Source organism: Acomys russatus, chromosome 12 (assembly GCF_903995435.1).
Source record: "Acomys russatus chromosome 12, mAcoRus1.1, whole genome shotgun sequence".
Lineage (NCBI taxonomy): Eukaryota > Metazoa > Chordata > Mammalia > Rodentia > Muridae > Acomys > Acomys russatus.
Window position 1 is genome coordinate 3,175,839 of NC_067148.1, and position 71,918 is coordinate 3,247,756.

Here is a 71,918-nt window from a genome sequence, read left to right on the forward strand (position 1 = left end):
ACATAGGTGATCCACATGGCTCCCCGTCTTATTGTATTGAGATAAGGTCTCTTCTTGAACGGGAGCTCATCAGTTTGACTAGGCTGACTGGCCAGCCTAGGGATCTGTCCTGTTTCTGTTTCCCCAGCGCGGGGTTACACATGGCGTGGTACTGAGGTCCTGAACTCAGGCTTCATGCTTCAGGCTTCAACCTTACCAGTTGAGCTCCTTCCCAGACCTCTTCCTTTGCCTGTGAAACTTGTGCTTTATAAATGACCTCTTCCAGGCCAGTGAAAACACTGAGACCCCTCTCTCTGAGGGTCTCCCATTATTCAAGCCAACCTCTGTTTTCACTGTCCAGGCTCCACCCCATCTCTGCCCAGGCCTGGAGCACAGTTCTGTGGCTCTCTCAGAAGGGAGGGAATGGGAGTTAGCAGGATTTGGTCTCCCTCTTTTCTGTAGTTTTCCTCAGGGAGTACTGTGCTCGGAGCTTTTCGGTAATTTTTCACCTCTTCGAGTCAGCTTCAGGCAGCTTCCTCTAAGCACACGGGAACCTTTGTCTGCGCCCTGCCTCCCCTCACCTTTCTCCAACTCTTGCCGCCCATTTACTTCATAAAGCCTCTCTTCAATTCCATTCTCGCCCGTCCCGTGTCTCTCTGTTCCTTTTATGGGGCATTAAAAAAAAGGTGGGGCACGGGGGGGGGCGCTTATTTTAACTGCTGAGTCACACACTTTTGTGAAGGAAAGAAACAGGACTTCCTGCTTACCCCTGCGGAGTGCTTAACGGGGTACTCCAGCTGTGTCCTTTGCTGCTGCTGTGCCTACATACTGAGGAAGACCCATCGGGAAAGCAGGCAAAGGAGGCTAGTCTCAGCAAATCAGGCAAAGAAGAGCATCCAGGAACGCTGAGGAGCAAGGGGCCGAAGACTAAAGGGCAAGTGAAAGATGCCTGAAGCAATCTCAGACTGCCACGTATTGTTTCCAGCTCTTGAGAGTAGCAGTGTCTAGTATACATTGCCATAGCTATAGAGGTCAGATGAATTCTAAGATCCTGTATAGTTCCCCCAAACACTATAACAGAATAACTTCCCGTGCATGTTATAAATGTTTGTAGTCTGTCCTGAGAATCTAACCATTTCATTTGTTTGCTTGTATTCCTCCTGGCTTTGTACTGAGAGTTCAATACCGCCACTTACAAAGAAACTACAGGAAACCAAAATTACTTTAATACTTACTTTCTGCAAGATATTTCAATGTACTTTGAATATTTGAAGGAGGTTGAAGTAGGGGAACTTTATAGTCCTTTACCCTTTAAAATTCTATAGTACCTTGTAATAAAATGCAGCACATGCTAATTTGTTTGGTATTGTTTAGCAAAGAAGCTGTTTCTTGATTTATGACTTTTAAATTAATCAATTATTATATTTATCTTTTACTTATTAAAGATAATAAACCTTAATTTATCTCTAGAAAACTTCTAATACTCTCCATATACTTAAAAGAGATGTAAGTTTTCAAAAATCTATTTAATTCTCAATATACTTTCAAAGTTTTAAATTTTATATTTCAAAATAAAGAAAATCTGAATTACATTTCTGGCCATATGAATGTTGAGTATGACTCAGTCAGCTGCAGGATCATCCGCACACAAAGTGGAAAATTCGTTACGTATGGAGCCGGTAGATGGCAGTGACGTAGGATAATGGAATTATGCTGACATTAGACCTTGTGGGTCATCATCCCTAAGGTTACTTTCCCTCAAGAACATTCAAGATCTGCCATGCTCTCTTCTGTTTTGAGTCACTGAAGCATTTTAGACAAATCTTTCTCAAGCAATACATTAGAGCTCTTTCAGTGCGATTTTCACTCAGACATCAGAGCCACCATCTTCCTTATTTTTTCACTAAAAACAATTTTAGCTTTACAGTTTAGATTTTTAAAAATTTTATTTCATCTGCATTGGTGTTTTTCCTGGTTGCATGTATGCCCGTGGGAGCGTGTTGGATCCCCTGGAACTGGGACTAGAACTGGGACTGGGATGAGCTACTGTGTGGGTGCTGGGAATCAAACTGGGTTCTCTGGAAGAGCAGCCAATGTCCTTAACTGCTAAGCCATCCCTGGCGGGGGTGGAGGGGGGTGGGGGTGGAGGGTGGTGGGTAGGGGGTGGGGGTGGGGCCAAGACTTCCTTGGTTTTGAAAATGCACTGGTCACCAAAGTGTCTTAAGGAGTAAAAGCAAACATTCAACTGTGTGCTTGCTCAGTGTCACAGAACAAGGCACATGCATGGGTCCTCACCTCAGGGACTAGCTTTTTAGGAAGCTGAGCACCAATGCAGCAACTAATGCTCAAGTGACTGTGAGTCTTCCCCATGGGCCACAGCTAAGCGCAATGGCCCACTGCAGGGATGCAGAAGCTGTTGTGAACTATCCTGGCTGTGGATGGTACATCTGGACCTGCAAGGACAGCAGAAACATGTAAGTTGGCATTTCTGAAATCTCTGGCAATGACTTGACATTTCTGGGCCCCGTGGTTTAATGGTAGAGACATGGGCTCTGAGAAACCCTGTGGGATTTAGTACTTCAGTACTCAGCATTGTGATCTCCTCTTTGTGTGTGTGCATGTTTGCAGTTCAAATCTGGGTTTCTTCCTTCCACTCTTTCCACCTTATTTTTGAGATAGAGTGTCTTGCTATAAACCAGGAGCTCTTATATTTGGCTTATCTGGCTAGTCAGCAAATGCCGGAAGTCTTCCTGTCTCTGCCTCCCTAGTAAAGGGATCACATGTATGAGGCCTGCCCCTTGCTTTTTAAGATGAGGAGGGATTTGGGGACCCAAGCTCTGGTCCTCATGCAGACACAATATCAACTAAGCCATATCTGCTGTCCTCCCCCACCCAATTTCCTCTTGTTTACAACAGATGATGATAAGTATGGCAGTGAATGGTCCCCAGTGCAAGCAAAGATCAAAGGGATTCGTGCTTATAAAGTGTTACAGTGGGTGATTGTGGTGGTTTGAAGAGGAATGACTCCCACAGACTCATGTATTTGAATGCTTGGCCCATAGGCATAGGTTCTATTAAGGTGTGTGGCCGTGGGATGGGTGTGGCCTTGTTGGAGTGGGTGTGGCTTTGTTGGAGTGGTGTTGCCTTGTTGGAGTGGGTGTGGCCTTGTTTGAGAAAGTGCGGCACAGTGGGGCCAGGCTTTGAGGTCGCCTATTCCCAGATATGTTCACTTCTGCTGCCTGCAGATCAAGATGTAGAACTCTGAGCTCCTTCTCCAGCACCACGTCTGCTGGCATGCTGCCATGCTTCCCACCACGATAATAAATGGACTTAACCTCTGAAATTGTAAGCCAGGCCCAATTAAATGTCTTCCTTTGTAAGAGTTGCCTTAGTCACGGTGTCTCTTCATTGCAATAAAACCCTAAAACAGGGTTATATTTATTTTCTTCTATCATTAAAATAATATTTACTAACTTGAATTTTAGATTGATACATAATATCTCAAGTATGTTCAGCATATTTGCTTTATATGGTGTATGTGTCCATATTTACTTTATATGCTGTGTGTGTGTGTGTGTGTGTGTGTGTGTGTGCGTGCGTGTGTGTATCCAAGAATAACCTCAAGTACCAGTCCTCCCCTTCCATCTTGTTTGAGGAAGATTTCTTGATTAATTGTTTGCATAAGCAGCTTTTGGACCCATGAATTTCCAGAGTCTCCAGTCTCTGCCTCCCATCTTGTTGTAGGCACACTGGATTTACAAATGAGTGCTACAGTGCACAGCTTTTAGGTGGGATCCTGGGATTCACACTCTGGTCCTCAAACTTGCTCCCATGTGATGCTGGTATTAATCACCTGGGACAAGACTCTAGATGCACCTGTGAGGGACAATGTAGGTTAGCCCCTGGGCTTGCCTGGGAGGGTTCCCTTGGTTAGGTAGCTCATTATAAGAAGGGCTATCCTAAAAGTGGATGGCACCATTTCCTGGGCTTGTTCCTGCACTGTACAAGATGGAGAAAGTGTGATGAGTGAACCATTCACTGTTCTCTGCTTCCTGGATGTGGATAGACATGGCCAGCTGTTGCAAGCTCCAGAAGCCTCCACTTCCCAGCAACGGGGCACTACTCACTCTACCCCTCAGCTGCTCTTGTCAGAGTATTTTGTCACAGCCACAGGAAATAAAATGGGTGTATACAGCAAGCACTTTACTCATTAAGCCACCTTTGAAGTCTAGCACATACACACAACGGGATGGTCAGCACATACACACAACGGGATGGTCAAATCTAACTAAGTGGCAGACCTATTACTTAGCAGCTGCCATTTTTGTGGTGGAAACATTTTCAAGATTATATTATCTTGCTAAGACTGTCACCAAGTTCTAGAGCAAATCTCCCAGATTTCTCTTCTTCCCTCACGGAAGCCTGATACCTTTTAGCCGACCTCTCCACACCCGCTCCTCACCCAGCTCCCAGTAACTGCCATTATGCTTTTCCGATGGGATCAGCTTTCCTAGAGGCCACATGAACGAGATCATGAAATATTTGTCTTTCTGTGCTTGGCTTATTTTGTTTAACATAATGTTTTCCAGATTCATGCATGTTGCTGCAAATGACAGGATTTTGTGCTCTTTAAATCTGAATGGTATTTATTGTGCATATACCACATTTTCTTTGCTCTTGCATTGATAAGACACTTTACGATTCCATACCTCAGCTGGTGAAGATGGTGTTGCCGTACACATCTCCCTGACATTGGTCTCATGTCTTTCAGTAATACCCAGTAACATACAATGATCATTGATATATACTTTGGCAATTCTATTTTTGAATTTTAAAGAAAACTTTATACTGTTTTTCATAATTTACATTTCATAATTACAAGTTTCATACTTTACATTCCTACCCAAGCAGTTTTATTGTATGCATTTGGGTTTATTTTACCTAAATACATCCATTTAAAAGACACTTTCACACCCTTATTTCAGTGAAATTCACTTGCCTCAGTGGAGGACAACCTTAAAAGGGAAACAATGTTTTCAAATTCCAGCTACAGAGGAAGGCCTGCCAGAGTCTCTGAAGTAAACCTGCTATCTCCCTCTCCTTTTTTTTTTTTTTTTTTAAGGCAGAATTTAGTAAGTGTAAGAGGATTAGAGGCAGACTGGCACCAACTTGGATTTCTCCGTTCAGAGGACAGAAGGAGACGTGCAAGGGGAATCATTTTCTCAGCATGTAATTTGCTGCTATCTGACGCTGCCACCATCCACTGCAATCGTGATTTTTCTGGGCTGGCTTCCCATGCTCAGGAAGCCATGAGAAGACAGGGAAACAGCACCCCTCATCTGCTGCAGACCAGGCTGACCTCAAAGCTGTGCTGTGCGCACTGACCAGGCCTGTTTGATGACACACATTGTATTCTTTTCTGATTTTCAACCCATATCCAAAAACTGTACAAAAAAAAAAAAAAAAAAAAAAAAAAAAAAAAAAAAAAAAAAAAGATTTCTAAGCTCAGAAGAGAAAATTTGGGTTTTTTTTATTTTCAGGATAAATATTAGCTTTGACTATATGATAGGACATATTTCACATTGGTTAAAATTAGCTGTAGAGAAAGAAAAAGCTTCTCCCAAACCAGCTTTATCAGGAAATGATGAAGGCCAACAGTCCAGAAAAAGGACTTTCAGATTTCTTTTAAAAAGTGTTTCAGAACTTAGAACAGTCTAAATTTAAGCTGTGAGAAATAGGCCTGTAGAACCTCTGCCTTTGGAGATAAGGAACTAAGTCTGGCATATCTGCAGATGGTGTTCCCAAGGATAAACGCAAATTAATAAGGGATGAGGGACAATACTTCCTAGGCCACTTTCCAAATGGTATTAAAATGCAGCTCAGAACTTGGCGTATTTAGCAACCTTTGCAATTTGTTTTTTGTTTTTTGTTTTTTTAATTGTTCCTGAAAGTGTGATATGAATTAGTTCAACAGTCAGGCATCATTTTGTAAGTTACTATATTGTAATTTACACAGTATTTGTAAACATATTCTTACCCTCGATATTTTATTGAAGGAGTTACCCATTTCCTCAGAAGTAGATATATACATTGCCGATTCCTCTGTTACAAAATACAGTTCATACTGAGAAGATCTACAAAGCACACAAGAAGTCATGTGTAAGTTTCTATGTTCTATTTCACTCAGTTACTCGACAAATATTTATTAACTAGTATGTGTTGATCATTGTTCATCAACACACACACAACACACACACACACACACACACACACAGAGAGAGAGAGAGAGAGAGAGAGAGAGAGAGAGAGAGAGAGAGAGAGAGAGAGGAGAGAGGAGCGAGAGAGAGAGAGAGAGAGAGAGAGAGAGAGAGAGAGAGAGAGAGAGAGAGAGAGAGAGAGAGAGAGAGAGCTGTAAACAAAAGACCAAGAGATGGAAACATCTGCCAATTAGAAATGGCATTCCAGTACCTTTACGCTCTTTGTGGAATGTGGGATGGAACAGGATCCTCAAGTTTTAAAGAACTTTAGTTGTATTTCACTGTGACATAGATTCAAAGGAGTGCCACGAGCATGTCTTGCTGCTGGTCCCTGCATCTGTGAGAGAATATAGGGAATAAAACACTAAGGAGAAACAGATCATGTTCCTTAGCTTTCTTTTGATCTCTTTGTGTTTATTGTTTTATAGGAAAGTTCTGGGAACAGAACCATGGTTTAAACTTGTTATTTGTGCCTCAAGAACTTAACCTTAGTACTTAATTAGCACTTAACAAGATGTCCTGGAGAAAATGAGTAACTTAGGCATACAGGTATTTATGGTAAAAATCAAACCAGAAGAAATGAAGCCACTGCAAGGATCTTTTTTAACAAAAGATAATCACATTGTCTCAAGAACTGTTTGTGTTGCCATGTTCTCCTAGAACGCATGCGACTGCCTCCAAGGAATTCTAACACCGTCCAGTAGCTCCCAGAGAACAGCTCCACTCCATGATTGTTACCTTACAGGCTGAAGCCTTTCTCCTCCCACTGGGGGAGACCCCGCCCTCAGGCCAGGGAGCTGGTGCTTAGGGATGGGAGGGAAGGCATGCCACAGAATCAGTGTTTGCTCCTCCAAGTTTTCTCACATACAGGTAAATACCTCAGTCGTGTCTCAGCAGTCACGTTGACCCCCGTGTCACTGTACAGAACTGGATGCCTAAAATCTCCTCTGTCATTTTCTTTCCTCCCACCACCTCCCCCAGCCTCGTAGGGCATTTAAGCAAAGCGAAGTGGGCCCAGAATGCCATTCTTAATGTGGGAAGAACACACTATTTAATGTGCCCAGAAAACAAACAAGGAAGGACTTGAGCGGTTAGCTGTAGGAATAAACAGCTACCAGTCAGGTTGCAGACACATTTCCTTGTCTTTTCCCGCCTTTCAGCGCGACAGAGAGATGCTCTGCCAGAGCTCTGCCTTGCTTGTTATCCCACCTTTCCTAGCAGGGAAGGTTATGCAGTGCGGGTGAGATCACCAAGTTCATGAATCACTAACCTGGTAGCATAAAGCTGCCCCTCCCCCCCCTTCCCCAGAGTTTCAAAACCAATAATGTTTGCAGACCATAAGGGTTCCAGTGAGGAATTAGAAGAATTTTAGGGCTTTCATTGCCAGACTACACATTAACCTCTACCTTTCCACAACAGCCAAGAAACTGTCTCAGTAGACAGCCACCCAAATTAGCTTTCTCCTTGGAGAGCAGGGCTGCAGCTGCATAAATCCTGACAACTACAGTGGTGGAGAGAAACTTCTAGCAGCAATTTCTTCTGAAGAATTTGAGAAACTGAGCATATTTCTTTAAAATACTATTCTAGACAGACTTGTCACGGACAAGGAAGATACCTTATTTTAAATATATATTCATATGTTTAACTGTATATGTATACATTTATATATTTAAGTCTACATTTATTCCATCAACATCACTGATTTGCAGAACATATTTTTATGAAAAGAAAAATGGGTTTATTTAACAAGGTCTTTTTCTTTCAATATTATCATCTCAGCCTTTGTTGCAACATAAAGATGTGGTTTGAAGAATTTCACTTCTCAAAGAGTGCCTTGTATCCCCTTCAACTAAGTAGGCACACTCTGGGAGGCCAGCCAGGAAGTGGGAACAGCCTCCTATATAAAACTGGATTTTTATATGTACATTAAAACAGGATTCTACCTGTATCGCAGCAAGGGCACACCATTAAAACTTGAATTCTTTTTTCCCCCTCAAAGGAAGGCAAAACCAGATTTACATTTCTCCCCCTAAATTTTTGGCAATAGCTTCAATTTTGGAGGTGCTTTAATACCTTCTTTGGCTAGAAAAGTTTATGCAAACCAAGCTCAAAATTTCTACACCGTGCCTTACAAACTCTACTTTGACACACTGCAAGACAGTACCGGTGGTGTCATTTGCCTACAGGAAGCCAACAGAGAATAGCCTGTAAAGTAACAGGCAGGTTTTCAGACAGTGAAAACGGTGGCTTTAAGTTATCAGGCCAGAGGGTTCCCTTTCCTCCCTTCCCACTCCCGGCCCAGGCAAGGGTGGGGACAGGGTTGGGAAGGCGAGGCGGGACTGCGCCGCACCTGTGGGGCCAGCTTCTCCCCCGCGGGTGGGGCGGGCCGGGCGCCTTGGGTTGTGAGTCGTCGTGCCCCCCCCCCCCCCCAGTGCTGGTAGGGCGCGGGGCTTGGCAGGCAGCTCTGTCCGCCCGTACCACCGGCGCATCTTCCCCGCGCCCGCGTGCCCGCGTGCCCGCGCGCCCCCGCGCGCTCCCAGCTGCCGTGGGAATGGGCCACCCCCGGGACCGCGCCGAGCCTCAGCCCCGCCGGCCCCCACCCCCGCCCCGCGGCCGCCCACGCCGGGATCTGCGTCACTCGGCCGCGCGTGGGCGGGAGCCGGAGCGGCGAATGGAGCAAGAGCGGAATCTCCCGATGTGACAGCGCGCGGGGCGGGGGCGGCGGAGGTGGCGGGGGAGGGAGAGGCCGAGGGAGGGGCGGCGGGAGAGGCCGAGGGAGGGCGCCCGGGGCCGCCACCGTCGCCCGCCTCCGCTCGAGCCTCCGCCCGCGCGGCCGAGCCAGCGCCGTCGGGGCGGGCGGGGGACGGAGCGCGCGCCCACCGCGTCCCTGCCCCCCTCGATGGGCGCGGGGGCGTCCCGGCCGCCGCAGCCGCCACAGGAGCCGGGCTGAGCCGTCGTCGCGGAGCGCGCCGCAGCCGCGGGCCGCGTAGGTACCGGGCGGGCCTCGGGTTGGAGAGGGGAGCGCGGGCGCGCATGGCTCCGCCGGGCCGCCGCGAACGAACGGGCGGGGGGGCGGGCGGGGGAGGGCGACCTCGCGGGCCCGCGTGGGGAGCCAGCTCCGCCGCGATCGGGGACTTCCTAAAAGTGCCGCCGAGTCTCCTATTTCTTCCTGTTATCCGCCCCTTCCTACTGTAGTTCTGTTTTCAAAGCGGAAGGAGAGTTTTGCTTGGAAGTGGCTTTCAGAAACTTGGCACCCAGGTGCAGAGAGACTCGCCGAGCTGCTGAGGCTGAGTGGGGAATGTGCAGACACGTGTAGGACATAGAAGCTTTGGATGCAGGTGTGTGACCTTATGGGGACAAACGTCGAAGTACGGTCAACCCAGGAGATCTGCAAGGAGTCTCCCAGAGTGGAGCTGGAATGTGCGTTTGTACGGTGTGCAGACCAAGTTTTGCAACGGGTGACCAGCAGGAACCATGCCTTGGCTCAGGGAGGCTTGGGAAATTTTGGAGTGCCTGTTAATTTACAATTTGATCCAAAAGAGCTGATTTGGAGTAACTTGTCACTACCGATTGGTTTGCCAGTGACGTGCCTGCCAACTTTATGGAGTGCAAAGATCAGAATCTCTGAGGAGATTTTAGGATCTCGTTTAAAAATATTTTGGCAGTTTTAATAGTTAATATTAGATTGCATAGGAGCTGAGGAACCGAATTTAAAATAGATTAGTCACATCCGAAATGCTTCGCTGTTTGCTACTTGCAGCGAATTACCCTTTTTAAATATTCACGTTTTTGAAAATTCTCTTTGTAGTATACATGCTATGACATTTATAATTCATCTGCCGGTTTTGGGAAGAGATAATTGGAGGATGTATAGGATGTTTTGGGTGGAGGCTATCTACCAAGAGCTCTTTCACACCCGGCTTATTAAAGGTTTCTTCCTCCACCTTGCATCGTTTGAGACATTTAATTCTGTTGTTTCAATAAGTGCAAGGAGACTAATAAGTATGCTGTTGAGAATTTGTAGATGGGCAGTTCGTTCCTGTTTCCAGTTTAGATACTAGAACATCGTGAAAGAAAATAATTTCAAAGAGCGTGCTAGGGAGACATTTGTTTGTTTTTACCTTTCTGACATGAACAGTTTTGCTTAGCTTGCCATTCCATTACTGAGCATAGTTTTTCTCCTGAGGCTGGGAACCTTCTGCGTACCAGTAACACCAGAAAGAAAAAAACACGGAGGCATAGGATATTTTGTTTCCTTCTCTTAGATGTGACTGTATTTCAGGTGACAAATTATCAAGATTGATAGGGCTGATACAGGACATTTTAGTGAGCTATTATGTCTAATAAATTGCATCATGTAAGTGAATGAATATAATTGCCTAATTTTAGCTAAACTAAAAGTTTTTCTTTTGTTGCTGGTTAGTAGCTGCCACTGCCCTATAGCCTTGTTTCTTGTTTGTTATTTAAACAACCCACTAAAGTATTTCATGTCTCTTTTTACTTCACCTTCAAGGACACATAGTTTATTAAAATATGTACTGTAGATGCTTTGAAAGAAGAAATTATGAAGTGGGGCAGTCCTTTGAAGAATTTGTTTCTAGATTTTAGATGGAAACAAGGATGTTACATTTTTTTATCTGGTGACTTAGAATCTGTTCTTGAGGCAGGCCTTGACTATTTCATTATAATAAACCTGTTTTGCTGCATTTTTCTTTAAAGGATAGTTCTCACTTGATATAACGTGAAGCTGTGTTCTGGATACCTCAGGGCCACCATATATTTGTGTTACTTTCATGAAAGTGACCATTTTATGAACAATTTAAGATCGTGCCAATGCGCAACTCTCTTGCGGGCACATAAGTTCACTGTGGATTTTGGCAAATATATTAGAGTGAAAATCAGCCACTTGAGGATAATATAAGGTTGCCTGCTCCTTTGCTTGGCTCTGGTTCTTGTCTTCTCTGCTTCTTTAGAGGCCTTGAGATGGAAGCAGAATAGTGTGGCTGTTATACTAAGTGCCGACTTCCTTTCTGCTCTGACATGCTCAACACTCGTGTAGTGATAGAGTATACTCTCATCTTAGTAATGGATCAAGAGGACATTTTAGAAGTTGATGCTGGGGGAAAATGCGTTAATCTTCATCTTGAGAATTCTCACAGCTAAAACATATCGTTACGCCTTCAAATAATGTGTCATTTTTCCAGCACTTTGTATTTAGGGGAAGTATGTTAATTTATGTGGTATGCCTGTGCTTTTCACAGAGGAACTTCTGGAGACTGTGAGACATGGATGTATGCATGTTGCCTACAGTCTATCTGGATGCTCCTAAGGCCAGCCAAAGGCCCTTTCTATTGGCTGAAGTATTTCCAGCCGTCATAGGAGATGCCAGCGTTCGCCTCTTGGTACTAATGTGTAGTTCTTTAATAGATAAGTAAGGCCAATTCACCTTTTTCTCGTTTTAATAAATGTGCTTTAAACCTACCCTTTGATTATTTGGACTGAGTTTTAAAGGAGTCTCTCAAAAAACAAAACAAAACTGTTCCCAGTTTTATTCGAAAACGAGGGAAGAATCCATAGGGAAGAAGAACACTTTAATTTTCCCAAATTAGCATGAATTCATTAGAAGCCAAGGGTGTAATTCCTAGCCGTGTAAGCAGTAAGACCTGAAATTGTCTTGACTGAAGAATTATCTCTGGGCTTGAGAGTGTAGCTCATGGTGGAGTGTGTGCCTATGCTGACTGTTCACCACCCCCCCCACCCCACCCCCTCCAGCACCAACCAAACCCCACACAGGATAGACATCCCCCCACATGCTTCCTAGTGAGTGGCTCAAAGGACATCTTTTGGAACTTGAAACACAAAAGGAATTGATAAGTACCCAGGAGCACGCTGCAGTCTTAACTAACCCGTGGAATGAACTGAAACACGTGTGAAAGTTTTTTAGCTTTGAGTTCTGGATTCTAGTATTGGAAACGAAAAACGCTGCACCTCCCACCGGCTCCTCTTTTCCTAGGCCAGACTTTGCAGTCTCTGCCATCTCAAGTGGTTACTGCTCCCTTCTCCCAAGCCTCTCCACTTCCAAGCTACACTCTGAAACTTGCTGGTACTTGAGAGGCTGTAAGGCCAATGCCCTCTTCATATTTAAATTTTCGTGTGTGTGTGTGTGTGTGTGTGTGTGTGGGGGGTGGGGGGTTGGGCAGCAGATCTTACTGAGATGTTAAGAGAGAGAGAGAGACTATCTAAGATGTTAAGAGAGAGAGAGAGACTATCTAGTGGAATCTGTAGGTGACCTCCAGGTCTTCACTGAGTCTTACTCCATGTTTTCTAAGAGGTTACTGTCAACTCAGAAACCTTGAAGTGAGAACTCAGGCTCTGTGCACCGATAAGTCAGGCCCCAGGGAGATGCCGCACTTGGTTCCCCACTAGTCCCCGAAGAGTCATTCTTACAGCATTGAGGGGAGATATTTAAGAATAGACATGAATCTGTTAAAGGGTCGTGATAGCCAGGATCTCACGTGATAGAGCCTAAATTCTTGAAATCATGCTGACTTGGGAGGGGGAGACTTCATATACAACGTGCATTACAGTTCTGAGCATGCGTACTTCCTGCACTTGGCTTTCATCCTTTGGTCTCTTAAGCAAACGGCCCTTTTCTTGGGAGTCTGCAGCATATGCAAGTGCAATGTTGAGGATGAGAGAGGGGAAAGGATAGTAGGAAGAGTAGCAGGGTGCAGAAGTATATGCTGCTGCCTCATTGGCAGTTTTGGGGACACCAAGTTACTGTGAGAGTACCCCTGAAATACGAAGGGGACACTCTTGGTGATGAGGTTCTGACCCAAATGCTGGGTTTCATTGCGTAGACTTCCTTGTAGAATTGTATTTCACACAGAACGCTGTACCAAGAATAAAGGTAAATAAAAGATTAATGAGATATAATTGCTATCCTCAGGGTGCCTATAACCAAACAGTACCTTGTTTGCCGAGCCAGGTCCAGCCCTTTGTGCTGAAGCTCCCTGTGTGTAGCACATTGCATTGTTTTTTTTGTTTGTTTGTTTGTTTGTTTTGTTGTTTTTTATCATAGTACTTAAACTTGTGCTTCTGCCTAAATAATCTTCATGAAGGGTCCTTAGAACTGACTCAGGGCTTCACATACTGGAATAAGTTAATACAAAACAGAACTGGGCAGGGCGTTGGGCAGAGAGGAAGAAAAACATGACTGTGGGCAGTCTGAAAATCAAGAGAAAAATCTATAGCCAGGCTGCGTGTGAAAGGTTTCCTGGGGAAGGTTATGGAAGATTGCCCAGGACAGGGCCACGAGAGAAGGGTTGAAAGGTGGCCTTTGGGGGCAGGGTGCCTATATGAATAGTTTAGATTGCTTTCCTAAAGCCGTGGGAAGCTTGGGGAGATGAGGGAAAAGCCATCCCTGCCTTGAGGTGCGGGAAGAAGCAGTGAAAACCAGGCTTTGGAAAAGGAAAGAAAAAGGCTGATGCTGATGATGTGGCCTAAGGACATGGGGCTTTGAAAAGAGAAGAGGAGAAAACAAAGATTTCAGGGAAACAGGAGAAGTAGAGCAATGGAAAGGACCGAAGGGATTGTGGAGAACAGATCCGGGAACCCTCCCTCCGCTCAGGGAACCCCAAGTAAGGATTTGGCAGTCCTTGGGTAGGAACGGTTCAGGCTCGGTTCAGGAAGTAGTTCAGGTATGAGACCCACTTTTTAAATAAAATTCTGAAACTGCACAGGATTATTTTACTCTTAGTATTGTTCACCAAGAAAGCACTGGACATTCTCAAAGTAACAAACTTAGCCACACTTTAAATCCTTTTGTACCTTGTGAAATTAGGAAGGTGTCCATTTACTTTCATATGTAATGAACAGCTTCATTTGTACTGGATTCCATAGTCTTCCCACTAAGCCACAGGCTCTTAACATGGGGTTGTGACCCCAAATAGGGGCATGTAATTTAGAGTGTGGGATGGTGAAGGTTTGGGCAATAGTAAAAGGCTTCGGAACTCACAAAAACCAGATAAATAAACAAAAGATTGAGAATTAAATGTATACTGAGGGTAAGGTGTTTCCAGCAGGAGGGCCTAGGTTACCTCCTGTGTCTTCACTGGGCCGTTGGTTCTGAGCACACAACATGCACAGCTTGCACCGCACACACAACCTTCCCCCACACAGTACCCATGAGTGCAGCTAGAAGCCTGCTGACTCACACTTGAGACTGTTAGAGGTTATGGACTGCATTGTTTTTTTACTGTACATGTAAAGTTTTCTGTTTCATAGAAACCAACAGTAAAATTGCAGAAGACAAAGAAAAAAAAATATATATATATGTTATCATTTTGTAGTGGGCTGGTATCTAATTAGCATGTCTGTAGATTGTATTATGTTAGGATGTTTGAGTTTAAAAATTGCTGTTTGAGTTGCTGACAAGTTTCTTAAACACACACATTTATTAGAGAGATTTTGGCTTAAGATTAGGACAGAATTTGTAACAACTTCTGACATGGCCCTAGACACACTGCCACCATTTTGTTCTACCTCTATATATAAGGCATCATTTTCAGCACGGGCAATTGTAAAATAATCAATCAACTCTAAAAATATTGTCGATGCTCTGTGTCCTGTACTCCAACAACATCTTCAAAGAATACAGTCGGAGAACACAGGGAAATGGTGGTAGTGTGCCGTCACCAGAGTCACGTGAAAACACTTCCGGGAGTGGCATATGGCAGAAGAGGCAGCTGGAAATCCCTGGTGAGAACTCAGTAGTCCCTTGGGACTCTGGGTAGCCCAGTGGGTCCTGATACAGCGGGCTTGATGGAAGGGCTCCTCTCTCTCTCCTGGTCTGCCTTACCCTGAGTCTTCAGCCCCAGGCCTGGACAGTTCTGTCCCCTAGCAAAGCAAGAGTTGAGCAGTCAGGTTTTCTGCATCAGACAGCTGCTCGGTTCGCTTAGCACAGCCTGAGCCAGGCAGGTGACCAGGCTGGGCCAACATGACAAACACTGTGTGAGGATTAGGAGCCCCTTGTTAGCATTTACTGAGCAATAAGCGCTCCCAAACTGATTCCGATTCTTCCCCGTTTTTAAATTCTTCTTTCTAATGCTGTGGTTCTTCTCTGACCAAGGTCTAGGGATTATATGCTTTGCAGGGGCAGCAGAGCTGGATAGTCTTTGGGAAACAACAAGGATGAGTCAAATGGTTTCTTTAAACTGTGGGTTTTATGAGAAGGCCAGACTCAGCTTGGTGCTCCATGGTGTCTCAGCTGAGTGGACTTCCTGTGTCAGCAATGCCCAGGATGCAGCGGGGTGCTGGGACCGAGACACAGGCAGAGGCTGTTCCCAGCTATTTGACCTTCATATGGAAGCATGAGTAGTTAAAGAGTTTGTGGAAACAGAAAAATCTCAGGAGATTTCAATTGAATCAAGTTACCGTATGAAGAGGTGGGTGTTTAAATTATCACAGCAGGTTTTGAAGGAAGCTGCGCAATCTTCCTGGGGGCAGAGCTTGGGAGAAAACTTCTCTCCCAGCTGCGCTGTGGGTCTTTAGAAAGCCTCCTGCGATCTGAACAGTGTGTCTGTCTTTCATCTGTTATTTTGACTTTGGAAATGTACATTTGTTGCCATCATTCTTTACATTGTTAGCTGCTTTTACCAGCTGACAAGTCTTGGAGAGTCTTGACTTTCTTTCAAGAACTTGGAGGTTTGGTAAAGAATGTGAGAAAAGATAAGGCTTGAAAACTCCTGTTTTCTAAAACCTCTCTGCCTTACTCAAGACTACAATCTAAGTTTGAGAGTCTTTTGAGTCTAAAGATACTTTTATATTTTTACATTTGTCTAATAAATACTCCTTTTTTTTCCTCTCACTGCTGAAAATGGCTGGAGAATTCAGTTCCTCTAAATCATGATCTGTTTCCTATATCCCATGATCTGGGAAGCAAATGAGGTGACTTAGTGTACCATCCAGTCAACCTTGTAAAGCTTCAGTCCTCTCATGGGGAGGGCGTGTGCATATGCATGCTTTACGCACACGGAGGATTTCTCTGCTCTGGTGTGAAGGCACATAGAGTAGCTAGGTTAGGTAAATGATTAGCGCTTAAGTTTCTCTGCTTCTGCCCAGACACCTCAGAAGCCCTTCTGTTTGCCGCGGTGTAGTTTGCTCTGCCTCTCGAGGGTATGTTTTGGGGGGGCTTGTGTGTCTAGGTCGGAGACCCTGCCTAGGTGGGGCCTTCCTGAGGTGATTTAGAAGACAGACAGCTTGCCCAGAAGACTGAGATGGTGAGATTAGGACGTAGTCCCAAAGTCCGGAGGCTTTCACAAAACCTGCAGTTTCTGTTGCCTCGACGTGTAAAGTGAGAATCTTCTTGTACAGTTTGCTTCGTTCGCCAAGTCTGGTGGAGCGAGGGACTCAGAAAAGTGTTTTTCAAACACACACACACACACACTGTTTTGGTTTTTCGAGACAGGGTTTCCCTGTGTAGCTTTGGCTGTCCTGGACTCTGCTTTATAGACCAGGCTGGCCTCAAACTCACAGAGATATGCCTGCCTCTGCCTCCTGAGTGCCAGGATTAAAGGCATGTGCTGCCATGACCGTGTTTTCATATTTTTTTTAATATATAGGAAACTGCTTGAGGCCATGCCTATGCTAGTCCATGTAAATAGAGAGCCATGCAGTTGGAGGAGGTTGGTAGTTGGTCAGAACGTGGGTAATTCAAAGGGCCCAGGAGACAGGGATGAGCAGGTGGCACTTAGAGTGATGAGAGACTCAGTCTGTATTGGGGGCGGAGCTGAGGTCACAGGTTTTACAGCGTTCTAGTTGGTGGTCCAAGCATGGTGCCTTTCTGTTTTCCAGTGTGCTCCTAGGATCCCCGCTCTGTTCTCTCCAGCCAGTCATCTGTGCCAGCAGAGGTGGTCTTCCATGTCTGTCTGTGGTGTGCACGTGCCTGCCTTCTGTGGTTGGCCCCTTTTAATCCATGAGGGTATTGGTTACAAGGTTGCTTTCCCTAATGGAAGTACTTGGCCAGCTCTCCTTCCTGAACTCAGAAAGTATTGATGAGTGAGAACTCTGTCACCTCCCAATATCGTACATGTCTCGCTCCCTCACCCACCCGCTATCTATTTTCTTATCTTCAGTTCAGATTGAAATCCCTCTCTTTTGCTGGCTAGATTAAGAAAATAACGGTCTCTGTGGGTTTGCATGAAGATCAGACATAATATGATACATTTATCATGTGACTGATCATGTAGTGGCTTCTTACTTCCTACTAATTTTTACTCGTTTTTGCCACTGTGCCCACACCATGAAAGAAAGAAAATGAAGGGGAAATGAAGGGAAAAGAGCATTTTCAGGGGTAAACCCTGTGTGAGCATTGGTCTGACTTCCCAGGCTGTGTTTAATGGCTCTTTTCCTTTGAGAGCGTAGGTCAGTTGAGCAAATGACTTTTGGGATTGTGAAGAGCAGAGTTGGATAAAGTCTGTGTGTGGGGAGCGCATCCTTAGCTACCAGCTGCTCTGCAGATAACTCTGTGTCCATGTTGCTCTCTCAAGTGTGCAGTGCCACGGCCGCTTGAGGCAAGTGTGCTGAGCCTTTCCTCTCTTCTTTCTGTAGGTCACGCCTATCCACAGTAATGGCCACAGCCTTACCCAGGACCCTGGGGGAGCTGCAGCTGTATAGAATATTGCAGAAAGCCAACTTGCTCTCTTACTTCGATGCCTTCATCCAACAAGGTGGTGATGATGTCCAGCAACTGTGCGAAGCTGGAGAAGAGGAATTTTTAGAAATCATGGCGCTCGTGGGCATGGCAAGCAAGCCCCTTCATGTTCGAAGGCTTCAGAAGGCGTTGAGAGACTGGGTTACAAACCCTGGCCTTTTCAATCAGCCACTGACTTCCCTTCCTGTCAGTAGCATACCCATCTATAAATTACCAGAGGGATCGCCAACATGGCTGGGAATATCCTGCAGTAGTTATGAAAGGAATAGCAGCTCTCGGGAACCACACCTAAAAATCCCCAAGTGTGCCGCCACCACCTGTGTGCAGAGCTTGGGTCAGGCCAAGTCAGAGGTGGCAAGCTTAGCACTGCAGAGTGTCAGTGAGTCCAGGCTCTGGCAAGGACACCACGCCACAGAGAGTGAGCACAGCCTCTCCCCAGCAGACCTGGGCTCCCCAGCCTCCCCGAAGGAAAGCAGCGAGGCACTGGACGCTGCCGCTGCGCTCTCTGTGGCCGAGTGTGTGGAGCGGATGGCCCCCACGCTGCCCAGAAGTGACTTGAGCGAAGTGAAGGAGCTGCTGAAGAACAATAAGAAGTTGGCCAAGATGATTGGTCACATCTTCGACATGAGTGATGAAGATCCGCACAAAGAGGAGGAGATCCGAAAGTACAGCGCCATCTATGGTCGATTTGACTCCAAGAGAAAGGATGGTAAACACCTCACACTGCATGAGGTAAGGAGCCTGTGGAGGGGCTGGGGGTGTGGTGTGTGGGCATGTATGAGGTAGGGGTGAGAGGTGAGTGTATGGGGTGTATGTGGGTGGGGGCTGGGGGTATGGTGTGTGTGGGGGTGTATGGGATGGGGGTAGGAAGTGTATGTATGGGGTGTGGGGGGGGCTGGGGGTATGATGTGTAGGTGAGGGTATGGGGTGGGGGTAGGAGGTGTGTGTATGGGGTATATGTGGGTAGAGGATGGGGGTATGGTGTGTGTGTTGGGGTGCTGGAGGGTATGGTGTTGGGGGTAGGGGTGGGAGGTGTGTGTATGGGGTATATGTGGGTAGGGGCTGAGGGTATGGTGTGTGTGTTGGGGGGCTGAGGGGTATGGTGTTGGGGGGTATGGGATGGGGTGGCAGGTGTGTGTATGGGGTGTATGTGGGTTGGGGCTGGGGGTATGGTGTGTTTGGGGGTATGGGGTGAGAGTAGGAGGTGTGTGTATGGGGTATATGTGGGGGTGGTGGGGTATGTGGTGTGTGTGTGTGTGTGTGTTACTGTTCACTACAGGGAGCCTGCTGATGGTTTAAAGGGGGGCCCTAGAAATCCTGAAGCATGACCGCTCTGTTGTCAGCAGAGGCAAGTTTAGTACCCTTGGACTTGTCTTACGTTGAACTCAGACACATTTGGGTTTTAAAACTACAGTATAAGGTAGGTTTTAGAAAGATGTCAGAATTCAACCAATGAACCATAACTTTCACATTTGCAAGGTGCTTTGTTTTTTAGTTAAGAAATAAAATAGGGTTTTAAACGTGGACCTTCATTTTAAAAACTCTTTTTGTAAACCTTTGTTTAAAAAAAAAAAAAAAGAAAAGAAAGGCAAACCAAACCATAAAATGACCAGAACATAAGGCAGTTTGCAGCTAGTGTAGAAAACAAAGTTCTGTTAGATGAACGTTGGAAGAGAAAACATAGTTTTGAATCCTGTGTGCTCAGCATACACACACACACACACACACACACACACACACACACACACACACACGTGCACACCTCGTTTGTGTATGTGCATGCATCTGTTCACTCACTTGCTTCTTCTTGTTTGTCCGGCTAACACCTATCCTGATTGTTCAGTGCCAATGCAGGCTTGTCTTTGCTGTGATCTTTTCCTCTAAGTAGAATGCCCCATGTATTTCCTTTTCATCCGGCATCCACTCCTGCCCCTTTGTTATGATGTATTTGTATCCTGGTCTGTCCCGGCTGGATGATGTCTTTTCAGTCTTTTACCCCTAGAGTCTAATGTGTCCAGTGGGTGCTTAGAAAATGATTCATTTTCAGAGGTAAAAAAGACTTCCATAGTGAGATTTTTAAAAAATAGCCACATACCCTTTAGAAGAAAGGAACAATCCTCCAGAAAATAATGTTAGACTGACTACACAGTATTTCATTCAATGTCGTGTGCCCCTCTCCGTCTTGCACTTTAATATGGAAAGAAACACATATTCACTGGGAAGGAATTCTTATATAAGATGTAAATCTTTACACGGACAGACATGAGTTCATGTTTCCCAAATGGGCCTGCAGGTTCCTTTGTTAGTGGGGAAACTCCACGCTTCCATGGAGAGCCACCTGATTCCTCTGTTTTGTGGGCCATTATTATCCTCCTTAACTCTTCGCTTTGCAATGCCATTTAGATTGTTGCCAGTTTTAAAAGTCTATATACACTGGCATGTGAACACAGTGACACACACTTAAAATTATTTATTGTATTTAATTAAACCTGTGGGTCTGTTGTGTAGGTATGTGTGCCAGTGCCTGTAGAAGGTACAGGTGTCAGATCTGGAGCTGTTGGCCATGGGACATGGGTGCTAGGCACTGAACAAGTGTCCTCTGTAAAGACAGTGTGTGTTCCCAACCCCTGAGCCACCTCCAGCCCCCATCACACACGTACTTTACAGTCTTGTGCACTGTGCTCTGTGGAATGGATCCCAGCGTGTGAATCATGGGATCAGGGAGTGTGTAGATGTAATGTTTTAAGCCACTGCTAATTGCTGCTCGCTCACATTCTAAAACGCTGAAAACGTTGTGCTGCTATGATCGCTATGCAAATGTCTGTTTATCCACACTTGCTGGTAATGCAGTTTACATTTTAATCTCTGCCAGCCTTAATGGATGAAAACTTAGATTTGCTTTTCCTAGAGAGGATGGTGAGTTTCTTTCCCTATAACATGATCAGTTTTCTGTCCACAAAACTATTTTAGTAGCTCAGTTGTCTTTTAAAAAATTGATTAATTCACTCAGGTGGGAGAGACGGGTGGATCTCTCTGAGTTTGAGACCAGCCTGGTCTATAAAGTAAAGTCCAGGACATCCGGGCTATATAGTGAGACCCACGTCTGTAGTTCATGGACATAAGTCCTTTGTTTGCCACACAGTCATCTTCCTTGGATATTTTCCTGTCTTATCACATGTGGGTTTGGTTTTACCTGGTTGTGTCTGTTGATGTGATCCTTCGTGGCTCGGCTGAGCTTTGTATTTATTCCTCAGCAGGATAGACTTGCCTCAACCGAGCAGCTTTACAGTGTAGTCTGTTGCATGGAAAAGCACACACTTCTTTATTGCTGCTGCGTTATAGCTTTTCTGTTTTTGTTTGTTTGTTTTTCAAGGTTTTGGTAACCTTATACATTTTTCTTCTAAATAAAATTCTAGATATATTTACTAGGTTTCTAAAAATATATATCATTTTAATTATGGATGTTTTCTTGTGTAGGTTAATTTCGTAATAGCTGGCATATTTATAATAATGGGACATATATGAATATAGTATATGTGTTACGCTATTTAGATCTTTTCTATTCCTCAGTAATTAATTTTATAATTCTTTTTGTTGTTGTTGTTGTTGTTGTTGTTGTTTTGGTTTTGGTTTTTGTTTTTTTGAGACAGGCTTTCTATGAGTAGCTGTGGGTGTCCTTAACTCACCCTGTAGACCAGGCTGGCCTCAAATGCTTTTCTTCACATGTATTTTGTACAACTCTTGTTTGGTCAAATTTTTGTATGTTGAATGTCTATATTACATATATTTAATTTTTCTTTGCTTTAGGATGTACAAAGTGATGGAAAGGATATAATTGTAATTGAAATTTTCTTTCCCCACTACCTTTTTAATGGCTATCACTGGCTGACTTTTGTATGTTACTCTTGTTTTCAGCTATTTCACCATCTGGCCTTTTAAAATAACTGATTTTGGATATGAAGGCTGAAGTTTATAGTTACAGAATTGGTTAGCAAGAATGACTGAAATCACATCAAGTCTGTGATTTGGTGCCTTGGAATTAGCATATGCAGTTACTGGGTGTCATTGAACACCCTGCTTGAGGGACCCATGAGCCAGAGGGCTCCGTGCTCTTCTGTGCTTTTTTATTACCTGTAAACAAGAAAGACAGCCAACTACAAAGCTGGAATTAGTATTTCTAAATATCTAAGGTTAAGAAATGTTGCCAGTTTATTTTCAGTTTCAGGAAATATGTGACTTCCTTGGCTCCATCCAAATGTTCTCAGAGGTTTCTCTGTAAAAGTGCTGGGTGCTTTCATGTCAATCTTTCAAAGCCAAGTGTTGTCTGTATGAATAGTGGTTACCAGCATCTCCAGCACCTGGAAATAAGTCAACTCCAACAAGTCCCTAGGACTTTTTCTTGTAAACATTTTTGTATTGGTTCCCAAAAGCATTGTATCCTGTACAGTTAAAAAAAAAAAAATTACACAATAGAACATTGTTTTACACTTTTTATTTTAAAAGTAGATAATAGGTAATTGATGTGTACATATACACAGACTGCTGGGCAGTGATAAAACTTAGAACCACGCACATTCTTGGTGTGAGCATGTGCTAAAGGTCAGGGGACAACCACGTTTAATTGGGGCTGACTACAGTTTCAGAGGTTTAATCACTTACCATCGTGGTGGGATGCATGGCAGCGTGCAGGGAGACATGGGGCTGGAGAAGGAGCTCAGAGTTCCACATCTTGATCCACAGGCTGCAGGAGACTGTGTGCCACACTGGGCATGGCTTGAGTATTTGAGATCTCAAAGCCTGTCTCCACAGTGACACGCTTCCTCCAACAAGGCCACGCCTCCTAGTAGTGCCACTTTCTATGGGCCAAGCACTCAAACACAAGTATGTTGGGCCATTCCTATTCAAATTACCACACCTACCTTTTGTTTTTATAAATAAACTATTGCAACAGCCTGAGATTTTTTTGTATGTAGTGTCAGTGGTTGCCTTTAAATGACAATGGCCGAGTTGGACAGGTGTGACACTGACTGGCTCATGAATTCTAAAATGTCACTCTGTGTTTTATAGAAAGAGTGTGTTCTGTTTAAAAAGGGCTAACTCATTATCCTGTTTGACGTTTTTGGTTGTGTTGTGTCTGTGGTCTCTTCTAAATTAAATTGGGTGTTGGGTTCATTAATCTTCTATTACTTTTCTATTTCTAGTTTAAGCAGTTGTAGCTCTGAGTTTTTAACTGTGTGTTGATTCATTGTTAAAGTTTTAATATTTTATGATTACTGATTCATGAGTTATTTGTAATTTTGTGGTTTGTTTGTTTCTAAACATGAATGAATCTACCCCACCCCCATTCTTTTTTTTCTAATGATTTCTATCTGAATTACAATGCGCTTGGTTGTCTTGGCCCTTGGCCCTAGTCCTAGGGAATGAGTGTAGGCTAGAAGGCTTGGAGGCAAGCTCCTAATACTCACTGAACTGTCTCACTCATCCTGTTTTTGATATCTAATTTTTTCGACTCACATTTCTTAGAACACTTTGGAAGGAGTAGCTTTCCCTAGCAGTTTTCTGCTTTTGCTCCTACAGGTGAATGAGAGACAAAACCTGGGGGTCGGGTCTCAGGCCATCTAGTTTGAATTAGTGCTGAAGGTCAGTGTGAGGAACGAGAGGTTTGTCTTCTGCTCTCTTCCTTTATAGCTCTGAGGTGCATGATGGGTAATTTTCCTTGAGTGCTCCCGAGTAACAGGTGATTTTCTAACACTGGTGCTTGGAGCTTTATGGATGTCTTACGTCACCTCCTTCTGGGGAGCATCAGGCTTTGCATTTGTTCCTTTCCACACTTCTCAGACTTGTGATGTGGGGAGATGTGTCGCGAGCACTGAGTACTTCGCACTCAGGATCCCGAATGAACTCAATCTGAGACTGATCAGTGGTTCTGCAGTTGCTAAGTTTATTAACATAAACGGGTTCAAGAATATCAGTCACCACTACACAAAAACAACCCCAAATCAATCCAAAAACACAAATGGCCAAAATCATATAATAATACCATTCCATACTGTTCTATCTTACACTCAAGCATTCATAACTATCTTAATTCTAATAGGAGTAGCATCTAACATTCCTAATCAGGGTTATACGACCTGATGGAGAGTCGTGTCAGCGACGACAGGTCCAGAGCTGCGACTTCTGATACAGCAGTAGGGTCCTCGGAGCTTGAACCGTCATTCGTGTTTGGGTATTTGGGCAGAGTCTAGGTCTGTTCGGTAGATCTCGTTCCAGGCAGTCGGGATTTATGCAGTCATGGTGGAAGTGAGATACTGAATGGCTTTCGACCGCGGTTTATATACTTTTCACCGAGTTTGTTTACTCTTTATCACATCACACACTCAGGTCTGCTTATCTGCCACTCATGTTTACTAGCTCAGCTGGCTACAGCTGTCCTTATCACTTCATAACACACTTATTATGGTTTTCTACACTGAGCAGTTGACATTGCTCTTACATGCTCATTACAAGATGGAAGCTTTTTATCCAGTTAGGACACATCATCTGTACCCTACTTGCTCTTTGAGGTACTGCTGTCTTTGTTTTGTGCTCACACGCCTTACTCTTCTCCTGACTCCTCAAGCATTTCAGGAAATGTCCCTGCCATCCTGTCTCCCCTCTCTGCCTGTTTTATTTGGCGCTTTTCAGTTTTTGTTTGGCTGGTTTTGGTTTGGCTTGAGTCTTAATTTTTCTGTCCTTAGAATATCCTGACAACAGCAACTTAAGGGTTTATTTTGGCTCATCGTGGTGGGAAGTCAAGGCAGTAGTATCTGGTTCATTTGTGGTCAGGAAGGACAGAGTGGTGAACGCGTAGGACCTCCTTTTTGTTACGTCTAGGCCCAGGGAATGGTGCCACCCACAGTTGAGTCTGCCTTCCAAACCAACCGGCCTAGTCAAGGTGATCCCTTGCAGGCATGCCCAGAGGCCTGTAGACAGTTGAGATCAACCCTCACGGTTTGGTTTTGTTTGAGGTGAGGGGCAGTCATGGCCCTTTCGCTCTTGAATGGGAAAGGACGAGGCCCCAGTTGCCTTTTGAGCCTCTCTGTCACCCAGCATTTGCCAAGTGTTTTTTATGTCAACAATACTTCACTGAAAGTTGCAGTAATTTTGTCACTAAAGATGAACGTATTAACTACAGTGAAAGAACTTTCAGAGAATCAGATAACCGACTTTTTCTGACGATAAAGACAGCTGAGGTAAGCTCTACGTTCAGTCATAAATGACTGGCAGCCAGCCTTAGGAAGTCTTCAACTTTAAGATAAGAATATAATCTTGGTATTTGGGCTATGAAAATAGGAAGTGGGAGAAGTGCATTAGCCAGTTAAAAAGGGGAGTAGCTTATCACTTTTCACTTTGAGAATACTGCAATAGTGGCATTCAGCAAGAGCCAGCAGTGTCAGAGCTAGCAACCGAATTTTTCTTTAAAAATATAAGTCACCGAATTGCTAATTACTGCCGTGAAATCTGGGAAACTCTGACAGGCAATTGAAGGGAGGGATTCTGTAACTTAGCTCGCACTGCAGTTTGGGATTAAGTTGGCTCTATTTCCCTGGCCTTCGTCCTCTGCCAGGAGGGTCTTCTAGAGCAGGCGGAGTCCCCGCTACTTCAGTCTGTTGGAGCTGAAATTCCACGACACTGAATGTGTTAGCAGTTTTTCCTGCTTGTCAGTAAGTTTTCAGAAGACATATAGACAGTTTTCAGTTTATGTTGAAACATTATTTTCTGTGGTTGGACCTAAACTGGTAGTTTGAAGCGTGGGTAATTCAGGTGTCCCAGTGGTAACCAAGGGCTTTCCATAGCAACTTAGATTTACGAGTATAAAAATGGCTGCTCAGTCTGGGCGCGTGTCTGTAATCCAAGCTCTCAGGGAGGCAAAGGCAGGCTACACAGAGAAATCCAGTCTTGAAACTCGCCTCCAGCCCCCCATCCCTGCCCAAAAAAAACCCCAGGCTACTCAGAAAGCAACTTGAGAAGGGTCCTTTCGGTCGTGTAGCTGAGAGCCTACTGAGGCTGCAGTTCATGTGATAGCCTTCTGTAAAGCGTGTTCCCCTTTTAACTTCAACCACAAGGTGCCTTTCCCACCAGGGCCCAAGAGTGGTGCCACATGCTTGCAGTCCTGTCACTGGGAAGTGGAGGAGGAGCTCAGGGCCATCCTGTTACATAGAGAGTTTGAGGCTAGCCTGGGCTACATAAAACCTTGTCTCCAAAGCAAGACAACCAATGACGAGGATAAAGAAAACCCTTTGGGAGGCAGCTGGTCTTTGCTGATGCTTTAGGGAAAAGAAAGAAGCTGCCAGTCTCCCTTGAGCAGCACTCAACCCAGCCTTGCTGTGACTCCTGAAACCGACTCCAGAACATGCAGTACAGCTGCAGCTGGAGATTCAGGGAGGACAGTGGGAGACACACTAAAATGCACAATGTTAGGAGCCTGTGTCGTACTGTATGCCATAACACATGATACTAGATGCTTGTGTCATACTACATGCTGTAATGCATGGTGTTAGGTGTTTGTGTCATGCTACATGCCGTAATGCATGATGTTAGGTGTTTGTGTCATACTACATGCTGTAATGCATGGTGTTAGGTGTTTGTGTCATGCTACATACCATAACACACAAGGTTACATACTTGTGTCATACTATATGCCATAATGCATGATGTTAGACATTTAGGCCATGCTACATGCCGTAGCACATGAGGTTACATACTTGTGTCCTACTACATACTGTAATGCATGATGTTAGATATTTGTGTCATACTACATACCATAACACACAAGGTTACATACTTGTGTCATACCACATGCTGTAATGCATGGTGTTAGGTGTTTGTGTCATACCACGTGCTATAATGCATTATGTTAGGTGTTTGTGTCGTGCTACATACCATAACACACGAGGTTACATACTTGTGTCATACCACATGCTGTAATGCATGGTGTTAGGTGTTTGTGTCACATTACATACTGTAATACATGATGTTAGATGTGTGTCATACTACATGCCATAACACATAGCACATGCTATTAGACATTTGAGTCATACTATGTGCCATAACACATGATGTTAGATACCTGTGTCATTGTCATACTATGTACCATAACAAATGTTAGACACTTGTGTGTCATACTGCATGCCATAACACATGATGGTAAACATTTATGCCATACTACATACCTAACATGTTTGGAGGAATTGTGTCTCTAGCGGTGGCTTTGAGGTTTCAAAAGCCCCCCCCCCCAATATATTTGCTCATGTTCTCTCTCTCTCTCTTTCTCTCTCTCTCTCTTCCCCTCCCTCCCTTCCTCCGTCCCTCCATCCATCCATCCCCCCTCCCAATAAGGATGTAGCTCTTAGCTGCTGTTCCAGAGCCATAAGTGCCACCATAAAGATAATGAACTAACCCTCAGTGACTAAGTTTATGTCAACTTAATACAGGCTAGAATCATGTGAGCAGAGGGAACCCCAGTTGGGAAAATGATTCCATAAGCTGTAGGCAAGTCTGTAGAACGTTTTCTTAATAAGTAATCGATATGGGAGTGCCTAGCCCATTGTGGATGATGCCATCCCTGGGCTGGTGGTTCTGGGTTCTATAGCAAAGCAGACTGAGTGAGCCATGGGGAGCAAGCCAGTAAGCAACACCCCTCCACAGCCTCTGTATCAGCTCCTGCCTCCGGGTTCCCTTCTGTTTGAGTTGCCTGTTCCAGCTTTCCTCAGTGATGAGCTGTCTCCCCACCCCAGGTGGCTTTGGTCATGGGGTTCATCACAGCAATAGTAAGCCTGACTAGGATGCCCTCTAAAACCGTCAGCACGCTCTCAATTAAGAGCTTCCTTTTGTAGAGCTGCCTTGGTCAGGGCGCCTCTTCACAGCAACAGAACAGTGACTAAGACAACATCCAAAGACTATAAGGCCAATGAAAAATGTAAGAGACCTGTACCACATACAGGTGCAAAGTTAATGCTGAACTCATAATCCCGAAATCCACAGAAAATGAAACACCACAATGGAAGAAACTGCCATGCCACTAGCAATAGAGTTTAGAAATAACTCAGGCATATAAAAACCAAAACCAAAAGCCATTTACATAAATGATACAGGTAAAACTTTTAAAGATGGAAAACAACACTGGTCAGGATTCTAGGAATGGTCTTCCCATGGATCTTCATGGTACACTTTGGAGTAGTTTATCTCAAGGGAAATTGTGGTAGGACATAAAATGCTAGCCGCTGCTGGTAGTGTGGCTCAGTGGTTGGGAATGCTTGCTATTCTTGTAGAGCGCCTGAGCTTAGCTCCCAGCACTCAGTCAGGAAGCTCTCAATGGCCTGTGAAGACGATTTCAGGGGAACTTATACCCTCTGTGGCCTCTCAGGTATCTGCACACATATGACATACACTTGAAGATCCTTTTTAAAATCTCATTAAAATTTGATGTGTTCTATAATCTAACAGTCCATTTGTTGGAGCTTATGCCAAGCAAATAATTAGATATGCACACAAAGATGCATGTTTCTGCACAGCCTTTTCTACTTTGCTTGTAGTACCCAAAGAACTGGCATTATCTAGGTTAAATTGGATTAAATCATGCCTTGCTCTTTCCTGGAATGACATTTTATATGTATAGCAAAAATGATAATTATAAACTATATTAAAATTCACTAATCAGTCAACAATTTATTGTGCATTGAGCTGATATTAGGTGCTGATATAAATAAGTCAGGTTTCTGTCATAAAATGTGGTACAGATAAAAGGTACAGAATTATATGGATGAAAAAAGGAGTTGACAGTTCTTGGTATAGATAAATAAGAAAAGTTATTAATGGTAACAGTGAGGTGCCTGGGGAGAGAGAAGAGGTGAGTAAACTTTTTAATAAAAATAAAACAAGAGCTAAGCAGCAATTTCCTGCCAGGTGTAGCTCCATTTCCTCCTGTGAGAGCCTTTGAGGTGGTGCACACGATGAGACTGGGAGACATTTTTGCCCAGTCACACAGCCATGAGTGGCTGAGCAGGATTGATCCCAGGTCTGCTAATGCCAAGCCCTTTTCCTGCCACTGCCCGCACTGAGGACATGCCCTGCTTTATAAAGGAGGCCTGGTAGATCTGCCAGCAGCCCCTGCATCAGCTCGGCACAACTGTGTGGAACATGCTGGCTTGGTAACAGGTTAAGAGTTTTCAGCTTACCAAGATATTTGCTGTTTTATGTTTTAGTGCAGGTGTCTGATCAGCCAGCAGTGATATTGGCAATATTGTAACAACTACCGAATCAAGCAAATACAAAAAATTAGCCTGAGATGTCACTTTCCCAGCACCACTCTACTTGTCACAGCTTTGCTGTTTAAGCTGATTAGTGTCACATTAGGAATTTTCATGTCAGCTCACATAAGAAACTGCCTGGCTGTGTATGTTCAGGGTTAGCTAAGGAAAGATTGTCACCATTTCAAAATCAACGTGGCTGCGTTTTTCTGAAGAGAAATGAGATGCAGAATCGTTTCTTTGTCATTTGCAAACTTACCTACCTAGTCAAAAATACAGAATAAATACATACTAGTAGGTAAAAGCATGACAGTTATTTCAGATTGTTGGGACTCTAGAGGACAGGAAGCCAGCTATTGTTGTGACGTCTGACACAAGCGGTAACGAGGGGCTTTGTGCATTATTTCTCCCGATAAAGATGCAAGTCTTGTGCATTAAACCTAACGTTCTGTTATCTAACGAAGTAGAAATGCTTATACTTCTAAAAACTTTTGTTTTGTGTGGATGTTTAGCTTACTGTGAATGAGGCAGCCGCTCAGCTCTGTGTGAAGGACAATGCCTTGCTGACAAGAAGAGATGAGCTTTTTGCCTTGGCCCGGCAGGTTTCTCGAGAAGTTACCTACAAGTACACCTACAGGGCCACCAGGTAAGGCGGGGGCCAGGCATTTGCACAGTGGGTAGGGGAAGAGCTCAAAACATTGTTCCTGCGGGAGAGTCTGACTGTTTGTGAGAAGGGGTAAGCTTGTGACTGATGCAGAATTAAACAATGCAGTGACTTTTCAGTACATTGTTTCAAAGAGATTTTTTTTAATTAAATTACTCTTAGCTCACTTAAAAACATAAAAATATGTTTGTGTCAGTGGGAAGCATTTGCTGTTTGAATAGGTTATGCGTGGTATGATGTTGAAATCAGTTGCTAAACCTACCTGCTCAAATATTTATCATGTGTTCTTGGTAAAGATACTCTAAGCCTTTCTTTGGGTTTTGAAATAAACAAACTGTACATAACTTGTCCATAGCAGCCCACTGCTCGGTGGCCACTGGGGCTTCTGATCTTAATAGCAGTTTTGTTTTTCACTCAGTCCTTCTCCGTCTCCTTTGAAAGTTACAGTCTCTGGGACTGGACAGCTCTTGCTGTGGTCTAGGCATTCTCTCACACAGACCTGAGCGTGCTGATGTGATGGTCCCCACAGTCTCTCCAACACACTGACCCACTCTCTCACACAGAGCTGAGCGTGCTGATGCGATGGTCCCCACGGTCTCTCCAACACACTGACCCACTCTCTCACACAGAGCTGAGCGTGCTGATGTGATGGTCCCCACAGTCTCTCCGACACACTGACCCACTCTCTCACACAGACCTGAGTGTGCTGATGCGATGGTCCCCACAGTCTCTCCGACACACTGACCCACTCTCTCACACAGACCTGAGCGTGCTGATGTGATGGTCCCCACAGTCTTTCCGACACACTGACCCACTCTCTCACACAGACCTGAGCGTGCTGATGTGATGGTCCCCACAGTCTTTCCAACACACTGACCCACTCTCTCACACAGACCTGAGCGTGCTGATGTGATGGTCCCCACAGTCTTTCCAACACACTGACCCACTCTCTCACACAGACCTGAGCGTGCTGATGTGATGGTCCCCACAGTCTTTCCAACACACTGACCCACTCTCTCACACAGACCTGAGCGTGCTGATGCGATGGTCCCCACAGTCTCTCCGACACACTGACCCACTCTCTCACACAGACCTGAGCGTGCTGATGCGATGGTCGCCACAGTCTCTCCGACACACTGACCCACTCTCTCACACAGAGCTGAGCGTGCTGATGCGATGGTCCCCACAGTCTCTCCAACACACTGACCCACGCACCGACAGCTGGATGTGGTGAGGCTGGGAGGAAGCTGGTTCCTTTGCTGCTTGTAGCTTCTTCTTTGTAGTCTTCTGTTATTGGAGACAATACCACAATTAAAAAATTGCATCTTTCCTGCTCCAAGATAGACTTTTATTTTTAGTGTCTTTTTATAGTGATATATTAGTTAGATGGATTTCTCATAGTTGAGTTGAGAAGAACATATCAAGGTGGTGCCTCAAAGAATGTCACATTTGACCATGTCCCCTGGAGGGGGAGACCTGGTGGCACTCAGAGGAAGGACAGCAGGTAGCCAAGAAGAGACTTGATACCCTATGAGAATATATAGGGGGAGGTAATCCCCCCTAGGAACAGTCATAGGGGAGGGGAATAATGGGAAAATGTGGGGGGGGGGAGGAATGGGAGGATACAAGGGATGGGATAAACATTGAGATGTAACAAGAATAAATTAAAAAAAAAAAAAAAAAAAAAGAATGGGATGTCCTAGAACTGATGAGGCCATGCCATAGGAATGTTAGTAATGCCGGGGTAGAGGTCTGCGTCAGGTAGGAATGTCAGCAGTGTTGGGAGGAGGGCACAACTGTTCTTGTTTCATACAGCTGTATGCATTCATTTCAAAGTCCATTTATTGGCTCCTGCTGAACTCTAAGGAGACACATTTCTTGATACTTTTTTGTTACATTGACATGAAATAGTGCTTTTTCTGGTAGAGTTCTCAGGTTAGAGGCTTTTTAAAGTATCCAATGGTATCTAGATCTCCCTTAATACTCACTTGCAAATGATGAGACAGTCGCTTTCATTATGTAAATGGTTACTGTATGTCATTCATCATGCTGTGGTTTCAGAATTAAATATTCCAAGGGACTGTTACAGACTGACTATTCAGTAATAAAATTTGTTATCTTCTCAAGCTTTTTCTTTCTCTCTTCCCTTTAGGTTAAAATGTGGTGAAAGAGATGAATTATCTCCAAAGAGAATTAAAGTGGAGGTATGAATACATGTAATATATTGGTATGCTAATAAGTTGTGCTTCGTTTCTAAGGTACCAAAATAACGTTAAAACTTCCCAGTGCAAGCAAAAAGAATGGCCCCATAATTTAGTAAAACAATTATAGACTCTTAAAAGCAATATAGAATTTTGTTACTCTGAAGTACTTGTAATCTCCTGAGTGCTGGGAGGAAAGGCATGGGCCACCCCCTCTCCCTCCAGGCTGTTGTCCGGTCTCGATGTTCACTTGGAGCGCTATTCAAACAGGCTAGCCTCAGACACCAGTTCATGAGGCGTGTTGACACTGACTAGCAGGCTATGTTGTAAGACAGTTTAATCATACTACAGCCTGAGATCATGGCAAGGAGAAGATTTGTAGATTTGACTGTGGCTGCTACCAGGAGAAAATAGGTGGCCTGTGCTGTTGGGACACTTACAGGAGAAAAGGTGCAGTTCCAGTAGCGATGGCTGCTGCTGTCTCTCCGCAGCACTGGGACCCGCTGTGGCCGTGACCCGGTCTGGTCTTCACGTAAGCCGTGCTGCTCCACACTGAAGTATGTGGTCATGGCTGGATGGAGATGCTGTTCTTCCTCTTGAGCTGTGGGAATGGCCCTAAGCTGAAACTTAAGCAAGTTTTCTGCAGTATTTTGAGTTTAGAAACTCAAGAGTGTTGGGTTATTACATTAGCTGTGACTTTTCAATTCCTTGAAATATATCTCACTGGAGATAATTTAACTAAATAGTTCTATATGGCTGCCTCTTTATTTTATTAGGATCACAAAGCCACTGTGAATAGCTAAATAGTTTTCAGATCAGAATTAAAATAATCAGTGTTGCCTTTTCCTGTAAAAGTTCTACCCTCCCTAGTAAGGCTAGTGACTAATTAGCTCAAGTCTCTTTAGAGACCACGTACACACTGGACTCCTAACTTGATCCAAGAAATAAATGGAACCCTTAGTTTGAATTTAGGACAGTGATTCATGATTGATTGGATTTTTAAAGTTTTGTTTAACTTAGGCACTGCCATCAATCTCTTTGCGGTGTTCCATGTTCTAGTCTGTAAGTCTGGCATAGTCCCAGCCTGGTTCTCCTCTGTGTTCTGAGTCATGTTCGGATGTCGGAGCTGTCCACATTTTCCTGGAAGCTGGTCCTGGGGTGGGTGGCACTGGCTGTCACAGGGTCTGCTCCTGTGATCCTTGTCACTGAGTATTAGTGCCTTGTGAGTGCCTGCCTCCCAGGAGGCAGCTGTGAGAGGGAGGCTGTGGTGTGAGGACGTGTGAGTGGGGGCTTCACTAGGGCGGTGGCATTTGAGCCGGCTTTTAAGGAAGGTAGGAGCGCCAGTGGGTATTCAGGGTGACATTGTAAAGGTCAACTGGAATGAGGGGAAGATAGTGATAAAAAAAACACTAGTCATGTTTAGACAAACAGTAAGTAGAAATATTTGTCTAGAGATGTGACTAGCACAAAGCACCTCATGAAGAAACCTGAAACCAGAGAGGTTTTTGAACTCTTTGAACCTAATTTTACTATCACTTTAATAAACATTTTTGTGCTGCTCAGCTTATTCCTTACTTGAAGACAGTAACATAAAAATAGATGTAGGACAGATTTCTAATTGCTTAGGTCAAAATTAATACTAGGACTACTGTATTTTCCAGTGTAAAAGATGACTTTTTAACCACCCCCCCCCAAAAAAAAATCTGTGCCAGAGTCAAGAGTTATCTTATACGCTGGGGTTACCTGCAGTTTGCTTCATATGTCCAGCACATGTGGTGGTGGTGGGGGTTCCATGGCCAATTCCATGCTCTATGCGGGGAGTATGAAGCCGGGAGGAGCAAGGTGCACACGTCTTCCTGTATAGAATCCGCCCATTTGACTCGCAGGGCTAAACATCTTTGGATTGAGTGTGGAGTGTGCCTTAAAGGGGCAGTATAGGCTGACACTGGCTATCTGCCGGTGTTTAATAAAGCACCTTGCTGTCTGTGCCCTGCCTGCAAATAGACACCTGTCCGAGTCAGCTGCACAGTGTGTGCACTGGAAGAGGGGTGGGGTAGTCTTATAAGGTGAGTATATTTTAACTGGAAAAGTTAGAGGTCTTCTTACACACCCAGTCATCTCATATGCCAGAAAATACGGTGCTTCTCTCCCGTTGTTTCAGAAATCTGCTCCAACCACTGGTAAGCACACATACCAAGTTGCTCACTGGTTTGCCTGTTTATCAGGGTATTTTTGCAATGAGCAACAACAAAAGCTGATGTAAGTTGGGAAGGAAATAATTTTTTTGTGCTGTTGTCAGTGCCTTAGGGTACACTAGTAAGGTGGCTCTGTGTCCAATGGTGTCCTTGCTGTGTCCAAGGTCAATCCGCTCTCTTCCTGCTGCTGAAGGCTGTGTCCTCCCAATCTGCACTTGAACAGTTGGGTAGATGAATCTGAAATACTCCCTTGACTTTTCTTCCCTGAGGGCATACCATTCTCCCAGGATGATAACTGTAATTGGATTTTTAAAGAATTAACATAGGTTGTATAGAAATATCTGTCTTTTGCCCTTAAATGATGTGTACCACCTTACATGGGATTTTAGACATCAAAATATGTAGAGATTTTGAACATTATTTCTTCAATGTCTAAAGTAAATGAGATAATCACACAGAGAGCTTTTCCTGCTTGGGTGAGCCTTAGGGAAAGCACCATGGAAGTGAGCGTGTCTAGGGAAAGCCCCTATCCGAGCCCTGTGTCTGTGTTAATCAAGCTTGGTAACGCTCCTGCAGACATGGGCAGCTGCAGTAAACCCACCTTGAGCTGAACCGAAAAAGAATGTGTTATGTGTTCTTATCCTTATTTTCACCAGGGACCCCAAAGCATCTAGCTGTGGGACAGTAAACAGCCATGGTTTTCTAACTCATGCCATGGTGTGACAGCTGTCAGATGGACGTTTATCACAAACCTTGTGGGTGCTTGATGATTTCACTTTGACAGCCAGGGCAGACCCAGAGTTGCCATGTTGCTGTCCAGTGACAAAGCCAGGGTTTGAGTGTGTGTCTTACATCTGCATGCTCATGAGTAGTCACAGAAGACCTCACCTGCGCAGAAGAGCAGTGTTGGGTTAAAAGCCTGCCTTCTGCTCTGCGCTTGTAAAGGGGACCGTGTGTGCAGAGACTGGCGGTCTCCGCCTTCTAATCCAAGGACGGCTGCCTGGTAAACAACTGTAAGTTTTGAGTAGCAGACTTGACAATGGTAGCTACAAAATACATTTATATGAGAGAGCGCTAGGATAGCTTCCTGTTTAGAATGTCTATAAAAGGTATGTTGGGGAGACAGTATCCCCAAAATGTGTGTCTGATTTGCTCATGACACGGGAAAATGGCTTGACATAGAACAGCCAGAGCACCTGGACGTCTTGTCTTTGCTTAACATTTTAAAAGACTGGCTAACAGGAGAGTCAGTCGGTAACCTTTGCTGTTGTTTTGTTTTGTCTTAAGTACACAGCCGGTTCCTTGAACAAACTGTCATTATCTCTAGTAGTGGCACTATCCAAAGGCGCTTCTTAGGGAGGGAGGGAGGACAGAGTCCCAGCCTGGTGGTGGCCACTGGCTGCATGGAGAGACTCTGTGGCTATCTTTTCCTTTGTTTTCGTAGTTTTCTTTGGTTGCTGGAGTTGCTAGAAATAGGACAGAAGTGAGAGGCAGCAGATCTCCTGTTCCTGTGGGGCAGAGAGGCCAGAAATGACTGCATGAAGAACTGAACTTGTTAACAGAGCCTGTAAAGCCAGAGAACTGGGTTTGAGCAAGAAGGAGGAAACATCTGCCAGCTGCTGCAGGGGAGCGGGGAGGGGAGCGGGTGGGGAGGGCAGAGGCAGAATCTCCACCTACACTGTGACTAAGCTTGTGAAAGGAAAAGCTGGTCTGGTCTGAAGTAGGCTCTTCTCTCAGGATCAGAAAAGCAGAAACAGTACAATCTGCTATTCATACAGAAAGCGTGAATAGAGACAAAGGAGAAGGCGCGTGTGGGGTTAAGGACATCTGCTGCCGCACGCCGCCACTTTAACACAGCTGGGCAGTGACTTCCCAGCAGCTTGCTGGTGCTTGGTGGCAGAGAGAGGAGACCAAAGGGCTGAGACTAATTAGGTTATGAGCAGCCTCCAAACATACATCTTATTTCCTTGCTGCTGGGACCCAGAGTCTCATTGCTAAGGGAACACTGTGATTAATGGCAGCAGCCATCGGTCTGACATGGAGATACATTGCTCATACCATGGTACAGCTGCTACCTAGAAAGAAAGCCACAGAGACCCAGAATAAGCCTCGTACCAAACACAGTAAGGGAGACCAGGCTTTTCCTCTACCATCATACCAATGTCGTGGGGACGTTCTTCGTTTTCTTTCAAGGTCATATACTCCAGAGAGCTTGGTTCTTGTTCGTAACAGTGGAACACTATGCATTTCCCAGCCAGTTTTCACGTGCAGAGTTTGAAGGTCCCCTCCCCAGCTTGGCACTATTCTCGTGCCTGAATAGTCCTGACTATGAAGACACCTTGACAAGATTTGCCATCTGCATTAGTTCATTTAATACCCACAAATCTCCCCTGGGCAGGCAAAGCAGGTGATGTAATCCCCGTGGAAAAACTGGGACTGCTGGGAAAGATGAGGGTGGCTTGCTGAGACCACACATCTGGTCCTAGCATGAGAAGACTAGCTAACTCCTTCCTCCCTTACAAACCTCTTCAACCAGTGTTTGAGATGCTGGGGCGTGTGGGGCTTCCGTCAGCAGCTCCACCCACAGCCTGCTATTGAAACCGGTGGCTGCTCTAAGTCTCCAGCCCTGACTTTTCCCCGACCTTGTCCAAAGTCACCACACACGTACTTCCCTGGTGTATGTACAGGAAATTCTTGCCAGCCCTTAGAAAAAGATGTCCCTGGCTGACTCTATCCATTTTCTAAGTCCCCTCAGGATCTATGCCTGGTCCTGTGGCCTCCATTGTAGTGAATGTCCCCACCACACTCCCAGGCCACTGGCGTTTAGCAAGTATCAGCTGGGTTTAGTGTGGCTGTCCTAAACTCAGACCAAGCAGACTTCTTGGGGAGCCCCAGTGGCTGCTCCTCACTGCTGAGGTGAGTGGAATGTGTAATAGCTGAGGTTCAGAGTGTGTAGCACTGTGTGTGCAGGCCCCATGGCATCTGGCCTGCACGTCTAGTTTCTCTGTGCCCTTCCTTATGGTATCTCTTACTGTAACCATGATAAACGGCGGCGTGTGGCCTGTTGGGTTTGCCCTCTGAAGAACTCTTTCCCTTTAAGCCGCTGGGTTGCTGTCCGACACGCTCTGTGGACTGCTTATCAGGCACATCAGAGTGCTTCTTCTGTCTGCTGCTCTATCCCGACTGTGCTCTTCACCAAAACACCTGCCTACCAGTGTACCCAGGATTGTGTTGCTGGTTATGGTTTTAATGTGTAGTCCCCACTTGTCCTCAGATACTGTACATATCCCTAAAGCACATTCTTTCCCTCTTTATAACAGAGGGATGGGCAAGTCACCTACACTGGGCTGTTTTACTTTGATTAAACCTGGTGGCTTTTTTCCTGAACTTTCTAAATGGGAGAAACATTTTTTTGTGGGTAATCCCTGTGTGTAGAGCACTGAGCTAAGTATTTTTTTGTGTGTGGATTTTCCCCCTAAAAATTCTTATATAAATTAGCTGCTGTAGTGTCCCTCTTACAGATGGCACAATATACCCAGGGGCAAAATAGTCTGTTCTGCATCCCAGAAATAGCAATAGGATTAGACCTCAAACCAGCACAAATCATGGAGTTGAAGTCAGTTCTCATGAAAAGAACACCCATCATGCATAATCTTGTTTCAGAATTGCCTTGGCGTTAGGGCCGTGTGCCTTGAGCTTAGGCTTGGCAATGTTTGTGAGGGTTAAGTAGACAGTGTTTGTGAAACAGGAGCCAGTACAGTTCAGGCTTCCGAAAACCAACAGGACTCTCCTGGATGCTTGAGCCAAGTCCACTAGCTCGAGCTTAAAGTAAAGTTTGCTCAAGTACAGGCTGGAGTCTTAGGGGTAGGATACTTCTTAGAAAAAAAATTAGAAAAACTTAAGAAAGCAGTATACTTCCATGCTCCTGTGTAAACTTGACTCTCGCTCACCCTCTGTGCTTTCCTATGTGTCATTGTGGGGGCGGGGCAGGCAGCATCTTCAGTACAGTGGATAGGAAAGTGCAGAAAGCTCTCATAGAGTCAGAGTCATTTGCTTTTTACTGTCAACCCTGTTATTTCATGTCTGACTTCAAACAGCAGATAACTAGCCCATTGTGAGTGTGTTGCTTTAATCCTCAGGAGCTGCAGCAGAAAGGTTGGGAGTTCAAGGCCAGCCTGAGCTACATTGTGAGCTCTGGGCCAGTTTTCGGCTGCAAGATAAGACCATCTCAAAACAATAAAATATTTTTTACTTAAAAATAGTTAATTAGATGTTATTTGGGAAATTCATTTGGTAGATTAAATATTTGAAAGCTATTACATAAAAAATATAGGAAAATATTTTGAGCCAATATCTTATATCTCAAATAAACTAAAATATTTTATTACATCACCACATCTTTTTATGCTAGGTTATTATAATAGTTTGGTTTTTAGTTGTTATCCTTGTGTTAACAACATGTAGCTTGGGGGCTATTATCTGGGTGTAAATAAATAAATAAATAAATAAATAAATAAATAAATAAATAGCTAGCGTACAGCTTACCCAGCAAAGGGGACGCTGCATTGGTAATGACAGTTTCTGTAAGGAGACCCTTATGGCCTTCCTTAAGGTTACTAAAGCCATCATGATTGGCTGTAATTTTTTTCTTCATGTAGAACAGCAAACAGACAATTAAAAAGAACTTGAAGGAAGTAGTGGGCGGGTGTTGTTATTAAATCATCAGTATGGCCTAATAATTGCTTATTATTAGGCCTATTATTATTATTAAGACAGCATTTCTAACCCGCTAGCAATCAATCAAGACACAGACACCTGTTATATTTTAAAATAGCCTTAGTTAACCTGGGGCAAGGCAGATATCAATCCTCTCAACTACTTCCCATGGTGGGGCAGGTGTGTCATACCTGCCTCAATCCCATGCCATCTGCTTCTAATAATGTCTACCAAGCTACCTCCCATCCATAATCCCAAATACTTGCTAATGTTCTTCATCTGGGCCAAATCCTCCATCCACACCGGCCGTGTGTTCCTCTTCCATCTGACCCATGGCGGCCTTCCTCTCCTCTCTCTCCTCCCAAGATTCTTCCTCTCTCTCCAAGCCCGGAAACGTTAGCTACACCTATCTCATTTTCCCTGCCCAGGTGATGGACTTTTATTAATCAAAAGTTGGGTCACAGAGACAGCAAACAGTAATTAGCATCAAAACACATCAGGTCATCCTCCAACAGGCAGGTTCACCCAGATGCCCACGGCCTGACAGGACAGAGCTGAACGGTTGCCCAGGCACAGAAGGCCCTCCATAAAGGCCCTGGCCCGTGCAGTTTCACTCAGCAGGTGTCACACACTACAGGCACGCTCTCGTCATCGCTGCCCGTTCAGTCCTCTGAACAGCTCAGGTAGACTGGCGAGGGTGGGCACTGCAGGTGTTTGTAGGTTCATCCTGGTAAAGGGGACTCACTGGACAGCACTGGGAAATTCAAGTTGTGTGGCAATTTAAATCTTTTCTTTTCCTTTAGGTCTTTACCATGTTATTTATAACAGAGTTAGTTCTAGATGGATTACAAACAAACAAACAAACAAACAACAACAACAAAACCAAACCTGGCAATTTGGCTACTTACTGAACTTCTAAAACAAACTGCCTTTTGAACTTTGGAGCACTAACAAGTTACAGTAATGAACAAGCTCCTGCAATACTAATGTACACATCACAGGCTACTTCACAAGCCTTTGCAACTGTAATATATTAATTTCTGGATGTCAAAACAAAAATAAGTTGGCACAAATATTTTTTTAAAGCCCAGCAGTGCCCACTCCTATCAGGGGAAAAAATCACACTAGTTGAAGCAGAGAAACTGGCAGAGGCGTTTAACCAGCGGTTCTCAACCTGTGGGTCACAGGCCTTTGGGGGTTGCACGGCCCTTTCACAGGGGTCACGTATCAGATGCCTCATATCAGAAACTTACATTGGGTAAGTAGCAAATTTCATAATGGTACCAAAAATACAGTTGTGAAGTATCAACAAAACTTATGGTTGGGGTCACCACAATATGAGGAACTGTATTAAAGGGTCGCAGCATTAGGAAGGGTGAGAACCATTGTAGAAAGCGTTAGAAAACAGCAAAGATGACTTCCTGGTGGAGGGCTCTGGCTCTACATGTTTGTTTGTTTGTTTGTTTTTGTACTGGATAGTCGAAACAGTAGGAAAGTGCTATTTCCGTGCAAATACTTCACAATGCTTTTCATAAATCCAGAAATTAGAAAAAGGCTCCAGATGTCCGGTGTGAGGAGATGATTAGTGCCCATGCTGGTGACGACTGCGCTTTCCGTCTTGTTGGTTTGTGGTTTTACTGGGAAGAATAAGGCCCTGTGGCTTAAAACACTGAAATGCAACACTGTACATCAGCATCACAGATTACTTACTGCTAAAGATAAAGTGTTGTTCCTGCTTTGTGGGGTAACAAAGTCTGAACACCCAGCCTTATGATCTGCCCAACAGGATGGATTCCCAGACTTCCAGGAATCTGTGCCAACACTCTTCCAGCAAGCCAGAGCCAAGAGCGAGGAGCTTGCCGGTCTTGGGTCACAGGTAACACACCTTCCGTGGGCCCCATGGAGGTAGCTGTAGGCTGGGGGATTGTTGGGGGCGTCAGCTAGCTTCCGCTGGAGGTCTTTGAGGCTTGAGTTTGGTGCTGGATATTGTTATGTGTCTTCTACTCCACAGCTTTACCTGTAAGGTGCCAGGAACAACTTGGTTTCAGTTGGCTCGTGAACAAAATCTGATACGACATTACTTAATCTCTGTAGTTGTTTCTGTAGGAAGTGACATGTTTCTTGAATATCAGGGAAAACTCCGAGGTAAAATAGCACAGGATCTCAGGAACATATTGTCAGCACTGTAGCTCTCACCTCATTTAAACCCTCACTGAAGAATTGCTAATGAGTGGTTTTAGATAATTTTATTAATTTCTCTTTATATATGAGAGAGTGCATGTTTGTGTGGGTGGACAAGTGTGCAGGTACGCGTGCACGTGTGTGCACTGTCTATAGAGGCCAGAGGTAAGCCTTGGAGGTGTTCCTCAGGAGCCATCCACCTTGGCCATTTGAGACGGGGGCTCTTGTTGTCTTTGATCTTGTTTATTCAGTTAGTGGGCAGCAGAGCCCCAGGCATCCACCTAGCTCCAGTGCATGCTGCCACATTCATCTGAGTGCTGGGGTTTGAACTTGGTTTCTCAGGCCTGTGCCACCACTGTGCTGTGTGAACCATCTCCCTACCCCCAAATTTTAGTAAAATTTTAACTATGTATGTGCTCAGAAACAGACATTTCCAAAGTCCGTGTGTGAGTGGCCCTTCTAGACAGCACTGCAGAGCTGTTTACCTTCGCGTTTAGTGTTGCCAAACCTTGTTACTGGGAAAAGAGAGTGAACACTGCATTTCCCTCTTGTAATTGCCTGTTAATTGTTAGAAATGTCAAATGAAATGAAGTTATTGTTGCCTTTGATCTGGTTTGTGCATGTTCAGAAAAGCACCTCAGGCGTTTTCTCCTATCTGTTTAATTCATTATGTGCTCCATCTATCAATTTTTAAAATTCTGAATCATGAAGTTTGTAACCAATTTTATATAGTGGCATTCTTACAGTACTTTTATATAACATGGTAATGAATCATATCTGCATTTTGACTATTACTTCCTTGGCAAATGTCATAGGTACACTGCTTTGAATATCACATGCAGGTAATTTAGAGCGGTGCATAGGAACAGAGCTTCTGAAATACATGCAAAGATGGTTTTATATGTTACACACTAGCCATGTGTTTTAAACATGTCCGTTTATGCTTGGTTGGGGAATGCTGCCTCATTCTGGGGCGGAGGCAGAGATCCTTGCTGGCATGGATAGTTCTCTGCATAATTTGCATTGTTTAATTTTGGTGGGAGGTGTGTTTGTCTTGTTCTTCTAGACAGCCGTTTTACACCTTTTCTCCTCCATACAGGCTGTCATCATAGCAGAGTCTGCGTAGTGCCAAATACTAAAATAAAATGCCAGGATTTCACCTTGTGTTTGAAGCAGTTGACAGCAGATGTTGCTATTGTTCTTGGGTGGCCTCCTCCTCCTCCTCCTCCTCCCCCTCCCCCTCCTCCCTGTCCTCCTCCCCCTCCTCCTCCCCCTCCTCCTCCTCTTTTCCCTCTTCCTTTTCTTCCCCCTCCTCCTCCTCTTTCCCCTCCTCCTCTTCTTCTCCCTCCTCTTCCTCCTCCTCCTTTTCTTCCTCTTCCTCCTCTTCTCCTCCTCCTCCTTCTTCATCTTCTCCTCTTCTTCCTCCTCCCTCTTATTCTTCTTCCTCTTCCTCCTTCAGCTTCTCCTCCTCCTCTTCTTCTTCTAAAGGGAAATCCTTTAAAGGAATCAGGGCCTTGGAAAACATAGTAAAGGTTATATGTTTTTGATCTTCCATAGAATTCTCTTTATGGGACTAAAAAGAAACCATTTGAACAAACCCAGTATCTTACATGACACAGACATTTATTCATATTTATGGAGGCAAGCATACCCCAGAGGTGTGAACTCATTTTAATAAATACTAAATACATTTGCTGGAGTCTCAAATTGGCAACTTTAAGCCATTAATAAATCTAGACTGCTGTAGTTATTGTTTTTGCTTTACTTCCCAGCAGGCTGAAAAGGGAATGGCAAAGCAGATGGAGCTCCTGTGCACCCAGGCCGGGTGCGAGAGGCTGCAGCAGGAGAGACGACTCGCGGCAGGACTCTTCCGGCAGAGCTCCGGAGAGCACAGCCCTGATGGCCTGCCTTCTGATGGCTCCGATGGACAAGGTGCGCCTCAGCAGTGGCCTGGGCTTCAGAGCAGCACCATGTGTCTTGTGAAGAGAAATGGGGAGACTGTTGAGACTTAGGTCTTGATATTTTAAAGGAATTATTTTATAGCTGTGAAAATCTATTTTCAGGTAGTCCCTTTTCAAAGCAAAGTATTCATCCTGTATATTATATTTTCCAGAATCCTTAAATTTTATTTTTTCTGTACTATAGTTTGCACATGTGTCTCATACATACCTGGTCAGGAGAGGGATGTGAGTGTACAGGCCATTTCCCCAGAGAAAGAGATTCCACCAAAGATGCTTCTTCACTGATGGAATCTGTTTCCTAGTGGTCCTGGGATAGAACCTACGGCCTTTTCTACTGAGGTTCACCCCGACCCTTTCGAAATGATCAAAATATCTTTCTTTAAATTTCAAAGTCAGTGTGTCTAAAATGTATAGGATTTGTTTCCTAAGAGTGTGCAGTACTTATTTCTAAAACATACGGAACACAAATGCATGTTAGAAACACACAGGACACAAGCACGTGTTAGAAACACAGGACACAAGCACGTGTTAGGAACATAGGATACAAGCATGTGTTAGAAATACATAGGACACAAATGCATGTTAGAAACACACAAAACACATGCGTGTGTTAGAAACACAGGACACAAGCGCATGTTAGAAACACAGGATACAAGTGCATGTTAGAAACACACAAGACACATACATGTGTTAGAAACATAGGATACAAGCATGTGTTAGAAACACACAGGACACAAGTGCATGTTAGAAACACACAGGACACAAGCATGTGTTAGAAACACACAGAACGCAAGTGCATGTTAGAAACACACAGGACACAAGTGCATGTTAGAAACACAAGACACAAGTGTGTGTTAGAAACACAAGTTTGTGTTGGAAACACAAGAAACAAGTGCATGTTAGAAACAGAGAACACATGTGCATGTTAGAAACACACAGGACAGAAGTGTTAGAGGACTTTGTTAGAAATGAGTATTTTTACTACTCTGGAAATGTCCTCAGCATAAAGAAACTCCCAAGACGCTGTCATCCACTCATTCAGAAGGTGTTTTGAAGTGTTTGCTGTATGTCAGGCCTCCAAGCGCAGAAGACATAGCCATGAAACAGGCGTCCTTGGTCATGTGCAGGTTGACCTCAAAGAGACAGAAATGCTGCATAACCTGTAAACAGGTGCGGTAGCTTCACATATAACTAAGTAGTAAACTGAGGGAAAACAGTGGTTTCGTGTGACTTTTTGTCTTAGTTACTTTCTAGCAGGTGCTTAGCTTCATTAATAACTAACTCCTTTTTCCAGGTGAGAAGCCATCTTTTTTAAAAATACTTTTAAATTCATACAAAGTAACAGGTTTTGATATGGAATTTCATGCAGACTTTTTCTTATTTGCTCCCCCGCCCCAGTACCTTCCTCCCACCAACACACCCTTTTTTATTGTCACATATATCACATTACCCTCTCTCCTCTTTGCCCACCCCTAAAATCCGTAAGCAATTCTCTAGCCATGGAACAGAACGTCACCCTCGATTATGGCACTAGAGGGAAGGAAGACTTTCTTTCTAAAGCATGACAAGAACATTTCAGCTGAGCTCTTTGTTAACTTCTCTGACCCTTCTTGGTGGCTAAGAATTAAGTTAAGCAAACACAATTATGAAAGATTTGGTGGTGCGCAAGTTATGACACTAGGCTAACTTTACTGTGGGGTAGCAATTTGCTGTGACAGATAATGCAATGTAATGACGTTTAAAGCATTTTTACTGTATCTGTACTAATTATTTTTTCATGGAGTGTACTTTAAAAAACCAAACAAACCTATAATTGGCCTGACGCCACCTCTACCTCCCTTCTGTTAGATGTGATCTCAGTTATGCCTTAGTATATGGCTACTAAGGAAAATGTCTTAGAGAGGAGCTGTGTTAACTCAGCGTTGGAGAGCTTCTACGAGTGCTGATCTCTTGTTTTGTTCGTCTTAGCTCCTAAGTGCAGGCCAACAGTTTGTATGCTCCAGATAGATATCAGCATCAGTGACTTGCCATTTCCCTTGTAAGGTCTTACTTTAAATGTCTTTTCCTGGCTGTTTATGTGCCTCTGTGCCTCTTGACTCCTGCCATTCTCCCTGAGGTGTGTTCTGGCAACTTGTGAATGTTTATCTACAGAATCAGACAGAAAACTAACAAGAAAAAGCACAGGGAAGGTTTTAAACGTTACTTTGTTCTCTTTTTTCTTTCCTTTCCTTAGGAGAAAGACCTTTGAATCTCCGAATGCCTAGCGTGCAGAACAGACAGCCCCATCACTTCGTGGTAGATGGGGAGCTAAACAGACTTTACTCCAGCGAGGCCAAGTCCCACGCATCGGGTGAGAACGCAGTCTGCAATCAGAGAAAAGCTGGGTAGCATCTCCCTAGCTCCGTTTTCCTCTTCATGTCCCCATTAAGCTCTGTTACCTACCTGTCATATTCCCTTGAAATTACAGATTGCCAAAATATTAGCCAGCCTCTTTGAGAATTATAGTGTCAAAGAAATGCCAGCAAAGAGTCATAAAGGCTAAGGTAATTGGACTAGCCGTGGATTTCGGCTTGTACATAGTTTAAGCTGAATAGTAAATGGTTATGATGCGTTGAACTGGCTTCCCTTTTCTGAAGTGCCATGATTTGCCACGGGCATGCTCTGCATCCGTCTTCGTGCTGGGAGAGCTGGGAGTACCGGAACCTGACTATTCATGCAGATGCATTTTCGGGTGAAGTTGACTGGTGTCTGTATTTACTCAAGTAAAATGGATCAGACAGCACTGAATAATAGACAGTGGCACCCACCAGAAGAGCCTGGAGTCATTGTGTCTTTGAAGAAAAGTAACTCTGGGAATGACTTGATCACAGTCACGGATATTACAGATGGGGAAGCTGAGATCAGACTGTCCACTGGATTTGTGTGTTGTCAGTAGGAGCCTGGCTGTAGTTGGTGGTGGAGTGAGGGGTTGCTATGAAGCTTATCCAGAGAGTCTGTGTCTTTCTGTACGTACTCTAGGAGCCGATGCTGGAAAGGCTGGTGTCCTCCATAGTGTTCTGTACCTTGACCAAAAGTCCACCCTTCACACGACTGTCAAGGCGTCCTAAAATGATAGCAAATCGGTCTCCTAACTTCAGCAACATGAAAAAGCAATCTCTTCTTTAAAGTTCTTAACAGACTATCGTGCTCTCTACAAACCTGTATTGCTTCAGAGGCCCTCCATAAAAGAAATACTGCAGTTACATTGGTCGCATGTGTCTCACCGTGGAGACACACTTGTTATCTGCTACATGGAGGTTTCGTTAAGTTGGGATTTTACATAGAACAGAACAAAGGAGTACCTGAACGCCTAAGGAATAGTTTTGGCTTTTTTAAGATTTAATTTTAGGGTTTGTGTGTGTGTGTGTATGTGTGTGCGCGGGGGGGGGGGGGCGCCCTAGGGGGAGAGAGAATTATATACAATATATTTTGATCATATTCTTCTGCTCCCACAGTTACTCCCAGATTCTCCCTCACCTTATTATTCATCCAGCTTCATGTTCTTCCTCTTAAAAACAAAAACAAAACCAAAAACACACCGACCCACCCCAGCACGCACACAGAAAACAGAGAAAACAAAACCCCATGGAGTCTGGTTCGTGCTGGGCAATGACTCCTGAACATGCGGCCTGCCCTGGATGCTGCGCTGGATAAGGACCCATCGACAGTTCATTGAGGAATGCTTTCTTTAAAAAAATAATATTAATAAGTAGAAATGACACAGGTTTCCTGCAGTAAGAGCCTGGTTAATGACTAAGTAATCCCTCTTTCTCATGGATTCATCTGTAAAGTGGATACCTCACAGGGTCATTGTAAGCCTTAAACAACAGAGTACAAGTTGTGCAGCTGGTAAGAACTGAAGTACTGTGGCTTAAATCCTTTCTCTATAGGGAGGCTTCCTGCATACATTAAATGTCCCACATTCAAACTGGGAATATTGGTTCCCTTTCTACAATGCTTTCAAGGTGTGTGTGTGTGTGTGTGTGTGTGTGTGTGTGTGTGTGTGTGTGTGTGTGTGTGTGTTTGCATGTATGTAATGTTTAATGCATACATTGTTGAAATAACTATTCATAAAACTCCACAAAACCATTACCTTTTTCATTCTTTATTCCCACTTACCCCAATTGAGAATGCCATGGCTAGGAGACCTTTTAAGAATAGTTTTATATTTAAAATTGAAGTTCTATTTCTATCTTATTTTTATGGTAAATATTTTACCTATTAACATTTGAATGTAAATGACCAGTGTGATTTCATATACCTAACCACAGTGGACTAAGCATTTTTAAAAAAGGTTTGTCTCGTGGCTCAGTGGTTAAGAACACTGGCTGTTCTTCCAGAGGACCTGGTTCAATTCCCAGCATCTACATGGCAGCTCACCACTGTCTGTAACTCTACCCACAGGGGTTCCAACACCTTCACAGAGATACACGTGCAGACAAAACACCAAGTGCGTTCAGTAAACAAAGATAGATAGATAGATAGATAGATAGATAGATAGATAGATAGATAGATGGATGGATGTATATTTCACTCCTGTACCTTCATACAGACACACATGCAGGCAAAACACGAATGCACATTAAATAAGTAAATAAAAAGGTCTGTTTACTGTATTTCACCCTTCCTGTCCCTCTCCACGCAGACAGTCTCCTTGTTTTATAGGAATGGACACAAAGGCTCAGCTGTGTAACTTACCCCAATTAGTTTATAACAGACAGTTGGTGTCGCTGGGTTTAAATAAGTGTTTTTTGCTTTTGTTTGTTTGCTTGCTTGCTTTTCCTGAGACAGGGTCTTACTGTGTGGCTGTGGCTGCCTGGGTACTGTCCGTATAGCCCAGGCTGACCTGGAACTTGAAGCTGTCCTCCTGCCTCTGGGAATACATTACTACCACGTTCACCCAAGCCTGTGATGTTAAGGAGCACTGTGTAAATAGTATTCCATATAGAGTCTCATGATTATGAGCAGTTAATATTTTCTGTGAGGTTTTGGGTTTAATACCTTGAGTTTGTAGTCCACTAATTTCAAATTCCATATTCTTTCTGGTTTTGTTTTATGCAGAGAGCCTTGGGATTTTAAAGGACTACCCTCATTCTGCTTTTGCATTGGAAAAGAAAGTTATTAAGACAGAGCCTGAAGACCCAAGATAGCGAGATTCTCCCACTGTTCTCCGGAAGTGGCGCCCGATGCAAGGATAATGCTCCATCATAGATTAAGCCTTAATAACCAGTGTTGCCTCATTCAGCTCAAACAGATCATAGCCAAAGCAGAAGAACCCGCACAGCAGCAGCCTGTGGGAGCCGAGACGAAGGCACAGCCACAGCAGAGGAGAGCAGAAGAGCATTGCAACGGAACAGACACTGACCAGTTAGCTCCCTGTGTAAGTTGCTCGTGTAGAAAGGCTCAATATTGTAGGCGTTCACTATTTAAGAATGTACAACGTCTTTGTAATTTATAGAAGCAAATCTAGGTATTGAGACCTTTGGTCTAATAGATGTGGATACTGTTCATTTTACTTGAAATTTTGTTGTCTACTCTAAGTGTGTTTACCATAAATGTTACTTGTCAGCATTTAGAACTTTTGCAGTCATAAAAAGAAGGTGTAGGCAATGTAGTTATTGGCACGGTGACTGGAGAAAGATGGAAGGCGATGCTCAGTTTATACCAAGGAAGACTGTGTACTTAATACTTGATAAAATTGATTAATAGAAAATGTGTAGTTGTCACTGAATAATGTCACTTCCATTCATTTAATCAATGCGCAAATTAAAAATTGGAGTAATGTTTCCAAGATGAGGTAGGCTACACGCCAGCTGCTCACGACTTAACAAAGGTAGGACAGAGGACTTGCAGTAAATGGGTTAATGTGTAAAGGCCTGACTTGAACATTGGTAGTTCAGAGTATGCTAAATAAATTGAGGCATGGAAGCTAACCCTGAGTGTGATGAAGACGGTGACATGGGTGTGCTGAATGGAATGTATGTCTCGTCTTTAGTTCTGCTTTAGATTGTGGCTGTAATAAATGAGTTCCTAATCTCTTACACTGAAATCTGTCGGCCAGATGTTAGACGGGACGTCTGCACCACAGTCTCTAAGGCTGTCATAGATAATCACTTCCATTTTGATCTGTAAAACAGTTTTACATTAGAAACACCAGTAAACAGCTTTTATACCATTACAAGGCTTTTTTCCTTTATAAATGTTTCTACTGGACCATAGCATCTTGCCCACTAAGGAAGCCTCTTAGGGACCATGTGCCTCTGTTACTACCATGAGGTTGATTATTGTGGTCTCGCTATCCACCGTGTGTAGAGCTAGTATGGTACCATTTAAATAGAATTTTCAGTTTTCAATATCAGCCACAGTACTGGTTAGTATCCCTATACTTTCATGAACTGTTTCCTGTGTTCCTTAATCTATTTTGAGAAATCTTGTGGTCCTTTTTTTTTTTTTTTAAATTATGTCTTACAGTTCAGGTTTGTAGATTTTAACATGCAACTTTTAAAAGATGCAGTAATCCTCTAGCTGGCATTTGTCACTCCTGGACCCAGAACCTGCATCTTTAAATCCGGAAGGAAGCCTCCTTACGTCGCGTACTGTTCTGACGTCCAAGCTTAGAGACAAAGGAGAAGCACAAAAAAAATTTCAGTAGAACACAGTTTTTACCTTGTGAACACTAATGTATTAAACTTGCTATATATTAAAGTAAATAATATATATTTTTATTTGAATGGTATATATAAATTAGATGTTATAACTAGTGAATTTTTTTTCCATTCTGTTTAAGACATTTTCACTGAACAAGGTCAATTGGTTACCTCAGTATTACAGCCAATATAATCCAAGGGACCATTTCTCCCCAAGTCTGTGTTATTCTTTACTTTGTGATTTCTGCATTTTTGTGATTCTTAAAACTGTTGAAAAGATGAGATGAGTGCACTTGCTTCCTGTGGCAATAAAGATTTTCTCTGCCTCACAAATTGATGCTTAGAGCGCTTTGCACAGCGGATGGTGTCTGTCCACTCTGTCTCCCTTACAGAGTCATGGAGTGGGATGAGCTTGTAGCTGTTTTCTTTCTGTGACACTGGCTTGAACCAGGAGGCCTCACACATGGGCCAGGGCTCTGCCACCAAGTGATAGTCCCAGCATTCATCTCACTGGTTCTCTCTCTTTCTCTCTCTCTTTCTTTCTTTCTTTCTTTCTTTCTTTCTTTCTTGTTTCTTTTTGTTTGTTTGTTTGTTTGTTTTTTGAGACAGGGTCTCTCTGTGTAGCCTTGGTTGTCCTAGATTCGCATTCTAGTGAGTGCTGGGATTAAAAGCATGCGCCACCACACCTGGCTTCACTTCACTTTTTCATTCTGAGACAGGATTACCAGCTTGCCTGAGCTGGCCTTGAATTCACTCTGTAGACCACATAGGCTGTGCTCACCTTGGAAGAGTTTCCTGGCATGTGGTCCACATATTTCACTCTTGAAATGGCAATGTGTTATTGACACAGCAGCATTTTTGTCTGTGGCTTTGATGATGCTCTGAATCTTTAAAAAGAAAACTACCAGGTTGTCAGAGCAGTGACAGCAGCAGCCTGTGTCTGTCTCTTGTAGGATGCAAACAAGTCCGATGGTAAATACTTAATGAAACCCCACTTCTGATCCAGCTGTGTGAGGGGTTTTTTGTTTTTCTGAGACTCCAAGCCTGTTGTCTGTGGACATTCTCACCGATGAGACCCCCCCAGTGGGCTTCAGGTTGACAAAGGATGACTCAGTGTCCTGACGTCGATCATCACTGGTTTTCCATAGCGACCCTGAAAGACCTTCCTGACACCTACCTGATCAAAAGCTAACACTGGTGGTAGCATTTTCATTTCTGAATGTGTGATGGCGAAATCTTCAAATCTTCCATGGAAACATAGAAAATGTAGAAAAACAACCACTTGGTCCTTGTGCGGGAAATATGAATCAGAAATCTAAGTTCCTAATTTTTAAAGTTTGTTTTGTATTCGACTTACATATGCTTTCTACCTATGCATTTTTTACCATAATTTTTAAAAGAATGATAAGTATAGATAGTTTTGTTAGAAATTTGCTTCGTTAAAACCCTTTCCTTCTTTTACGTTTTCACATGGGTTAGGCCACAAAATTCTTGAGCATTGCAGAAATATCCTTTTGAATTCTGGTCTCCTGGCAGTGCCACAGTCTTTGTCATCAGTCCCAAGATTGTTCTGACACTCCACTTACTTCCAGGTGTCACTGTAAAGACATTAAAGGGCTAGCTCCTGCCAGTTCATCCTCAACCAAAGGAAAAGGTTAATATTTTTGTAGTGATTTAGTGTGACCTTCAAAAGAGAAACATTTGAAATAAATCACAAAACACTAACCTTGGGTTTTTTTTTTTTTCTGTAGCATTCATATGAACTGCTAGTCACCATTAGCTTCCTTTCTTTCTTTTTAAAATCCTTAATTGGGCCAGTGCGACACCTGCTTTCAATCAGCCCTTGAACGTGGAGGAGTTCGGCCCACACAGACTCCATCTCAAAAGGAGAAATATCAGTTGGTAAATAAAAATTGTACATATTCAAGTGTGCAGCATGGCCATCTAATTTTTAAAATCTGTTTATTGTGTGTGCGTGATATGTGTGTAGCACATGTGCCGTGGTACACTTGTGCAGCAGCTCTTCTCTTGGCACGGAATTGAACACGAGCCACTAGGTTCCTGAGCCACCTGAGGATAATGTAATTTCTGTATACAGTGTGTACTCATCACCATAGACAATTAAAGTACCTCAGTGGGAAAGAGGCCCACACTCACCGTTCCTCAGTTTGCTAACCTTTGCTAAACTCTCAGTAGGAGTTTTAAATTCTAAACAGCACCACAAGACATAGTTTTACATTGATAGAAATTGAGAAAGATATAAATACTATTTCAGCTTCCAGAACTTTAATCCATTTTCATGATTCTAGGGTTGAACCCAGAGCCTCATGCTTACAAGGTCAACATTGCCACCAAGCTATGTTCTGAGCCTCTACTTAAAAAAACAAAAAACAAAGAAAAAAAAACAAACATTTTATAGTTGCTGTCTATTTAAATGTCTCATTCTCATTATGCCTTCTCCAAAGAATCATCTTGTTTCTTCACAACCCCAAAGAAATGTCATGAGTGGTAGATGCCATCAAAACCTAATGCTTCAAAATGTGGGCTAAGCATGTAACATCGGTCCAAGATGAGAGTGGTACAGCAAAGGCTAAAAAGCCCAGGAGCCTTCTCATCCACTGGACAGTGTCAACTTTTGACTTTCCTTGTAATCCCGAACAACTTGCTAGTCAACCCCACGAGCCTTGCTGTGGTGGGAGTCCACGACATTGTAAATTAGACTGTGCTGCATATTTACACATTCTGAAACCGTATGAGTCATCTTTGTATTAAAAGTTTTGCACCTCGTACATTTATTCTTAAAGTACCATGTTTAGCACCCACGCATCACCCCAGCAAGCAGGGCCATTCTCTTGTAACTGCTGCAGACACCTATCTTGGCAGGTCACTTGGCCTTGAGTACATAGGAAGATGCCTAACAGTGCATGTAGGTGGAGTCCTGCCAGTAACTGGCTCAGCTTAGGCATTTGGTAATTTTCTGAGGCTGACTGCTATCAACAGCTGTCACCTGTGGTCTAGCACCAGACCTGTTCCTGTCCTCCCCAGACAAAGGCATTTCTTGGTTGAGATGTTCTTACACACAGACTGCCAGGTCTCACCCTTTTGGTGTTACTCCCCTCTGGCAAGCACGCCTCCCTCTCAGGTCCTGAGTCATACAGAATGATTTCCCATCAGCAGCTGATGCTGGCAAGGCCATCTTTGCCCTTTCATCCAGTCTTTTGTCATCAAAACATGTCTGTATATTCGTTGTGTAAATTTATCTTACATACATCTGCTGACTCGAGTTTTTTGGCTCTTTTGACGAGGCACAAGGCAGTGTGTGTGATGAGATTTGGCCATCACAATGAGGCTGATACTTAACTCCAGGTCTTAGGGTCCACAATGGCAAATTCCAGTTAGAATAAATATCGAGGGAGAAATAAATGGAGAGCACCTAATTTTTCAAAGAACAGCTTTGATAGTGTAATGTTTTAAATGGAAAAAGAGTTTCCTTTGCCAACACTAATCCTGTGTATAATAGTTGGCTCACATGGGAAAAGGTCACTTTTTTCTTTGGTCCCTTATGAAAAGGTAAGACTTGTTCTGTCTCGTGAGGCACATGACCTAGAACACGTCAGTCTTCTTACACTAACAGTAGCTGCAGCAGTGGGTTGTCACAAATCCACTGTTTCCTAGCACAGGGCCAACAACTTTACATTTAATCTGCACTCCAAGTAGGTGAGTTTTCTCATCCAGCTATGCACATGAGACGACACACTTCTCGGAGGTCAGTGATGGTTTCAGTCCGTGTGTCTGATGCTAATAGCCTTTAAGCCCAAGAGCATGCATGAGCCATGAGTACTGCACAGTGAACACTTCTACAGATTAGCTGCAAATATTCACATATGAAGAAACCGCCAGCCATGCATGGAAATGATGATACTGTAACAGTGTGACCAGTTAACAAAGTGCCAGGATTCCATCAGAGGCTTTCTGAAGGGAACACATCCAAGACCAAGGTTGAGGCCGGAAGTAAAATGAGCCAACCGTCTGAAACTAGGTGGGACTAACCAGGTGAGGTGAGAAACAGGCGCAGACGACGACAAAGAGAATCTCTAGAGAGGCAACAGCTAGCAAGGAGGATGCTGACTCCATCCCATCTCTAAGAACTCGACAAAGGCTTGTGTGAGAAACAATTAGAAGTGTTGTAAGGAAGTGAAACGGCGTGAACATATGGGAACTATCCACAAATAAAACAGACTGGATCCTGGAGGGTTTCACTGGGCCTCTGGCTTGTGGCAGGAGGTGTGAGAGTGCTGTTGAAGTGGTCCAACTCCGCTCAAAGCGAATACGCAGAGAGAACAAGGAGCGAAGGATATCTAGTTGATAATTCAGTCAGCAACCATTTGTTAAGACATTTGCCTAAAAAATGTCCAGGCACAGGGTTAAGAAGTGAAGCCGTCAAAAATCGTAAACTGTCCCTGCCTCCAGGGACACCTCTGTCTAGTAGAAGTGACCTTACAGATCAAATGCTCAGCTTATGATCGTTGCATAGAAATTAACCATGTTATGGACCTAAGGGAAAGAGAGGCTTTCCAAAGGAAATTTAGGAAGGAGAGGTTAGTACTCAATATTTTGTTTGGGAGGATTCTGGGGAAATTAGTGTGGGGATGGGGGTGGGGGAGCTATCCTGCAGCCATCAAATAATAGAGTAGGCTGGAAATAGGGCAGAGAGTTGGAGAGAGAAAGGTCACAGTGTGAGGCCTGAGCTGAAGGGCTTGATGTGTGTTTGACCCCAGAATCTACATAAAAAGCCAGGTGTGGTGGCACACGCTTGTGACCTACTTTATGGTCAGTGAGACACCCTGTCTCAAAATCAAACAAACAAACCCCTGTGGGAGGGACAACACAGGATGTTGTCTTCTGGCCTCCACAAAATCACACACACACACACACACACACACACACACACACACACACAAAAAACACACAAACACGAACATTCAGAGACTGGTAGTTAAGGTGTGTGTTGTATTTATCTGGAGTGCTAAGGACGGCAGGATTCAAACACAGCAGCTAGTTAGCTGCATTTCAGACAGACCATGGTTTATCTTAACCTCATTTGCATCTGCAAATTTTCGTTTTACTGCCCTGCACTCTGCTCTCCTTTCCTGCATCCACTGTGGAATTTCTAGGAGCTCATTTTCTTATTAAAGCTTGCAAGGTTAACTATCATTACAAAGGTGACCTAAATACTCCAATTTACAAGCACGTTAATCTGCGGCTGGTGTCCTCATTTTATGAAAGGAAAAAAAAAAAAAAAAAAAAAAAAAACGGCCAAGAGATTCCAGAACCCTTTGATTCTGAGAGAAGGAATTAACTTCCATGCTGTGTGTTGCTTCTGTCCTGATTACTTTTTGTAAGAAGGAAGGACACCCCAATCTGTTTAAAACTCTAGTTCTCCCCCCCGCCCCCCAGCCCCTCCATGCCGGCCAGGGCGAGGGAGCCAGTGACCTACCTCCCCTAGCCCAGATGCTGGTCAGTGTGAGGGAGCCAGTGACCTGCCTCCCCCAGCCCAGATGCTGGCCAGTGCGAGGGAGCCAGTGACCTGCCTCCCCCAGCCCAGATGCTGGCCAGTGCGAGGGAGCCAGTGTAGCATGAAACAGAATAATTAGAATAAGTATTGCAATCATTTAATGTGATATGCTAAAGTAAAACAATACTTTGATAAAAGTAAACTATAAACATTAATAATGGGCTTGATATAAAGAATCTTTTCACATCTGAGAGTTACTGGTTCTTTGATAAATATTCTGCCTCATTTCATTTATGTTGGTGTGAAAAAAACATCTTGACAAAAAGCAACGTAGACAGGAAAGGGCTTGTTTGACTTAAAAATTCCAGGTTACACTTTTATGTTTGAGGGTAAGAGCTGAAATAAGTCACGGTAAAAAGTCATACTGTGTCTATAGTCAAAAGTGCCCTGGCTGCGTGCTTGCCACGTTCTGCTCTCATCTGGCTTTCTCCTACCTTATGTAATGCAGGCCCTCCTGCCCAGGGAATGGCGCTATCCACGGTGGGCTGGGTATTCATGTACCAATTGACAATTGAGGCAGTCCCTCCAGAAACATGCCTACCTGCCAACCTGATAGACAGTTACTCAGCTGAGACTTTTTCTCAGGTGATTCTAAGCTGTGCATGCTAATATTAATTTAAAGGTAACCATTGGAGCAAGAGAGAGAGGTCATGTGACCTTTCAGAGAACTCGGGTTCATTTTCCAGCATCCACATGGTGGCTCACAACCTTCTGTAACTCCCGTCCCATCTAGGGCACCTGACAGCCCTCTTCCAGCCTCCTGGGCACCAGGCGTGCAGGCGGTCACCTACATACATGCAAGCAAAGCACACGTAAAATAAATAAAACAAATAAAACCAAGAAACTAACCATTATACAACCCTCCCTGACTCCATTTGCAGGCTAGAATGCCAGTTAGAACTGCCTGACACATACAAACACACTCTGCGTGCCAGAATTCAAGGCACCTAGAAACTCTAATTCCCCCTCATCCCAGACCCTGTCACAACCTGTACCTGTAAGGGCAGAAGTAAAAGCCACTGAATGACAGAATGGGCAACCCCTGAGCTTTAGAGCTGAGCAGATTCATGGAAAAGAAAACATGTTTTGTTTCAGTAAAATGGCTTTTAAACTGCAAATTCCTAATGATTCTTGACCCAACTCCCAAGCCACCCTCGTAGACATCTGCATGTCCCTAAGAACCTTGTTTTATTTTATTTGAAACTTCTACCACTGCTTATCTGCAGCTGTCATGGCTTCAAACCCAAGCCATGGCTGAGTGCATTGATGTGATGTTTGTAATCTCAGCCCTTGGAAGGTGGAGTCAGGGGAGTCAAGAGTTCAAAGCCAACCTCTACTACATGGCAAATTTAAAGCCAGCCAAAGTATTCACCTAAGAAGGGTGAATTTTGATGAGATTAATTCCGTGAAGGTGAATTTGCCCCTGTGCTTGTGGCTTAGCAACTGTGTACATGACCAGCCTGAGATAGAGTATCCAGCTGAGTGGTGTGTCCAACCACAAGTCAGGGAAGGAAAGATCTTTAATGGTGTAAGATGGTACAAACCTGCAACTCGTCACTCATGAGCCAGAGCACAAGATAATAAATGTTTATAAGCAATTCTGAATTAGAGAAGTATTTAACTTAACAAAAGTGGCTTTTAGAATTCAGTTAAGGGCAGAGGAGATGCCCCAACGGGTAAGAGCACTAGCCACAAAGTCCAACACTCATACAAGCCTTGGAACCCATATAAAAGTCTGTATCCAGTGGTGCATATCTGTAATCATAGCACTCCTAAGGAGAATGGGAGGTAGAGCTGGAGTTTCTCCCAGAAGCCTAGGAGAGGTCAGCATCCATGGCCAACCCCCAAGAACAAGAGAGACCCTGCCTCGAAACACAGTGGAGGGCAAGAACTAGCTCTAAAAGTTACCCTCTGACTTCTACTCTCATGCTCACACACCCACACACGCCTCTTACACACTCACCATAAACAAACTAAAATAAATACATTCTCTCCTGGTCTCTTATGACACATCGATTTATTTCTATAGCAGGGGAGGTACCAGTAATCTAATAGGACAAATGTAATCACTTGGGCCCTGACACACAGGCCAGAATCCAAAGAGTACATTTTTTGAAGGAGCTGAGATCATCTGTCCACTCCATAGTGGAGCCCATGCCAAAGATCCCGAGGACACCACGCGAGGGGCTGATGAGATTCCCCCTTGTCCAGCGTCTGCTTTCTGGCGCTGCTTGACAGATCGTGTACCCTAGAGGAGAGCCTGCTATTATTGTTCCGGTAAGTGGGCACGGCAATAAAATGACTCCTGACTTCTTTCTGTAGCCATAGATCGGCATCGCTCCGCCCTCATCAGAGAAGCTGTCGCCTGCAGTAGGTGACAAGTCCCACCTGTACAGACAATGAGAGTGTTCAGAGAACCCAGCCCGAAATGGGATGTCCGTGTCATCTCGGCCCTGCAAGTCTCAGGGACAGATTGCCAGGGCCTGAGGCGGTAAATAACTTCAAAACAGTGTTTTTTAAACACAATAAGGGGGATGTCCATGTGAACTCAGCCACTGTGACAGCAGGACAAGATAGCACAAGCTCAGGGCAGACAGAATCACACCGCGCAGAGGGAAGGTGGGCACACAGCCCCACCCAGCTGGAGAACTATTGAGAGTTGATTGCTGCTGGGTGAGAGAAAGTTTGTTTTATAGTTTGTTTTTCCCAATGATGTGCAATCTGGTACATTGGCCACAATCCAAGGCAAGTTCTTACACCCAGGCGTAGTCAGCTGACACAAACTGGACTCCATGGGGTTAAAAGGGGGAGGGGTGACAAGTAACAATGACAGCAAGGACAATGCATGCAGTGAACCTAGACCCCCTGTTCAGATGGACCCAATGGACAGCGCATTCTCCACAGTTGTGCGGAGAGCAGGGACTGCCTCTGACATGAACTCTGGTGCCCCGATATGATCACTTCCCCTTTGTGGGGAAACCTGGCGGCACACAGAGGAAGGGGAAGCAGGCTATCCGGATGAGATCTGATAGGCTGTGGTCATATGATGGGGTAGGAGGTCCCCTTCTGTCAGATGTCTAGGGGAGGGGACTAGGGCAGAAGAGGGAGGGAGAGTGGGAACCGAAGATACAAGCGAGGCGATGACAATCGGCATGTACTCTGAATTAATTATAATTGTTTAAAAATGACAACATTTTATAACTAATGGTTAGGAAACATGAGTCTGAGTCCCAACTCATCTACTTACGTGCTAGAGAGCCACGTGCTGGTCCTCGGGCTGAAGAGCCACGTGCTGGTCCTCGGGCTGGAGAGCCACGTGCCGATCCTCGGGCTCAAGAGCCACGTTCTGGTCCTCGGGCTGGAGAGCCACGTGCCGGTCCTCGGGCTGCAGAGCCACGTGCTGGTCCTTGGGCTGGAGAGCCACGTGCCGGTCCTCGAGCTAGCATGACAAGCACTTTGACCATTGCCATCTCCCCCAACCCCAAACTTTGTCTTTAAGTGCTTAAACAATCACTAGCATGTACTGAAAAAAGAATTCTTGGTATCTATAAAGGTTTCTGTTGCCATTAAAGAGCAGCATTTGCTTATTTGCTGCAGTCTCACTTTCGGGGGCTTTATTTAAACATGCAGAAAGGGCTACAGTGGATGATTCCCATTACCTGGGCTCTGCTCCTTGATTCTGTCACTGTATTCATGGATTGTTGAACTACTTTATATCTGTATTTAGGATTTTAGAGGCAGAATTTTGCTAGGTATCTCAGGTTGGCCTTGAATTCACATTTTTCTGGCCTCTGCCTTCCAAGCGCTGAGGTGACAGGCACGCGTCATGATGCCCACCCTCATTATTTCTGCGAGGTATCATTTTCCTTATACAAAAATGGGTTAAGGTGGTTTTAGGGGGACTCATTAAAGCCCACTGGCCAGCTTTCCTAGTCAAATCAACAGGCTTCCTTCAGGTTCTGTGAGAGCTCAAACAATATGCTGGAGAGAGACGGGGAAGGATGCCCCTTGTCACACTCACGCCTCCACATTCATGGACTCTGGGTTACTAAGCCCAGACCTAATCAATCTCACCTACCCCTGTCCAGAAATGTTACACCCAAGCTGCCTCTGACTGAGACAAAGGTGGCATCGCATGTCCAGTTAGCTTTTTTATTCATCACAGAGCAACTGAAGTCCTGCAGATACACGGAGCTGAGCTAGGCAGGAGCTTATGCCCCAGGCAGCTGGAATTTGCCTCGATGCTAGACCATTCTCTGACTGTCACATCTATGGCTATAACTAAAACCACAATGCTACTGTGAAAAATCTGGAATCTCAGAACATATAAAGAGTAACGCCAAGAAGCTTCAATGCCCTTTGTTTTTCCCATACATAGGAAGGAAGGAGGAAAAAACTTGGATTGTGTTATTATCCTTGATTTACCTGTTTTGAGAGCCAGGTAAAGAAGCAATAGGCCACGCAATTTCTGAATTAATGCCTTGCTTATAGAGAGGTATTGGATAGACTCTAGTGTATTCAGATCCGAAAAATGGGATGTTTGATGAAGAATACACAGAGATCCTAGGGAACATGGGAATGGAAATTCAGCCAGACCTCAAAGGCATCTGGAAGCCAGCAAGCTGGCACCTGCGGGTGCAGTGGTTTTCCCCATCTCTCTGAGAGGTTGCATGGTCCCTGCACCTCACTTTCCTCTGCACAGCTGCTTACCTCAGCCCAGCAGTGTGCCTCAGGGTGTGCCTGGATATCCTGCTCAGACCAAGAAAAGCCCCTAACGATACAGACTGAAATCTCTTAACAATGATTTCAGCATCCTCACAGGGAGAATGTGATCACTCCAGCAATGGTCATGAACATGACCCAGTGAGCTGCAAGAAGCTGCATCACACAGTTGCCTGAGTAACAGAAGATGTGAGGCACAATTTCCAAGAAGGGCCATTCCCCAGTTTCCTAGTTGTCAGTTTCAGGTCAGAGTGAAAATAACAAGGAAAGACCTCCCATCTCCACTGAGAGGCACCTCTGGAATCAAGACAAGCACATCACTGTGTTGGGATGTCGCGGAGGTGGCTGTCTTGGGGCACAACACTCACTCCCTGTCTCGCACTTATTATGGGAGAGGGCAGTGAATGCCTAGGCCATATCTCTGTCCAGATGATTCCAGCCCTGAAGACCCTAAGTTGCCATGGCAACCTGAACTCTTCACCTGGAACATATGAAAGATGGTAAAAAAAAAAATTAGTAATTTAGACTTTCATAATAAAATCCCTTGGACCATTGGACCATTTGCAATGCTCATCTCTATAGTTTTGTGTTTTTTTTTCAAAGACAGCTGGGGAAATGTACCATAGCTTTAAAACTATGAAAGTCTATTAATAAACACTGCTTTGATTGCTAAAAATAGAAGCTGATTTGAGCTAGATTGAGGAAATTTTCAAATTCAGTTTGTAAGAATGCAGGAATGGCGGGCTGGAAAGATAGCTCAGAGGTTAAGAGTACTTGCTGCTCTTCCGGAGGACCCATATCAGACAGCTTACAAGGCCCTGTCACCCCAGCTCCAGAAGATCCAAGACATCTCCTGGGCTCCCTGGGTACATAGACTAGGAGAATAGATGGGTGTTTATGGAAATGAGGCTGAAAGGGCATCGCTATAGGATGGGGCTGAGACCTCAAACACAACAGGAACTCAGGCTTTCCTGGCCACAACTGTAAGGTCTACATATGCAATCACTTCTACCGGTTTTCCGGTTCACAGGACAATTGTGACTTGAACAACAATGACCCTACTCATTTCTCAAGGTGACTTCCTGAGAAAGTAATTTGTGTGTTTACATGTTGTTTGTGTGAGTTTTATGTGAGAGTGATTTGTGTGCTTGTGCAGGTGTGTTTTGTAGGCATACGGTTATTGTGTAATTCATATGCTGGTTTCTGTACCCCCACCTCCCATATCTGGTTACAATACTTGTTCTGAGAATCTCCTGTCTCAATGTCGTAAATATTGCTCCCCTATTGCCCCCTGATATGCCAGTAAAGCATCTTACAGTCAATCACTTAGCAGAGGACAAAATAGGGCTAGACTTCCTGACAGCCGTGGCAGTAGGAATTAGAAGAGAGCAGGAAGTAGGGGATTCAGCCATGGGAGTGGTCCAAGAAGATGTCAGAAGAGAGGAGCTGGAGGAGGAAAGCTACAAAGTGCAAGTATCCCAGTATCTCTGAGCTGTACAGTGGTAGGAAACCAGATTAGTTTAGAGGGTTAAGAATAGAGTAATGGGGACTGGAGAGATGGCTCAGAGGTTAAGAGAGCACTGTCTGCTCTTCTGGAGGTCCTGAGTTCAATTCCCAGCAACCACATGGTGGCTCACAACCATCTATAATGAGATGTGGTGCCCTCCTCTAATATACAGGCACACATGCAGGCAGAACACTGTATATGTAATAAATAAAAAATTCTTTTAAAAAATAGAGTAATAACTTCTCAGTTCTTATGCTGTAAACCTTGTTAATATAATGGAGCCACAATTACTTGTGTGATAGCCAGGTTAAGAGAGAAACTCAGATAAACAAAGACACCTTTATAAAAATAACTATAACAATATTTGTATAGCTTTGTGTGTGTGTTTGCCAGCATATGTTTCTATGTGTTTCTATGTGTGTTTGTTATTAACTCAACACACATAGGAAGGGGGAACCCAATTGAAGAATTGCCTCCAGCAGATTGGCCTATGGCAGTCTGCAGGACATTGTCTTGGTTGCTAATTGATGGAGGAGAAGCCATACCACCATGGGCAGTGTCCGTCCTGGGCCTGTGATGTTCTGGGAAGGTATTGAACATGAGCCTGGGAGCAAGTCCCTAACAGCATCCCTCCATGGTCCCTGCCTCTGGTTCCTGCTTTGAGCTCCAGCCGTGAACTCCCTTAATGATGGATTGAAATCAGTAAGACAAAAACAAACAAACAACAAACACACACAAAACCCCCTTCACAGTAACAGAAAGCAAATGATAATAGTGCATTTATATTTGTACTCCTTTGTGTGTGCATTTGTATCTGTAAGATTGTGACTGTATTGTGATTGTGTGTGTGCTTGTGTGTGTTTGTGTGCTTGTGTCTGTATTTGCACACTTACATATTTGTATTTGTATCTTTATAGTGTTTATGTGCATGCTAGTGTTTGTGGTCAGAGTGTATAATTTTGTGCCTGTTTATATGTGTGAGGGTTGTGATGGTTTTATGCACGTGTATGCTTGTATTTTGATGTGTGTGTATAAATGTGTGATTGTGATTTTGTTTGTTTGTGTCTCTGTAGTTGTGTATGCTGGTTTATGTATGTGTGCATTGGTGTGAGTATGGGTGCTATTGTTGATACCTGTATCTATATGTTATTGGTGTCTGCCTTTATATGTGTTTGTGCTTGTACATTTATGTGTTTGTATATATAGGTATGTATTTTTATATATGCCAATATCTTTGTATTTTTGTCTTTTTTGTATATCTCTTAATATATTTGTATGTGTTTCTCTGTAATATGTTTTGTGTTTGAGTATTTCTTCTGTCTGTGTATGTTGCTGTTTGTTTATGTTTGTGCTTGTACTTATGTTTTGACATATTTCTGTGTATTTATATATATTTAGTGTATGTATGTTCCTGTGCATGTGTTGGTTATTTTGTGTGGGAAGGAGTAAGCTTTGTCACAGGTGGGAGCAGTCTTGGCGGGCTTTACCCTTGGGGCACCCCATGAATACCTTGTGACAGACTGAGTGGAGCCATCCTGGGTCTGGAATTCAGGAAGCAGACCTGGGAACCCCACCTGGACTATTGTCTTTCTAATGGACCCTCACCGGGAGAAGGAGCCGGTCCTTCCCACGTGACTGAAGGAGTTGGGGAAGAGAGAATAACAAAGTCGGCTGCGGAGAGAGCGTGCAGGGGCAGCGGACAAGCTGGATCAGCACGCCGGCCAGAGAGACACCTAAGGATCCGTCCCATGGAACAGCTACCGGAAGGTTCACTCTTTTGTCCCTTTAACCTTTCTCCTTCTTGTATAAGCTAGTTGGGTTGCATAATAAAGTTTAATTGCTAAAAAACAGAGTCAACAATTTTGTGTGTGTTATGTCTTTGTGTTTTGTGTCTCTATACCTGGGCATGTGTATTTGTATATATGTTTCTCTCTGTGTGCTGTGTATTTGTGTGTGTGTTTATGTGTTTGTATCTGTGTCTGTGTGATTGTATATTTTGATGTGTCTATGTGTTGATGTGTACTTTTGAGTTGGGATGTGTATATTAGTGTTTGTTTACCTGTTTGGTTTTGTGTGTTTGCGTGTTTATATGTGTTGATTTGTTTTATGTGTTAGTGTATGTGTGTTAGTGTTTGTTTTTGTATGCTTTCTGTGCATGTTTGTTTTTGTTTTCTATATATTTGTGTTTGTATATTTGTGTATTTCTGTGATCATTTGTTGCTATATGTATGCGTGCTTGTTTCTGTTTCTGTTTTTCAAGTTCTTCTGCTTATAGAGAACAGTCCACATTGACAAAAGGAAACTCAGTCCATTTTAGCTCATGTAAAGAGCAAAACAATGCTTCTCAAGACTTTTTGCTTTTGGTTTTGGTTTGTTGGTGGTGGTTGTTTTATTTTTGTTTGTTTGTTTTGTTTTTGTTTTGTTTTGTTTCTTTTTAACCTACTTTCTGCCTTTGTGACCTTCCCTCCCCCAAAAAAATTCTCATTGTGAAGGTTGTAGTGTGCCACAGTGTGTCCCTCAGTACACCTTTTTGTCCACACTTCTTTATTTGCAAGTGTTCATTGCAGTGAGTCTGATTCGAGGTCTCTGGCTTCTGCAGCACTATCACTACTGCACCCTCACTGAGACTCCTCTTGGATATCCTGTAGTTGCCCTGTGCCATGGAGATCCTGCAGCTTTGGATCTGTGGGACCAGCCCCTTCACACACTCCAGCAGTTCACAGATGGGATAGATGTTGGGGTGGGCCAACTCAAAGCACTGGATTGGGACCTGGGTAGTATCTGAGCTGGTCAGCCTGCCAGCTGCAGGAGCTCCTGCACCTGCACTGCAGCACCAGGGAGAGCTCTCCAGCATTGCCATGGCTAGCTCACTCAATGTTACAGCCAGAAAAGGACAGAGCCAGCTCTCCTGCTGTCATATTCTTGAGGCCAGCTCTCCTGACACCCTTGCAAGCAGGGCTAACCCTACTGTGCTGCCCAGGTGAGGTACAGGGCCCACTCTATGGAGTGCTGCAGCCGGTGAGGGGCAGGGCCAGCTTTCCAGCTCTCATGCCTTAAGGCCTGCTCTTTCGCCTGCCACAGGTGGCAAAGGGTAAGGAGAGGGTATCTCTCAATTGCCCAAGCCACTGCACAGCATGCAAGTGGCAGAGCTAGCTCTCCCATGCTCATAGGCTCTGGGACAGCTCACCTGCAACTCCCACAAGCAGAACCAGCTGCACTGTGCTTCCTGGGTGAGATATGTGGAATGCCGCTCTTCCAAGTACTGTAGCTGGTAAGAGGTGGGGCCAGCTGTCCTGCTCTCACACCTTTGGGGCCAGCTCCCTGAGGGTGCCCAGGAGACGGGTGGGAGCTATTCTGCACAGCCCTGGGACATCAACATGGTCCCAGGCTGCAGCCCAGACCATGGCCTTTGGTACTCACAGAGACCCACCTCCCAGTTCCCACTGCTACAGGGCCACAGAGCTAGGCATGGCCCTCAGTGGCAGCATGGCCTTAGGCGACCCTACAGGCTGCTCACATCAGGCTGTTCCTCACTGCCCTCAACTCTCCAGTCCCACCTCTCTTCACTCAGCCTCTGCTTCTCCTTCTCTTTCATCTCTCCATCATTTACTTGCTTGTCTTAGTGGTACTTGGGGTACCTGGAGTGCTGTGCCCCTCCCAGCCATGCGGTACCTGTTTTGTTTTCTATTTATAACATAGATTCTTTTGCAATAGGCATTAGAAAGTGCAATGAGCTTAGTGGGGGAGGGGGGCTGGGGATGGAGAGGTAGAGGGGTGTTTGTCCGTTTGTTTTTATTTGGTTAGTTGGTTTTGTTTGTTTTTGAGAATGAAGGGATTGTGATAGTTGAAAGGAAAGACCCTGAAGGAAACAAGTATAAAGTCTACGTCCTAAACACAACTAGAAGGAGGCCATGACTGTAACTACCCATCTCCAGAAAGAGAGGAGGCAAGGCAAGGAGTCCCCAGATGAGTGCATTCAGCAGGATGAGGAGACAGAACCATAACAAATAGCATGTGGGATAGAGGCTCTTGTTCACCTGGGCTAGGAACAATACCAGGAGCCCAGCCTATCCCACAATTAAGGACAGTGAGCCCACACTTTGTGCTGGGAGCACCCTTAGCTGGGTTTTGTTGCTTTGCAATCCTGGATCCCTTCCATCAAAATATCACCTGGTGCACACAATGTACATGGGTGTCCCTGACTCAGGGATCTAAGGGTCCCCATCTGTGGGACTCAGCTAGTTAAGGTGGAACAAAGTCTGTCCTCTCTTGATAGCCAGTTTCACGCTTGATAGCCAGTTTCACGCTCTGTCTGTGAAGAACGGACTCCCTTTCTCAGCTGGGCCCCTTACTCCACCTGATCTGGTGATTGCAGATTTTTTAAGGGGTGTCACATAGTCCTAAAAGAAAAATACCGGCTAGATCTTTCCTGATAACAAGCACAGGAAGTTCCAGGAAGTGCTCCACCCATGCTTAGCCTCCAGCAAATGGTCTTTAATTAAACCTTAGCGCCATCCCCTCACACATAGGGTAATTAAGTACTGGTTTCCTTCCTGTAATAAAGGTCCCCATGTTATTGAGGCAGTGTATTACTGTATGTAGATGAAGTAGCCTGGCACTCTTAGCCCCATTGAATCAGACACTGTCACCCCCACTGCCCAGGGTTTATAAATCCCTAATTAGCAAGTAAAGTAGCCTTGATTTCTCACTACACCAAGACTGTCTGAGCCTCCATTTAGTGTGGAGGCAACTGCTGCTGGGTGCCAGGTGATCAGGCTGTAATAGAGGAACTGCCTTTGCAGCAACTGGGACCTGACCTGCTCAACCACTGCTGATAGCTCTGTGCTGACCGCTGGGGAAGCACTTGTAGAGCCTGCCTCTTCTGATGTCGGCCTGCATCCCGTGCTGTGTCTGAGTACCCAGAGTCTTCCTTACCTTAAAGATCTGTAGTCTCACTCTGAAAAGATCTGACTGTAACGCTCATTCCCCACCTCCCTGAAGAGGCTGGGTACCTGGCTCTGTGCTCTAGCCACCCCTGAGAGAAAGACGGGACCTCTGACCTTGAGGCCCACCTATTCCAGTCCAGAAGCAAGCAGTGGCTAGACCAACCTGCAGAGGCCCAGTCTGGAGCTGTGGGACACTAAGCCACACCATGTACGCCCTTGTGGACAATTAGCATCTCCAATAGGCTGAGGCATTGCTAATGCTGACCCTAAAACACAACTCTCACCACAAAGGGGGAGAAGGAGATGATAGTTTATTCTGAGGCAAATATGAGTGAGTATGGGTCCAGGAGGCAGGCCTTCCCAAATACTGTGTTCCCATGATGTAAACATTGCAAGAAGTGTTTTTAGTAACAGTAAAGAAAGTCATAAATCAACACATTCTTCAAGCACATGGGTAAAAGTGGAATTTATAAGCCAAACAAATCTTTTCACTCTACTTTTTAATAGGATATTTATCCGATCAGTTAGTCCAACCAACTGCAGTCCAACTAAATGGGGACAGTGGATGGAGAAGTTGAATACTTTAGGGGCTGGGCAATTTAAAGAAGCTGTTTCACATCATGCAGGCACATGCATATATGGAACTTTTAACAGTGTTTTTAAATTTTTGTTTTTAAATAATGTGCATGTATGTGTGTCTCTGTGTGGGAACATGCAGTGAGTGTGGGTTCCTGTGAAGGCTGGAGGTGTTATATCCAACCAGAACTAGAGGTACAGGAAGTTATAAGCTAATGAACACTGGTGCTAGGAACTAAACCCAGAAGTCTGAGCCCTTAACCACTGAACTATCTATCTAGCCCTTTACACAATTTTAATTCATAGCAACAAATCAACATATATCTTACCTTTCAGACCCACAGAGTTTAATTCTTTATTAATTATTTTACAATCTCGGGCACCCACTGTGCTCGAGTGCTCCAATTTGCTTATTTAAATTTTAAAGATATTTCTTGAAGTACCTGTAATGTTTCCCATCACTCTTAAGACCCTATGGCTCTCTTTATCTCACCATATTGGTACATAAAGGAGGAGTTAAAAATATACCACTCTGGCACAGTGACTATTTTGAATTAAAAGCTCTTGAAAAGTGGCAGGTGTGAAAAGATCACTCTGACCTATTTTCTGTTGCTGAAATGCAGGAGAAATTGCCATATGAAAGACACTCTGCTGTGCCCAAAGCAAATCCAAGTCTCATCATCAAAGACTAGGCCAAGCAGAGAGGATTCCGTCCTGTGAAGACACCTTACGTGATTTGTTGTTTCCTCAAAACATATTCTTTGTGAAATCCTGTCTGTAAATGGCTGACATCAATGGCTTCTTCGGCTCTTTGTTTCTTTATGCCCTGAAAAGTATCCATTAGATGAGTCTTTATGTTTTTCTCTAGTTGATCTGTGTTACGTCAGTTTAATTTTCAGGTGCAAATGCAAACAAAATTTCCAACAATTGGTATTCAAAAGATCAGAACCCCCCAGGATGGTGAACACCAACTACATGTTCAAACAGTACCCCATCCCTACACAGCTCACCCCTACACACTGCCCCACCCTCCCGCGCCATCCCTACACCTTTCATGTGTGAGACGGTAATTGTGTCCACTTTTTAGGATCAATATTCCTGTCCTAAAGCCATGGGGAAGAAGACATTTGTAATATAAAAAGTGGCCTAGGGGAGAAGAAAGATGGAAAGGGCAGGCTGATGGCTCGTCTCCAAATGCCTTTGGTCTGGGGTCCTCAGGGAGCAGAGGGCATTGAGTACAGGGAGGGCTGGTCAAGGGATGCACATGGCTGGGAGCAAGACCAGAGTATGCCAAGGATTAACACCTGAGACAAAACACGGAGGCCTCATAAGCCTGTGGACACAGCGAGCCTTCTCCCAGCAGCCTTCTAAGGAGCACGTGAGTGACGCTGGAGCTGGGTGAAAGAATAAAAGGAAAAGCAAGCAGGGATGCAGGCAAGCAGGGATGCAGGCAAGCAAGAATGCCATGCTTAGGGGACGACTTTGGACCCAACTTGCCTGAGATGTCAAACTTCACCTGAAACTCATATAGGGGCTAAAAGTCATCAAATCTTTAAGGACCAAAAACTTTTAAATATTATGGGCCAAATTGTGTCCTTCTCAAAATTCATAAAAAAAAAAAAAAAAAAACAAACCAACAACCCATGCCTCCAGTACCCCAGAATGTGGCTCATGGAAGTCCCCCACTATATCTAGTTTTTATTAATAATTATTGTGCCTAATATGAATTTCATCATTGGTGTACATTCCTGAGGTGAGAGTACTTAGAATCTCTGTGCAGGATTCAGTATTATCCTGATTTCCGGCATCCACTGTGGGTCTTGGACTGTCTTTTGTTTTGTTTTGTTTTGTTTTTTCGATTTTGGTTATTCGAGACATGGTCTCTCTGTGTTAACCTTGGCTGTCCTGGACTCACTTTGTAGACCAGACTGTCCTCAAACTCACAGCGATCCGCCTGCTTCTGCCTCCGGAGTGCTGGATTAAAGGCGTGTGCCACCACGCCTGGCCCGAGACTGTATCACGGATGCAATTTAAGTTTTTTTGTTTGTTTGTTTTGTTTTGTTTGTTTTGTTTTTGTTTTTTTAGTTTGTTTACTTTACATCCTGATTGTAGCCCCTCCCTCGTCATCTCCTGGTCCCACCCTTCCTACCTCATAACTCCTCCCTCCCCCACCTAGTCCTTAGAAAGGGGGAGCCCTCCTCCCCTACCATCTGACTTCAGGCTATTAACTCTCATCTGGACTGCCTGCATCCTCTTCCTCTGTGGCCTGGCAAGGGGGAAGTGATCAACCTGTGGGGACCAGAGTCTATGCCAGAAGTAGTCCCCACTTCCCGTATTACGGGACCCATAAGGAGATTGTACTGCCTATCAACAACATCTGAGCAGGAGGTCTGGGTCCACACCACACACTGTCCTTGAGAAAGGTTTATTTTTGACTAATGGTTTAAAAAGAGATGAGATGAACTCATCGTGGTAGAGACCCCAGCCCCATGTGATAGTGTCTCTCATGTTGTGGATGGGTTTTCTGCCTCCAGTGAGTCCTCTTTGCCTTCATAGACACACCCAGATGCTTCTCTTCTGTAATAAATGAGCTGAATTTTCGATGTCTAGTATCAGTATGTCCTCTGTTCCCAGCAAATTTTTACTCAATGCATCCTTTTTAGTCCCTTATATCAGGTTATCGTGAAGAAAAGAATTCCAGAAAGCTCTCTGGAAAGCAGCATGCTGGTAGATTCATTTGCTAAGGCACCTGAAACGAGTAGCCATGGATTGTATGGCTTACGTGACAGAAATTTTGTTTTCTCACAGCTTTAGAGGCTAGAGCTGTGAGATCAACATGATTGCCAGCAGTCTCTCTGAGGACTGTGAGAGGGGCCTCTCTCCTCAGCCTGTACATCAGAACCTCCCATCTCTTCCTCCCTACCAGCTTCTCGGTATACAGGTACAAGTCACATCTTGTATAAGGCACTCACCATTCTGGATTACGCATAAAGATATTTCAAAATACAAGAGAGGATTTCAAATGTACTCACTCTAAAAAAAAATCATAAGGGGTGAAGAAGGCGTTAGACCTGCTGAGTGGATCTCTATCCAGCGGTTACAAGAGTCAGCATCTAACACTGATGAGAAAAAACTCCCACAGAGATGCAAGTGAAAGCTGAAGACACACAGAATTAAGGTCTATGGAAAAGTAAGACATTTTGCCCCATTTTTTTTTCACTCTTGGCTTTGGAATACAGGAGTAAATTCTTTAGTGAATGTTACTGGTTTTTTTTTTTTTCCTGGCTTCTTTGTTAATGTCCTACACCAGATGGGTTGAAATCTTTGACTTTGATATGGAAAAATAAGTAGAACAGTTTGAGACGTCTATTGGATCAGATGCAGAAATTGAAGTGGGAACAGTGTTCTCTAATGAAGCAGTTATCAGTTGTGTCCCTAAAACAGAAATGTGACTATTACTACTGGTGTTATTGATGGAAAAGCTGATGTGTTATGCTGCTTCAGGTCTCATAATAAATCAATCCTTTTGAAAAAAGAATGTTTATATTTTTAACTGGTAAACGGTAATAATATATTTATAGGGAGATGCATACCTTTTGCCAATGAAAACCAGTTTATCCCCACTAACTACAAATGGAACAACAATATTGGTCGAAAGAATCATATATCTTCATTGCGATTTGCCTAAGATTGTTTTCCTTGTCAAGTTAGATGAATTTCATAATTAGAAAATGCTTTGTTCTTTCTTTCATGGCTTAAATGATCAGATTCCAACAGTTTCATCTTGTCAAATTCCACACATGAGATGTTCCCACCAAAATATGCTCAGGGAAAGCTTGAAGGGGAGATGTTGGAAAAGCCATGTTCTATGCATTGTGGCCAAATATCTGACATGGGAGAAATGTCTTGTCCTGGCTTAGAGTCTGGGGGTGAGGAGGGGTGTTCCAGCATCTGGAAGGAGAACTGTATCTACAGACCAGGTGCAGGGGTTATGGGGGGCTATAAAATCCCAAAACCACAAGTGACCTCCATGAAGCTGTACCTCCTAAAAGTTCCATAAGTCTAAACAGACAGTGCTATAAGCCAGGGACCAACTGTTTAAACCCATGAGCCTATGAGGAACATTTTATAGCCCACAACTCTTAACTCATGACAACATTTTTATCTTGAGTTAGACTTGAAAGAAGTCATCTTTGAAACTTAGGTCTTGTGGAGGAATGACTTGAGTGGATGTAACAACTGTCAATAAAGCACTATTTAGCCAATCAGCTGGGCAGAAGGACAGGAAGTGGAAGATGGGACCTCCTGAAGAGGGGGAGGAGCCGGGAGTTGACAGTTTGCAGAGTTAACAGTTGACAGTTGACAAGAGAGATGGAGGAAAGAAGCTGCCAGAGAAAGATGAGATTGGCAGGTGCTCAGGATATATGTATCTTATGAGGATTAGAGTAGTTTATTTTAGTTTACTGTTAGCTTAGTAGCAGTTTAGATTCTGCCTGCTGTAGTGCTTGCAGCTTTGAATTACGTCTCAGTCTTTCTGTCAGTTATCGGCTTCCTAGACTGAACAGATACATTTTATTGTAACGAGGTCTCTGTAAGCTTCATATTTAGTTAGATACTAAGTTCCACAAATGTTTTTATTTTTCTCCTTCCTGTCCCACACTCCCTCTAAAACACACACACACACACACACACACACACACACACACACACACACACACGCTTCTCTGCAGTCCTACTACCACCTTTTA

At 44.2% G+C, this 71,918-nt stretch overlaps 1 protein-coding gene across 3 annotated transcripts; it reads left to right on the forward strand.

Annotated features, from left to right (window-relative positions):
• The first annotated feature begins 9,167 nt into the window (after nucleotides 1-9,167).
• Nucleotides 9,168-48,999, forward strand: Nab1 (NGFI-A binding protein 1). Of its 3 annotated transcripts, none has more exons than XM_051153796.1 (8): nucleotides 9,168-9,222; nucleotides 17,847-18,681; nucleotides 29,753-29,886; nucleotides 32,057-32,108; nucleotides 40,803-40,892; nucleotides 42,970-43,129; nucleotides 45,392-45,508; nucleotides 48,259-48,999. In XM_051153796.1, the coding sequence occupies exons 2-8, from the start codon at nucleotides 17,866-17,868 to the stop codon at nucleotides 48,345-48,347; spliced, it is 1,458 nt and encodes a 485-aa protein (XP_051009753.1). In that variant the 5' UTR covers nucleotides 9,168-9,222; nucleotides 17,847-17,865; the 3' UTR covers nucleotides 48,348-48,999. The 3 variants fall into 3 exon arrangements, with proteins under 3 accessions (XP_051009753.1, XP_051009754.1, XP_051009751.1); XM_051153797.1 differs by lacking the exon at nucleotides 9,168-9,222 and adding an exon at nucleotides 9,384-9,574 and having other exon boundaries at nucleotides 42,973-43,129; XM_051153794.1 differs by lacking the exon at nucleotides 9,168-9,222 and adding an exon at nucleotides 9,388-9,574.
• The last annotated feature ends 22,919 nt before the right edge of the window (nucleotides 49,000-71,918 follow it).

What these genes read in the sequence shown, in the direction of transcription:
- Nab1 (XM_051153796.1), top strand. Translation starts at nt 17,866, where the DNA reads ATGGCCACAGCCTTACCCAGGACCCTGGGGGAGCTGCAGCTGTATAGA. An exon ending in CAAAGAGAATTAAAGTGGAG is followed by an intron (nt 32,109 to 40,802) that starts GTATGAATACAT and finishes TCTGCCCAACAG; the next exon opens with GATGGATTCCCAGACTTCCA. An exon ending in GGCCAAGTCCCACGCATCGG is followed by an intron (nt 45,509 to 48,258) that starts GTGAGAACGCAG and finishes TGTTTTATGCAG; the next exon opens with AGAGCCTTGGGATTTTAAAG.